The 72,089-nt window shown below is 32.2% G+C and overlaps 1 protein-coding gene across 2 annotated transcripts; it reads right to left on the bottom strand.

Moving 5' to 3' along the window:
• Nucleotides 1–41,436: 41,436 nt before the first annotated feature.
• Nucleotides 41,437–68,097, bottom strand: LOC139522798 (slit homolog 1 protein-like). 2 transcript variants are annotated; one of them, XM_071316359.1, is made up of 14 exons: nt 67,847–68,097; nt 63,112–63,315; nt 61,967–62,038; nt 60,662–60,733; nt 59,114–59,185; nt 57,615–57,686; nt 54,930–55,001; nt 53,847–53,918; nt 50,332–50,403; nt 49,036–49,187; nt 45,976–46,143; nt 44,298–44,465; nt 42,986–43,015; nt 41,437–41,876 (listed from the first exon to the last, which is right to left on the bottom strand). In XM_071316359.1, exons 2-14 carry the CDS (start codon nt 63,291–63,293, stop codon nt 41,818–41,820), a joined length of 1,263 nt encoding a protein of 420 aa, XP_071172460.1. In that variant the 5' UTR covers nt 63,294–63,315; nt 67,847–68,097; the 3' UTR covers nt 41,437–41,817. The 2 variants fall into 2 exon arrangements, with proteins under 2 accessions (XP_071172460.1, XP_071172462.1); XM_071316361.1 differs by lacking the exon at nt 67,847–68,097 and adding an exon at nt 66,089–66,142.
• Between the last annotated feature and the right edge of the window lie 3,992 nt (nt 68,098–72,089).

The raw sequence follows: 72,089 nt of genomic DNA, 5'->3' as shown, positions 1-72,089 counted from the left end.
TCTATATTTAGTGCAAAATGCTGTCTTTTGTATATTGTATGTTGGATAAGGATTCTTTACACGGATTTGATTGGTTACCATACTTTTTATGTCAACTAATGTAGCTGCCATTTGCAGTGAGTACCTTTCCTCAAAATTTGAAGCAGGTTCTATTATAAATTCTGTATTTACATTATTATCATCTTCTTCTCTTCTTTCAATGTAAATATCAATAACAGTCTCTGTGTAACCTGGAATTTCATAGTGGTCAGCTGAAATTACCCTCCTAGCTCTGTCTACTCCTACCTGTATTACAGGTATTTCTACCCCTCTAAGTGTGATAACAGCCCTACTCAGTAAGACGTCGGCTGGTCCACTAGAATCATTTTGTAAAATATCCGTCCCAAGTAAACACTCGTCTTGAATTTCTGCTATGACCAGCTCTTTTTCAAGCTCTAGTGCCCTTAGTTTTGTGTCGTTGTTCACTTATATTTAATGCGTTTCCCTCAGTTTTAGTTTGTAACCCGGATTTGTTTTTTTCTATCGATTTATGAGTTTTAAACAGCGGTATACTACTGTTGCCTTTATTTATCACCACCGGACCGGAATCTCTGCTGGTGGACAATCTGTCCCCGAGGATTCTACCAGTCCGGTAGCCTAACAGCATGAAAACTAGTAGAACAAAAAATATTATACTGGATGACACGCCGCCTAGGATAAAAAGGTGTCAATCGGCTGCTGTCAAGGACACAACAACACCGATTTTATCAGGTGTACCCAGGATCATTTTAAATGATGTAATGAAAATGACACATATGCAGTCTTCTGAATCCTCATTGTACTATAAAAATTCAGACACTTTTGTATATATTCGGCCCTGTACTGTTCAACTTGCAGATATTTTAGATTTCAATGACAACCACCAATATGGCTCTTTTTCCAAATGTAACCGTAAAAATTGTGAAACCTGTGATATATTAATAACTGATACCCACTCTCAAAGTAATTTAACCCCCAAAAGTTACAATACACACAGTCATGAGGATTTGAATTGCACCGCTTCAAATATTGTGTACGGTATTGAATGTACTCTTTGTGGATTGATCTACGACGGGGACACTCAACAAAGACTCAATGTTAGAATGAATGGTCATCGGTCTAATGTAAATTACCCTAATAACAACAAATTTCTCTATAAACACTTCAATCAGCCTGACCATTCTATTGTTTCAATGAAAGTCCGGATTATAGAGAAAATATATCATTCAACAAATGACCCCATATTGAGTACACCATATCGTTAACCAGAGGCGGATTTAGGGGGAGGGCCCAGGGGGCCCGGCCCCCCCCCCTTTTTGGGAAAACATTTGGTTGCTTATATAGCGAATCACTGAAGCGTGACTGGAGCGGGGCCCCCTCTTAGGTCAGTCAGTGGGCCCCCACTTATGAAAATTTCTGGATCCGCCACTGTCGTTAACAAAGAGAAGACTTTTGGATAAGAGAGTTGGGAACAGCCATTCCCTATGGATGCAATGACAAAATTGGTGGTGTAGGTATTTTATCTAGTCCCAGGTGTAGAACTGTCAATACATTACAATTATTTAATACTTCTGCTCGACGAAATTGAAGTCATGGTCACAGAAAATATATACCACCTACTGTACACACCGTGACAATTGATAGTCTGTTAACGCTTGTTCAAAACCCTTTAGGAATGACTATTCAAACCTGTCGGTTCCTTTTTCGTCCATGCGACTGTGTCGTTCCATAGTGGCCAAGCAAGGATGTCTTCGTTACATCTACTTACAAATCTCTCATGTAATAATTGTTGACCCTCTGCTTCTAAAGGTGTCCTTGTCATGAGCCTCTCAGTAGTGTGTTGGTCCATACATGCAGATTCTTCTGTAATTATCAGGAGACCTCCTGCCGCTCTTGAACTGTTGCTTCAGTCCTCTAGTGTTGTCATGACAGTTCCGTTTATAGGTGTTGAAATTTCACGTCTAAAAATAGCGTTTCCCGAAGTTGCTGTGAAGATTCTTAAGTTGCCGGTTTTATCTTTATCGGTAATTTCTTCGTGACCCTTATTCCTTCTTTCCAGGCTATTTGCCGTAGGTTGGTTGATTTATTCATCATCATTATCCTCGTCTTGTGATTCACACATCTCCATTTCTGAATCTTTGTCATTGTCTTCTTGTGACCTTGCTGGCGTTCGTCTTCCCATGTTTTCGTAATTCATGCACGTTTAACAATAGAATTTCTTTATTTCTCTTCTTCAAAAACTAGTTGTATTTTCAAATTAATTTTAGAAAATCACGTACTCGTAAACTAACAATTTTACTTCCAAAAGTTTTTAATCTAAAACGTTAAAAATTTCAAAATTGCTTGAAAATTTATAACAGTTCACTAAATTTAATTCAACAGACTGTGTAGTTCGATCTCACGAAAGAACTCTCAAGTTAAACGAAGTTATATCGCACCGCCGGCCACCACTTTATATGTCCAAGGTTTGGGTCGCATGTACGTGACACATATATCTTTACTTATAAAAATGAGGTTGGTTCATGGGATTGGATACGTTAATCAAAACAAGGAATAATGTAATACATGTATATAATAAATGATTTATTGAAATTCTAATGCTATTTTTTATAACAGGATTTCCAAGAGTTACAATAAAGTTAATTTGTTCTGCAGTTGTCTTTTTCTTTACTTTAACTTCGTAAATCAACCTTTTCAAAATGGGCTTTTCTGCCTTGTACCACAGATTCGAGTCTTGATGAATCAATGTATCGGGATTAATCCCGTATATGAATATACGCAAATGTTTTCTTTTCGGAATTATGTCCGAGTAGAACTTATTTTAAATGTTGAAATTATAAATATTTCGTCCTGAATAGCTTGTTTCTCCTTTTAAATTGCAATAAATCGTGAGAATTACCACAGTAAAGCAATTATAAAGCTTAAATAAGCTATACAAATATATATATATATTTTGCTTTTATATTAAATAAAATAACTTTTCTCTGTACCTTTTCTTTTTGTGAATATCTGTATCTTTTTCCGTATGACCTTTCCTCTTTGACTGCCGAATTCCAGAACCCCAAATAAGTCTCCCGCTCTTGTTTTTAAATGACTGCTATTGTAGCTATAGTGATTTCTAAAATTTAGCTATCCCTATGGTATCCCCATAGTAACAGCTAAGAGTGGGGCGAAATTCGCCATCTCTTAGGTAACGATTAGAATCTCGTATTTTTATCCCAACAACATGTAACTTCTATGTACTATCAAAATTATACTTCCGTTAAATAAACTTCAAATAAACTTTATTTCATTGAAAAAGATAACCAAATATAGAATCAGGATAAATTTACCCATATCGAGCCCCTGAAAGTTTACTTCTATTTTCACCTAAGTACGCACATGCGCAAAGTCAACTTTCGAATACACATCCTCGATGGAATTTTGTACATCAGGAGTTTGTAAACATTGACCGATAAGACAAAAATTTGAAACAAAATGAAATGTTGGCATGCTATAAAGGTAAGACCAGAAGAAGTCCAACCGTCGTATAACCTCTGAAACAACAGTCATGAGCTCAAACGAAAGAAATCCTCTAAAACCAAGAGACGCCCAACTTCGAACACAAAAATTGTATGTTGACTCCTCCACATGTGCTTAAATTGACCAATCTCATATAACAAGTATTTACATGTAAATGAACTATACCAATAACTGTAACCTATGTTTATTTGGAGCAGGATCTGCTTACCCTTCCGGAGCACCTGAGATCACCCCTAGTTTTTGGTGGGGTTCGTGTTGTTTATTCTTTAGTTTTCTATGTTGTGTCGTGTGTACTATTGTTTTTCTGTTTGTCTTTTGTATTTTTAGCCATGGCGTTGTCAGTTTGTTTTAGATTTATGAGTTTGACTGTCCCTTTGGTATCTTTCGTCCCTCTTTTACGTTGGTATAAGTAATGTGAAAATTAACTCACACAACCTCTTGTAATAAAAGGGGGGGGTCAGTTTGTAGATCATTACAATATTTCTACTCGGGGTACCCTGTGGTACAGAACTTGATAGAACATTTATCTGCTAATGGTTAGCATGGTGTTTAGAAGATGTTAGAACTTAGTGATGTTTATAGTTCCAGTGTCTGATAGAATGGAGAATCTTATATTGAACTTTAAATTGAGTATATAAGTGTTGTAACAGGATGCATAATTGACAGTCCCAAATTAGGGGGAGGGAACCGATCCCGGTAACATGTTTAATCCTGCCACATTCTGTATGTATGTGTCTATACCAAGTCAGGAGCCTGTAATTCTGTGGTTGTCGTTTTTTATGTGTTACATATTTGTTTTTCGTACATAAATTAGGCCGTTAGTTTTCTCGTTTGAATTGTTTTACATTGTCTTTTGGGGCCTTTTATAGCTGACCATGTTGAAGGCCGTACGGTGACCTATAATTGTTAATCTATGTGTCCTTTGGTATTTTGTGGAGAGTTGTCTCATTGACAACCATAGAACATCTTCATATAATATATTATATTTTCGATGATGACACGACGAAGAAAAGTTTATATTGAAATGTATATTAAACCATGACAACAAGGCTTGACTACCGCGAGAATAAGATGTCAACGTAGAGACTGTTTTGTTGTTAAGATAGATTTCCTTTCGTTTGACATTTTATTGTTGTATAAGTATAATTGCAGATTTTATACTTTGAAGGAAATTTTAATTAAAATGTATATTCTGTTTTTTAGGTAAAACAGGCGCATAAGTTGGTTAACGCAGACATTGTTTTTTAAAGATGACATTAGCAATCGCAGTAGTTTGTTGATGTATGTTTTTAGTTTTAGATGGCTATCTATTTGCTTGTTTTTGACAGCGTATAGAAAGGCAAACATTGTTTTATTTACATGAAAGAGGAAAAAATCTAAATTAATAATTTCATATTTCGAGGACGATATATATTCTAAGGGAGGAACAGTGTTGTAAATGTGTGCACTAGTTTTTCCCAAGAAAAGAAATATTCTTTCTGTTGTTTTTAGAGATTATGTATAAATTTTCAGAATTTATTTCTAGTGTTTAGTATATTTAATGAGTAATTAACGTAGTACGTTTTACTTTAGGTTATTAGATGTATCGGTAACGTCATATAGTTATCAAAGGTACCAGGATTATAATTTAGTACGCCAGACGCGCGTTTCGTCTACATAAGACTCATCAGTGACGCTCATATCAAAATATTTATAAAGCCAAACAAGTGAAAAGTTGAAGAGCATTGAGGATCCAAAAGTCCAAAAAGTTGTGCCAAATACGGCTAATGTAATATATGCCTGGGATAAGAAAATCCTTAGTTTTTCGGTAAATTCAAAGTTTTGTAAACAGGAAATTTATAAAATGACCACATTAATGATATTCATGTCAACACCGACGTGTTGACTACTGGGCTGGTGATACCCTCGGGGACGAAACGTCCACCAGCAGTGGCATCGACCCAGTGGTGTAAATAGTTATCAAAGGTACCAGGATTATAATTAAGTACGCCAGACGCGCGTTTCGTCTACATAAGACTCATCAGTGACGCTCATATCAAAATATTTATAAAGCCAAACAAGTAAAAAGTTGAAGAGCATTGAGGATCCAAAAGTCCAAAAAGTTGTGCCAAATACGGCTAAGGTAATCTATGCCTGGGATAAGAAAATTCTTAGCTTTTCGGTAAATTCAAAGTTTTGTAAACAGGAAATTTATAAAATGACCACATTAATGATATTCATGTCAACACCGAAGTTCTGACTACTGGGCTGGTGATACCCTCGGGAACGAAACGTCCACCAGCAGTGGCATCGACCCAGTGGTGTAAATAGTTATCAAAGGTACCAGGATTATAATTTAGTACGCCAGACGCGCGTTTCGTCTACATAAGACTCATCAGTGACGTTCAGTTCAAAATGGCAATAAAGCCAAACAAGTAAAAAGTTGAAGAGCATTGAGGATCCAAAAGTCCAAAAAGTTGTGCCAAATACGGCTAATGTAATCTATGCCTGGGATAAGGAAATCCTTAGTTTTTCGGTAAATTCAAAGTTTTGTAAACAGGAAATTTATAAAATGACCACATTAATGATATTCGTGTCAACACCGAAGTGTTGACTACTAGGCTGGTGATACCCTCGGGAACGAAACGTCCAACAGCAGTGGCATCGACCCAGTGGTGTAAATAGTTATCAAAGGTAACAGGATTATAATTTAGTACGCCAGACGCGCGTTTCGTCTACATAAGACTCATCAGTGACGCTCATATCAAAATATTTATAAAGCCAAACAAGTAAAAAGTTGAAGAGCATTGAGGATCCAAAAGTCCAAAAAGTTGTGCCAAATACGGCTAATGTAATATATGCCTGGGATAAGAACATCCTCAGTTTTTCTGTAAATTCAAAGTTTTGTAAACAGGAAATTTATAAAATGACCACATTAATGATATTCATGTCAACACCGAAGTGTTGACTACTGGGCTGGTGATACCCTCGGGGACGAAACGTCCACCAGCAGTGGCATCGACCCAGTGGTGTAAATAGTTATCAAAGGTACCAAGATTATAATTTAGTACGCCAGACGCGCGTTTCGTCTACATAAGACTCATCAGTGACGCTCATATCAAAATATTTATAAAGCCAAACAAGTAAAAAATTTAAGAGCATTGAGGATCCAAAAGTCCAAAAAGTTGTGCCAAATACGGCTAAGGTAATCTATGCCTGGGATAAGAAAATCCTTAGATTTTCGGTAAATTCAAAGTTGTGTAAACAGGAAATTTATAAAATGACCACATTAATGATATTCATGTCAACACCGAAGTGTTGACTACTGGGCTGTTGATACCCTCGGGGACGAAACGTCCAACAGCAGTGGCATCTACCCAGTGGTGTAAATAGTTATCAAAGGTACCAGGATTATAATTTAGTACGCCAGACGCGCGTTTCTTCTACATTAGTCTCATTAGTGACGCTCATATAAAAATATTTATAAAGCCAAACAAGTAAAAAATTAAAGGGCATTGAGGATCCAAAAGTCCAAAAAGTTGTGCCAAATACGGCTAAGGTAATCTATGCCTGGGATAAGAAAATCCTTAGATTTTCGGTAAATTCAAAGTTGTGTAAACAGGAAATTTATAAAATGACCCCATTAATGATATTCATGTCAACACCGAAGTGCTGACTACTGGGCTGGTGATACCCTCGGGAACGAAACGTCCACCAGCAGTGGCATCGACCCAGTGGTGTAAATAGTTATCAAAGGTACCAGGATTATAATTTAGTACGCCAGACGCGCGTTTCGTCTACATAAGACTCATCAGTGACGTTCAGTTCAAAATGGCAATAAAGCCAAACAAGTAAAAAGTTGAAGAGCATTGAGGATCTAAAAGTCCAAAAAGTTGTGCCAAATACGGCTAATGTAATCTATGCCTGGGATAAGAAAATCCTTAGTTTTTCGGTAAATTCAAAGTTTTGTAAACAGGAAATTTATAAAATGACCACATTAATGATATTCATGTCAACACCGAAGTGTTGACTACTAGGCTGGTGATACCCTCGGGAACGAAACGTCCAACAGCAGTGGCATCGACCCAGTGGTGTAAATAGTTATCAAAGGTACCAGGATTATAATTTAGTACGCCAGACGCGCGTTTTGTCTACATTAGTCTCATTAGTGACGCTCATATAAAAATATTTATAAAGCCAAACAAGTAAAAAATTAAAGGGCATTGAGGATCCAAAAGTCCAAAAAGTTGTGCCAAATACGGCTAAGGTAATCTATGTCTGGGATAAGAAAATCCTTAGATTTTCGGTAAATTCAAAGTTGTGTAAACAGGAAATTTATAAAATGACCACATTAATGATATTCATGTCAACACCGAAGTGTTGACTACTGGGCTGGTGATACCCTCGGGAACGAAACGTCCACCAGCAGTGGCATCGACCCAGTGGTGTAAATAGTTATCAAAGGTACCAGGATTATAATTTAGTACGCCAGACGCGCGTTTCGTCTACATAAGACTCATCAGTAACGTTCAGTTCAAAATGGCAATAAAGCCAAACAAGTACAAAGTTGAAGAGCATTCAGGACCCTAAATTCCAAACCGTTGTGCCAAATATGGATAAGGTAATCTATTCCTGGGATAATAAAATCCTTAGTTTTTGAAAAAATAATAGTTTTGTAATTGGAAAATTTAAACAAATGACCATAAAATTGATATTCATGTCAACACCTGAGTGCTGACTGATGGCCTGGTGATACAAATCATAGCAAAAAGAAGGAATTACGATATATGAGCTCATATATGGATTTTGAGACGGGGGATAAACAATTAAACATAAACTATCACCCTTTATGGGACATTATTAAAATGAAGGTCGACGGATCTGCTTTCATTTTTTCATATTTTTAGAAAAGGGGTCAGAATTAAAAAAAAAAGAATAAAAATAACAAGTAATCAGGACATGGAGAGATATCCCCATACCTTTAGGTTTGGCTACATAGAATATCAACAAACGCACTATGACCTAAAGATGATTCTCCCTTAGATGATAATAAGTCACCAAATCAATGTTTATATGTGTTTGATAAATTTTAAGAATATAGCTGGACTAAATTGTTATGATAATAAAACTGAAGCCAAATGGGTTGGGTAAAAAAACGTAGTATGGAAAAACATTTGCCAGAAAAAATATCTTGTTTGGAACCTGAAACTATAAGTTACATGGTTTGAGCTTACTAAAATTGATACGACTTTATGTAATTTGACAGCCTAGATAAACTGTAACAATTCTTTGTTAAAAATTTGGGCTTACATAAAACAAGCATATATTGGAAGAGTTGTAGTTATTAAAACTTTAGGACTTCCCATTTTGTTCAAGTCCTGACTGTCTAATCTAATCACAATAAGGGGTTTTGAAGAAGATAAAGAATGTATTTATCATTTTTTCGATGGAAAGGAAACTTGGTAAAGTAAAATAAGAAAAAGTCATGTCCGAACACTGTGATTGCGGTTTTACGATGCCTTTTATTTACTTTTTCTGTTTTGTGTAAAAATGTCTTGGCTGTATACGTTATTAGACCCCGAAAATTGCTAAGGTAAATATTTTGGGGAAGCTCAATTTTACAGTTTAATAAGGAAAGATTGCTTTGTTTAGCAGAACAAGTCAATCCATTTTGGCATGATATCCTGGTTAATTCCAAGTTGAAAAATAAGTTGAAGGTTGGAAACAATATTGATATTCTGGCTCATAACATGAAAATGGATGGCAAGATGCTTTTGAGGTTTAAATAATTACATTGCATGTATGTTTCATTATATTACTTTATTTTGATTGTCTAACAATAATCTCTCGTACTTCTAAAATTGACACCATGCAATTTAACATTCATGATGACACGAGGTCCCACAAAAAAATTGCACAGGTAAATTAATTAAAAACTTGATAGAAATCGTGTTTTCATGATCTTAGCTAAAAATGTAATTATAAACATTTAATGCTTTTTTGGTAATTTCATAGGGTTGTAAAAGCGTTGACCGTGCGCACATTTTTTTTAAATGAAGCGCTTCTGCATGACTTCATGTCTCAAACAAACCTGAAAATATCTGCAGAAACGTTCCTACAAAAAAAAAAATCCTAATCATAAAATCATAAAATATATATAAAAGGATAATGATATTTATCCATGAAATCAATTTGACAGCACGAATTTTAAGATGTTGATGGATTCTCTCTGCAAAAATGTTCACGTCCACTCTCCTGTGCATGCTCGACAGATAAACTATCGTTCACCGGTAAACAGAAATAATTGTGAAGTAAGGTATCATAGATATAATAGATATTATATATATGGTCCGAGTACACAGTGCATTTCTTTTAGGCAATAAATGGGAATAAAAAATCCCACCTGCGCTTTCGAAATAACACTTTTACAGTGTTATTTACTACTTTTGGGACAAATTATATCAAAATTATAGAAAACTTCATCGGCTCTAACTCACAATATGGACAATTTTATGTTCAGGGGGTCTTGAAATCTTTTGACAGCTTCCGACATACTTTAGAACATGATGCAAAGAATAAAATGCAACCCGTTTAAACACAAACCTTGATGCCGCACATCTTGTCATTGATTATAATCTATTCAACTCATATGCTTATTTAAGTGTAGTAATAAATCAAAATGCTCCTAGAAATTCCATTTCTAATACATACAATGAAAAACACTTGCATGTGTCTTAATATAGTAGCAGATTGTCAAATAACTTTAGTAAGTTGAATCCTTTGTACTTACAAAAAATGTAGTTATACTCTATTTGTAAAATACTGACGAGGGCGTTTTGAGATGATATCATCGAGACCAGATGCATTTCCAATACTTGTTTCTTCGACCCTTGACGGACCTCTATATTAGCGGTGACATACTTTTAACATATGTTAGTGACGTTAATGGTAGATAACTCATGTATATATCTAGAGGCTCAAAGGGTAATTCAACGTTGGATACTTATATATCAATTATTTGCCTTATTAGGCCTATTATGAGCCCGAACCTTGAGCCACAGGAACCGAGATAGGTCGAGGGATATTATTAGGGACTGTATTGAAAATTCCATATATTGACTATTTATCACAAATTAGGCTATTGAAAGAGAAAAAAGAAAAAGAAAACAGAATAAACAATTATATAAGATCAATTTATTTGTTGGCATATCTGTGTTTTGTTATATGGTATAAATTATAACACAATATTTACATTTCTACTCATAATGGCAGTTTATGTTTCTTGAACATTGTTGTCAACATAATGGAATTGTATGTGACTGTCATACAAGTGAGACTTTATGCTAGATATTAAATCACGTTATACATAGGGAAATGCCTGTACCAAGCAAAGAGTATGACATTTGTTTTCCAATCGTTTGGTGTGTTTGAGTTTTTGAATTTGCCATTTGACAACGTACATTTTGTTTTGAATAGATAAATAAAGGCAACAGTAGTATAACGCTGTTTAAAACTCATAAATCGATAGAGAAAAAACAAATCCGATTTACAAAAAACTAAAACTGCGGGAAACGCATCAAATATAAGAGAATTAAGACATAACATAAACACAACATTAAAATGTAACACACACAGAAACGAACTATAATATAATAATGACCCTTTCCCTGACTTGGTACAGGGCATTTTAAAATAAAAATGGTGGGTTGAACCTGGTTTTGTGGCATGGCAAGCCTCCGACTTTAATGGCAATGTTAATCATACAGTACTTGCAACCTTAGGCGTTACTGTTTTAGCGATCAATCAACGGTCATCCATCAGTCACCGATCAGTCAAGTTCGCGTCAAACTCACGTCACCAATCCATCAGACTTATAGTTAAAATCATTGACTGATAGGACGAATATGACCGATTGACCTTTCTGACGGATTGAACTCTCCTTAGTAACATGATTAACTAATACAAACTACGAAAGCATAGTTTCGTTTAATTATATTAAAATGGCGACATGTACATTTCAAGTACGAAACGTCCAAGTACAACTGACCAAAATCTGTTTTATTAAAATATTCAGCAAAGTTTAATGAATCTAAATGGAGAAAAATACAGATTAAACATAAATTTGAATATTATCATAAGTTAACAGAATTGTCATTTTCGTTTTTATTGATGTTATATATTGTCATACCCGGACAGATCTAGAAATAGTGTTTATTGCGATTTTATTGTATTTTTCGTAAATACTCTGCAAATAAATGGGCAGTTCTTAAAAATATTGGTGTATTATTTTTTAATATTTTTAAGTTTTGTATCCTTATAATCTTGAAATTCTTTAAAAATAAACGTATCTCAATCGAAGCCATTAAAATAACAAATAACAAATAAACTTGCTGCATTATTTTTCATAGGATAAGAAATTTTAATAATTTTAAACAAATCGAAGAACAATACAGTACATTTTTTTCTGATATTATTTTGCCGTAATGAAAAAATCGAAGAACAATACAGTACATTTTTTTCTGATATTATTTTGCCGTAATGAAAAGTAACAAATCTTAAACTATAAAAAGTACAATAATCCAATGATAATCAATAATTTCCATTCAAATAAAGAAAAAAAAATGCATTCTTATTTAACAAAATCAAAAGTTTATGCATATTTATCCTTCAAATATTCACATTTGATACAAAATAAATTATCAAAAGGAATTTTTAATGACTGATTGCAATTGGCGTTGCATTATTTCAAATACGAGAACAAATATTTGCTTTTTAGGCAACGTGTACAAAAATTTAGTATCTGTTCCCTAAAATCTAGCATATTTTTTGAAAAATAACCAATCCTTATTCACAAAAAGTACTGAAATCTTATTAAATGGGGGATTGAAAATGATTAATTTAGAGAAATACATAGAAACAATAAAAATAGGTTGGATTAAAAGATTAAATGCAGAGCAATTCTTAACCTGGTCGATAATACCAAAATTTTATTTAAACAAATTTGGAAACAATCTTCTTATATTGCAAATGAATCTGGATAGTATAAATTCAATACCAGATATAAAAAAACTACCAGAGTTTTATCTTGATATAAAGTTTGGATTAAGAACAAAAATAATGATAATAAATACCCAAAAAAGTACAGACTAATCCGCCAACAAGTTATTTGGGGAAATCAGTGGATAAAATTTCAAGAAAAAACATTATTATTCCAAAACTGGATAGATAGATAGCAACATAATATACATAAATGATATCATAAATGAATCTGGAAATATAACAGAAAGATTTATTAGACAAAAGCTTAATAAAAAGACAAACTGGATTACTGAATTTTTAAAATTAAAAAAAACTATAACAAAAGAATGGGTTAAAATATTAGCTGAAAATTTTTCAAGAACAACTAATGTACTAACAGATAATGTTGTGTATATTTATGACAAAGATAACTTTAAACAAAATATAAATAAATTAGAAACAAGTAAAATTTACCAAATACTATTAGAACAAGATAAAGAAATACCAGTTGGCTTTTACAAATGGAAGAGACTACTAAATTTTGAGAACATAGAAAATAAAGCTCAAAACATACTAAAATTTGTTCATAACTATTTGAAAGAAAATAAATTAAAAATGTTTAGATGGAAACTATTACATTTTATTCTTCCAAACAAAGTTTTATTAAAACAACGAAAAATATGCCAAAACTCAGACTGTAATCACTGTAATATTACAGAAGATTATGAATACTTTTTTATTACATGTCACTTTCTTGATAAATTTTGGAAAGACATATTTAATCTGTTAGAAAAAGTTAAACTTGGAAAACACATTTTAACACTAAAAAATTTGATTTGGGGTTACAAAATAAATGATAAAGATTATTATGATACTAATTTTTTTCTTACAGTTATTATATTTCCAATTTACAAAATACACTATTTGTCAGAGTTTAGAACAAAGAAGATAAATATATTTTCTGTTTTTAAAACTGAGCTTAGAAATAGGCTCCTTCTACAAAACAAATTTTTTAACCATGAAAGAAAAGGAATATAAGGAAAATTATTTAAGTGTATTTGAATTGTTTGAACTGATAACATGGTTAGTAATGTTATCATTGTGTATTAATTAATTTATTATCTAATTTTGTATTTATTTATGATGCTTGATACTAGACATTAATTACAATATTTATATTATAATCTGGTACGAGGCATTATACATTACAAAAAAAAACAAAAAACAGCATAGTTGTTCTCTGATTACCGTACGACTATTATTCTTTCAAATTATAGCTGTCTTACCTGAATAATGATGTAGATAAAAGATAATTACAATCTTTTTCGATATTGATTGAAAAAAACCGTTATCCGGAAACTGATAGAAGTCATCCCAAATTCGGATGAACTATGAAATTCCGAAAATAAGGCCAGATGATATAAATACTTTAATATAATTAGAATAGCATTATTTATCTATTGATGTAATATTTATAATATTTTGTAAACGACTAACAATATGCAGTTTATCTACCTGAAGAATCTCTGAACTTCTGGTACTTATGAAACAGGGACCTTCACTGAGATAGCTGTGTCAGTGGAGTAAATGTTAAGAGCGAGCAATACTGTTGTTGAATAAAAAAAAAAGAAATCTTATGGCAGTTTATGATTTATATTAAAGTAAGGCAATAACTGCATTCTTATACCAAAACATTAAAAGTTTGAGTATTTTAATTCTGAAATTATCTTAATTCTAAAGACAGACTTAGCTTGTGGCATTTTAAATAATAAATTACAAATAAAATAGCACAATTCTTTTCCAAAAGAAGAATAATTTTGACAATTTCATAAATGCAAACAACATTATAGTATATTTTCATGTATTTAGTTTAAATGTTTAATGTTATATTTGTAATTCTCATCGGATTTTGTCAAATGTGTTGACGTCTTTTCTATTATATTTATGTGTTATGGTAAAGAAAATTAATCACCGCCTTCATTTATCAGATTTGATTTCGTTCAAAGTAATCAGTACGATATTTTACGTTTGAAGTTAGATTCATAACAAACCTGACATAGTTTTATAATATAGTTAATTGCTACCTCAGTTTTATATTAATAAGAATTAAAATGTGCTTTGTTATTAAATGCAATATCAGTATTTAGTTCAAATATATAATCTTAAATTAATCCTAATTCTATCTTATTCATTCTTATGTGACGTCATTTTTCATTTTTTGATGCTCTGTTTTACTAATTCAAATGACGTCATTTTTTCGTCATTTTTCAGTTTCAAATAGGACGTCACTTGGCGTAGAGGTTTAAACGTATTCGGATGTGTCTATTTTTGTGTTTCAAATGTCTGGTTATGTAAATGTATTTCAGTTGTTTCCTGTAATTAGTTAATACTTCAGCTTTATCATGTACATCTTTTGAATATTCATTTTTATTAAATTTACTGTATGCAAAAGTATAAATTACTCTAAATTATAGGGATTTTCTGGTAACTTAACAGAAAACCCTTGCCGTTTTTGGCACAACCTTTTTGATCTTTTGGTCCTCGATGCTGTTCAACTTTGTACTCGTTTCGGCTTTCAAACTTTTGTATCTGTGCGTCACACATAGGTCTTGTGTGGACAAAATACACTTCTGGCGTATTAAAATTTTGAACTTGTTGCCTTTTGTTGGCTGTTGTTCGTGTGATTCTTTGTCAATTGTGTTCTCCAATTTATTTATATTGTAGTCCTGTGTTGTCATTTTGATGTTATATTTCACATGGCCATAAAAGTGCGAGGTTTGGCATGCCACAAAACCAGGTTCAACCCACCATTTTTTCCTTTAAAAATGCCCTGTACCAAGTCAGGAATATGGTCATTGTTATATTATAGTTCGTTTCTGTGTGTATTACATTATAACGTTGTGTCGTTTGTTTTCTCTTATTTTTGAGTGTAAATTCACATTGCGATAAGACGTGTCACGGTACTTGTCTATCCCAAATTCATGTATTTGGTTTTGATGTTATAAATATATGTTATATTTGTTATTCTCGTGGGATTTTGTCTATATGTGTTACATTTTAGTGTTATATCGTTGTTCTCCTCTTATATTTAATGCGTTTCCCTCGGTTTTAGTTTGTTATCCCGATTTTGTTTTTTGTCCATGGATTTATGAGTTTTGGACAGCGGTATACTACTGTTGCCTTTATTCCTCAGATAATCTTTTATTTTTATGAAAAGCAACTAATCCTAAACTATAAAAAGTAAAAAAATCCAATGATAGTCAATGATTTCCATTAAAATGAAAAAATAATTACATATTTGTTCAACAAAAATAAAAGTTTATGCATATTTATCATTCAAATATTCATATTTGATACATAATAACTTATGAAAAGGCATTTTTTATGACTAATTAAGAAATATTTGCATTTTAGGCAATCTGTATAAAAAAGTAGTACCTTTTCCCTAAAATCTAGCATATATTTTGAAAAACAACCAATCCTGAATCACAAAAAGTACTGAAATCTTATGGCAGTTTATGATGTATATTAAAATAAGGCAATAACTACATTCTTATTCCAAAAAAATAAAAGTTTGAGTATTTTAATTCTGAAATTATCTGAATTCTAAAAAAAGACTTATCTTGAGGCATTTAAAATAATAAATTACAAATAAAAAAGCATAATTTTTTACCAAAAGAAGAATAATTTTGACAATTTTATAAAATGCGAACAACATTTTAGTATATTTTCTCAGATAATTTTTTATATTTATGAAATGCAACCAATCCTAAACTATAAAAGTAGAAAACTCCAATAAGGGTCAGTGATTTCCATTAAAATGAAGAAATAATTGCATTCTTGTTCACAAAAAATTAAAGTTTATGCATATTTATCATTCAAATATTCACATTTAATACAAGATAACTTATGAAAAGGCATTTTTAATGACTGATTGAAATTGATGATGCATTATTTCAAATATGAGATAAAATATTTGCATTTTAGGCAAAACGTATAAAAATTTAGTATCTTTTCCCTAAAATCTAGCATAATTTGTGATAAACAATTAATCCTGATGTACAAAAAGTATTGAATTCTAATGGTTGTTTATAATTTGTATTAAAATATGGCAACCATTACATTTTTATCCCACAAAAACAAAAGTTTGAGTATTTTAATTCTGAAATTATTCAAATTAATAAAAAAAGGCATTTAAATAATGAATTACAAATAAAAATGCATAATTTTTTACCAAAATTGAATATTTTTGACAATTTAACGCGCGTCTGGCGTATTTAATTATCATCCTGATACCTTTGATAACTAATTATACAATGCGACCATTATTATTTTAGTATATCTTCTTAGATAATCTTTTATTTTTTATGAAAAACAACCAATTCTTTATTGCTAAATAGAGTACTTATTTCAAACGACAACATTTTACCTCTTATAAGTGGTACAATAATATTCTGAGGATATCGTTATTCTGCACTTATGTTATTTACTTACCTAAAATTCGAATAAAAGAATATGAAGTAATACATATGATAAGTGAAAAGTTGTTTTTATTTTTTATTTTTTATTGCAACTAAGTTGATTACAAATTAACGAATAAAGAGGGACGAAAGATATCAAAGGGACAGTCAAACTCATAAATCGAAAATAAACTGACAACGCCATGGTTAAAAATGAAAATGACAAACAGACAAACAATAGTACACATGACACAACATAGAAAACTAAAGAATAAACAACACGAACCCCACCAAAAACTAGGGGTGATTTCAGGTGCTCCGAGAGGGTAAGCAGATCCTGCTCCACATGTGGCACCCGTCGTGTTGCTTATGTGCTAACAAATCCGGTAAATAGTCTAATTCAGTAGGTCACATTCATGAAAGGGAAGGGGATTGTAGTTACGACGTAAGGAACATATCCGATATCATTTGCAAAACGGTTATTCCATAACGGTCAACCAACTCGTGATGGCGTCCGTAAAATTTACGAAGGGGTGATTTCATTTTCACCATTTGGAACTCTTAGTTTAATAGCTCCCTTGTGAGCAGCAACTCTATATCAAGAAAATCATGATAAGAAATGCAAGCACGGGAATATCGTATCAATTGGGAGTGCTGCTGGAAAGTTGCTACTTAGAAATAGAAAGTTCACAATTGGAAAGCTGAAATCATCTCTTTTGTCGTAAAGTTTTGTTTTCAACCGACCCTCATTGTCAATTTCTAGATGTAAGTCAAGATATGAGGCCGACTCAACTGTATCTGTAGTATCCTTTATCTCTAGTTCGAGGGGATAGATGCGTTCAACATAGTCACCAAATTGTGAATTATTTAGTGAAAGAACATCATCTATTTAGCGGAAAGTATTGTTTAAGGATATCGCTAACTTCTTATCTTTCTTCCTAAGAAGTTCCTGCAAGAAGTCAGCCTCATAATAACAAAGAAACAAGTCGGCAAGTAAAGGGGCACAGTTTGTTCCCTTTGGAATGCAGACAATCTGTTTAAAAACACGTCCTCCAAATGTTACAAATATGTTGTCAATCAAGAAATCAAGCATCTTGATAATATCAGTTTCAGAGAATTTTTTGTTTGAATCAGAGTGATCCTTTACAAAGTAGGATTTATCCTTTCCTAAGACAAGAAACTTGTATCTACGTTGGCTATTCTTTTTAATGAAGCAAATCAATACCAACTCTTTCTATTTGTCTTTTAGTTTGGAATGTGGAATACTTGTGTAAAGAGTGGAAAAGTCAAATGTTTTAATACTATTACAAGATGAAAGAGAGTTAGATTGTATGTACTCTAAAAGATCTTTGGAATTTTTAAGTATCCACATCTGATGCACACAACCTCTAGAATAGGCAGTTTCACAAAAACTTTGAAGCCGTCTTTGATTGCTGATAAAATAGATGTTAATAATTTAGAAAGAGGTTTCAAGGAGCACTTGGAAGACCCAGCAATATACCGTTGTTTGTAAGGACACTTGTATAGTTTAGGTATCCAATACAGTGATGGAAGATCCAGTTCTTCATCTTTGGTTGAAATTCCAAAGGAACATAGAACAGACCTATGATTATCTAGGATTTCCTCTTTTGTAAGTGTCGTGAGGGTATATGTTGAGTTTCCAAGTGAATTGTCAATACCTAATTCGTTTATCAAGCAGTAAATGTAATGAGTTTTACACACAACTACGATGTTGTTTTGGGCTTTATCTGCGGGGACAACAACATATTTGTCATGGAGGTAGGATAAGTGTTTTGCAACATTTGGGTCTTTAAAGATTGACGTAGCATGGGCATTGATAGACCCATTCAGTTTCTTAATTCTGATTTGTATCAACGACCTCACTGCCTTAATCCATTCGGAAAGAGTGTCTACGTCTTCCTTCTCGCGCTTAGCCCATTGCCTGGCGTAATCCTCGACTGAATCCATCAAAATTTTAAAGTTGTATTTCCAATTGATGGATTTAGGCTCACGATATTTCGGACCTTTCGATAACACATTTCGTAGAGAAGTGTTATTCACAATGTTGAGGTTTAGACTTGAAGTCGTCAATATCGAGATCCTGCAAAACGTGTTTGTAATTGAAATTTTAGTTGCAATAGGTTTGGTATAGGTATAAGAAATGATTGATACAGACTGGTCTTTGAAATAAGGAGGTATTTCCGATTGAACTAATTTATGATGAAGGATATTGCATAAGTTGACGCCATCAAGACCTTTGATGGCAAAGGAAATATTAAGGAAAGATCTTTTCTCTTTTTCATATTTTCCAATGCGGACTGGCTTGAAAAGTAGATTTGCAATAGACGAAATTATAGCTTCAAGTTTGTTTTGGTGTGAATGAGAGTTTGTCACAGTGGATTCCAAACATAAATTGAACAGAGAATGACGTTTTGAAAGGGGTAATGAATTAAGTTTCGTGCGAATGTGATGAATACATAACGGCTTTTGTATAAATGGCAGCAAGTCTTTAATAGAGACATCATGCAGAGAAGGTGATGTATAATGACGATGACCATGACCACGTCGAGGAGTCGAGTTGAAAATATTCATCACATTCACCGAATTACACGAATGACTAGATATAATACCTATACCATCAATTTTGTCATTGCAACCATAGTGTCGCTGTTCCCAATTGTCTTATCCAGTAGTCTTCTTTTTGTCTACGGAGAGTCGTTGAAAGATTACGATTGTTAGAGCTATGGTATATCTTTTCGATAATGCAAACTGTCATAGAAACGAGTTCGGTTTGCATAAGAATATTAAATATATACGTATCCGTCCTATCCGTGCATTAAATTAATGTACTGATCGATTGCTGACCGTTGTCACAGTTACTCTCACATAGCTTGTTTGACTTATCTGACGGATTATATGGGTCACCGATCACCGATCACTCATCGATCAGTCAAACATCCGTCACCGATCATTCACCGATCAGTCAAGTGCACGTCAAACAGTAAGGCCTAAGGTTGCAAGTACTGTAACATTTAAATGACAAAATTACATGACAGGACTAGAATACAAATAAATGGGAAAAAATATAGGACAGAGAAACAAACGATTAATAGCCAAAAAAAGTTACTTGGTTAAAAATTTAATACGCCAGTCGGCCGCCACGTTCACACAAGACTAACCAACGACGCCCAGGTGAAAAATATTTGAAAGCCAAACAAGTACAAAGCTGAAAAGCAGCTGATAACAAATGTCATATTCCTGACTTGGGACCAGCATTAATCTACGTAGTGGATTACACCTGGGTTAATAGCTAGCTCAACCTCTCACGTATATGACAGTTGCAAATAATTCATTTATGTTGACAACGATAGTTTTGTGGGGTCATAAATAGAATTTGGTCCAGAATGTAATATATCAACTGATCAGAAAAATCAAACAAAAAATACGAAGTGAAAAACATAAAAACATATTCAGATACAGAGCTGTGTTACATGAACCATTGATTACGATGCAGAAGAGTAGCTGGAGATAATAAAGAGAAATTCTAATTCAATAGCCGGAGACACCGCGACAATGTTATGACACAAAACGAAAAACCAGGAAAAAAACAACAACAGATCTATTAAAACAGAACATGTGCTCATGAAAAATAACTGAATATTTGTAGTTTTTGCCCAAAATGTATGTATGTTCATAAATATACTGATTATTGAGAAGTTCTGCAATGATACATTGCAAACAGATAACCATGCTCCTACAAAAAGCAACTTGAAATATAAAACTTCATGAAGAAGATTCTAGAAACAAATCGATGATATTACTAGTTCAGTAGTCGCTATTTCTGTTCTGAAAAGAACTGTACATCATAGGTTCATTGTCTGTACATTTTCTTATTTGCAAAGATATATTTTGACTTATTTGAAACAACTGTTTTGAGGTTATTATTTTCAATGATATTCAAATTCGTATCTAATCTGGCTCTTTTACTGTTATGATTCGAGCGCCAATGCTGAGTCTTATTTAAACAAAACGCGCGTCTGGTCAGTAAGTTTTATTTTTTTTAGCCTGGTATCTTTGATGGTGAATATTTTTTTTTATTCGGGGTTGAGACAAAATGCAAAACAAATTTGATGTCCCCCCCCCATCCCCCGATAAAAGATAAAGTAGTTTATTCGTTGATGTGTTTGAGCTTTTGATTTTGGACTATTCGTTTTTGTATTTTTCTAGGCTTTCTGTATTTGTATGATTTTACTGTTAATAATTCTACGTTAAAAAGATGGTGCATAGTGTCAGCATATAATATATACATATCATAGAAAATGAAGTTGATACACATGTGTACTGTAGTCTTCTGTGGTTTGCATATAACAAATATTATATAATACAAAAACATATGAAAGTATAAATTAATTGTAAAGTGCAACATTACATTATGTTTGTAAGGATTCTGTAAAATTGACACAAATGTCTGTCAATCAGGTCGGTAGAAGTACTAAAACGGGCGATGTTCCTCATCACTTTGTACTCCCGTTTCAAAAGGCAACGATATAACACGTGAGCTACCGTTTTCGATACATATCTCCTCATCATATAATGCGGATAAGACATCATCGAACTAAAACTACAATCGAATTTGCATTACCTTTAGTCGCATGGCAGTTGCAACTAATCAACTAGGATCTGTTTGCACTTTCGCAGTACCTAAACCACACCTTTAAGTTAGTGTTCATACGTTTGGCAGACTGTTTGTGACGTGTGAACACTGTTGGATGCATACTGATTAATACAGTGTCTTTCTTGTTCGTTTGTTTTACTCTTATTGCTGATGTGTTTCCCTCAGTTTTAATATGTCACCGGATTTGTTTTCTTTTAATCCATTTAAGTCTTTGGACAGCGGTATACTACTGTTTACTTTATTTAGTCTAGGAGCTTATGAGTTGTTATTTGCTATCAACTAACACTCTGTAACTGCGAGTACTCTTAATTCGATGCTTTCTGTCTATTCATGTTAGTTATTTTTCTGTTCCGGACCATATGAGTATTTGGACCATACGCGTTTGGACATGACCAAATGCGTATACTCATATGGTCCGACCATACGCGGATGGTCCGAACGTACGCGTATGGTCGGACCATATGAGTATAATACTTGTTTGGTTATTAACTGGCCGGACCATATGAGTAATTCGACCATATAGGTATATATTTTTTTTCAAATTGCATTATAAACATTTCAATTATACAAAAACTTTATCTAAAAAAATAAGGATGGTAACATGACAATGTATTAATTTTATATTTCAAACACTACGTAAAAATTAAATATTCTCGTTTTTATATAGATAAGACCGTTGGTTTTCTCGTTTGAATGGTTTTACACTAGTAATTTTGGGGCCCTTTATAGCTTTTTGTTTGGTGTGAGCCAAGGCTCCGTGTTGAAGGCCGTACATTGACCTATAATGGTTTACTTTTATAAATTGTTATTTGGATGGAGAGTTGTTTCATTGGCAGTCACACCACATCTTCCTATATCTATTTACTATTATACAATACTATTTTACAATAAAATTCATTTCATGCATGAATATACCAACCCATCTCAGCTTACAGTGACAAAGTATCGATCTTTTGAGATAAACCGATTGCTAATCATATTTACAGTTTTTTTTTATTAGGTTGTGATGTTAAACCCATGACCCGGATTAAGGGAGGGCTACGCACTCATCAAATTTTATAACCCCGTCAAATTCTGTAAATACTTTTTTGGAGCCTGTAGTTCAGTGGTTGTCGTTGGTGCATGTCTGTAATGTTTGTTTCGTAAATTGTTTTCTCATGAATTAACCCGCTAGATTTCACTTTTAAATCATAATTTTCAAAATCGGAGTCTTCTATAGCCGACAAAACTGCAATGACTTCTTTGCCTGATTCAATTGTCACCTACGTTTTAGTGAAAATAGTCTTTAAAACATATGACATTGAAATCTGTACCTATGCCGTGCGTTTCTTGGCGATATTATTTAGGTAAATACGTATGGAATAGTAGCCTTTTATTGTTTGAATAGCCCGTGAACACAGAGAGTGTAATTTTGTCCCAAATATATAACAGGTGCTTTCGACTTCGATTTTAATCAAACAAAATTGCGAGCTTTACTGCGAAAATAAGTGCAGACTGGCCGTCACGATACAGCAAGGAGTGTTGAAAGTAGCATTTAACACCCAACATCCATCATATACGCGAAAACAAAGAGAATACATATTTTTCGTTATTGCATGAGTGAAAGGCTGTTTATAAAATAGTGCTGTTATTTCAAAAAGTTTTATATCTTTTGTTGAAAACAATCCTTTGTAATCAACAAATTTTAAAAGTATCTTTTCGTAGCTCCCTCTGATATCAAATGGATGGACATCTACCATAGCATTGTGATGTTCCTCATATCTTGAAGGTATAATATACTCATGCTGTGGTCTTTCTTCGCTTAAATGTTCGTACACCATGGATGGAGTATCATAGGCAGGCGCCTCTTCTCTCTCAGCTGATATGGGTTGGTATCTGCATGCATGAAATGATTTGTTTTGTAAAATAGTATAATAGTAAATATATGTATAAAAGAATATGTATTTGAATTTTGTCACGTTTAAAAAATTATTTTCTCATTTTTATTAATTATTAGGATTAAACATATCTTTTGCGATCTAACTACTTATATTTGAATAATTATATAATATAGGAGAAACACCAAACAGTAGACTCGAGTAATATATTTTTTTAACATTATTTGTGTTCTTATTATTAAATAAACACATACATAGACTAATATTTCCATTTTTTGTTATGTGAAACATCTAATCTAAACAATGGTAGCTACTATTAGATTGTAAAGAGATTAATATTATTGTTATGGATGAGATATTTCAATAACAATTAAAACGGGTAATCATCTTCAATACGAAACAGTACGAGCTGAATACATAAGTTTTTGGTTGTGTTAGTTAATATACAAATATGCATACGCGTCTTATGATCTTGTAGGAAATCAGAAAATGAATTTATACATTTGCTTATATACATTTTAGTTTTACAGACATCAAATTCCATATTTGTTTTTCAAGTGAAAAGTGATAATCTTTCGAGGTACACTCTTATTTCTCATATATTTCACTAACTGTAGTGTTGAGTTTGTCTATACTAACGTGTTATTTTGCTGACTGTCTTCTAAGTAATAAACAGGGTTTATGGTATTTTCCGTTGAGATAGAATTAGCTGTAATTAGAAAAAAATAAAGGGTCATTAGCTACGAAATATAGAAAAATATAAAACATGATTTTTATATAAAAAGAGAAGATGCGGTATGATTGTCAGTGAGACAACTTTCCACAATAGACATAAACACACAGAAACTAACAACTATAAGTCAACATACGGCCTTCAGAATGAGCAAGGTCCATACTGGAAATAATTTTCTTTTAACAACCAGTTTGGTTTGTACGTGAATAACTTGACCTCTCTAAATCCGAACTCATGTGAATTTGAATTAAACCCCTTGGCCAGAGATCGGTTATGCATTGACTTGGCGTGTTCAACTTTTCAATAGAAACACATGTCAACATTAGAAGTGTAACACAGGCACATCGTTTGGTTGACGGATTCGATCTACAAACAAATCATTCTTATAAAGGTAAAAAAGTTTAATAACATAAGTTTTTAACCTATAAAATGAAATCAAAAAGAACTAAAAAAAGTCCAATTGGATGATTTCGATATCTAATTAAATCTTTGTTTATGTTTTTTTTGGTTTACACATGTATGCACATCGATAGTCTACGGAAGTCAACCGATGGTTAATTTGATGGCGTCTACACTTACAAATACACGAAATGCTTATAAATTGTATCGAGTCCGACTGTGTCGTCAATTGTTTATATTAGACTGTTTATAATTTGGATATTGGTGTTAGTATTTTATAAATCAAATATGAGAATTTTAGTCAAATTTGAAAAGATAAATTGTCAGCTAATGCCTCTTTAACAAATCGTGTTTCAGAGACTAGTGTATCTTTCACAATTAGTAATTCCAAAGCAATGATTTCAAATGATATTCGAAATACAATGCACATGAATATTCTGACAAAAGTCTCATCAATTACATAATAAAACATATGTTTGATATTGATCATCAAACTGTTACTTTGAGAGGTGATTGATTTAAGTTTTCACATGGGTTTTTGTTCTTTATCAAACTATGTTTAATACTTATAATCAATCGATACCCGAACGCTGTCTATAAAACAGTAGAGCCAAACCAAGACAACAAACTATAACTATAGCTACAACAACCGCTATTATCCTGACAATGGGATAAGTTTGTTGCATTCCTGTTTCTAAAATGTACATTATGTAAAACAGAGTCTTTGCACGTGAGGATGAAATATTTTATCAGAATTAACAGAATTTCCGTTTGTAGCGTATGCCTTTAATTTTTTTCAATTAGGAGTTGTTTTGCTATTGAGAGATCTGTGTTCACATGAAATGATATTAATGTTCTATTTCTTTTACTGACTATTTATCGTACCTCTTTCTATGGTTGAGTTCTTATATTTTTCTGTCTTTACCTTTTATTGGGTCCGGGAGGAATACAGTCCCTAATACAGACGATGTTAAACTAACGCACATTTTGTTTAAATTGTATTTATTTATATTGCATGCATTAAATAGTAATATGGAAATACAATTACATGTATAACTGTTTAGACTAATGTTATGTTCCAAACAAAGTGGATATAAGCAAATATAGGTCACCGTATAGCCTTCAACAATAAAACTCATATTATATAGTCCGTGTCTAAAATTTGTAGCGGGGTAAAAATGTTTGTCACTTCACAGGTTGCCCCCTTATTTTGGATATAAGCTTAACAGCACAACGTACAGTCTAAATGAAATTATTCCGTCAAAAGTATATTCCTTAAAGAAATTTGACTCACTTTTTGATTCAAAATATCTATGACAAGAAATGCCATAATAAATTTTCACGCATATCTTTATATTGTACAAATAATGTTCATGTACGTTTCGTAGTAATAAAGAACTCTTGAATCCTATCGGATACATTTTTATCAAGAACTAGAACATAAAAAGTCGTCTGCTGCGTTGTTTGTTCCTGTTCTGTCGAATTAACCAATCGTATCCCTTGTCGGTACCATGTTATTATGTTTGATTCTTCACTTGAATAAAACATCAAAGAGAAGACGACATCGTTTCCAATTGATACAACCTCATTTTGTCATAGCTCTGGTCGACCTGCAAACAAAATCCATTCATTGTTGATCATCTAAATATGTGTTTTGAAGGAAGTTTGTTTTCAGCTGATTTGCTGCTTGTACATTTTATCAAAGGTATCAGGCTTATAATCTAATACGCCAGACGCGCGTTCCTTCTACATAAGATTCATCAGTGACGCTCAGATCAATACAAGTACAAAGTTGAAGAGCAATGGGGACTCAAAATTCCAAATAGTGCCAAATACAACTTAGGTATATCTATGTATCAATTAAGGTGACAGTACTTGATCTATACTAGAATATCAAAAATCGACAAAAAAAAGGAAAATCAAAGATACCGATAAACAAAACTAGAGAGAATAGGATATGTTCCATTAGATGCGAAACTGGGTGCATCGACAGGTTAACTGTATAAGTTTTTGACAGCTTTGATTTTTGATTTTAACGCCACTGTCATTACTCTTGCGCTATTCGATGGTGGAAATTTGTGGATACAAATTTGTGGAGAAAGCCAGAGTGCCTGGAGAGAACCCCGACCTTTGGAAGGAAAATGACAAATATATATTAAGATTAGAGTTAAGACATCTTAAAGAAAGTATTTTTTAACGTTACCTATAAAAGTACATCCAGAAAGCGAATTGAAATCACTAAAGTGATAGTATGATTACCATTTTCGAAAGCCAAAATACAGCATTTATGAATCTGTACATAAAATGACTGCATTTACAGTTAGTTTGATATCAAATAACTTGTTGTTTTGTTGTTTATAAATAAAGGCAACAGTGGTATAACTGTTTGTTGTTGTGAAGCACTAAGTTAATATGCTAGTAACAGGTAGTAGTCTTTTGTTAATTTATGTATCATTGTCATTTTGTTCAATGTGTGTTGTTACCTATTCTGACATAGGACTTGAACTTCTTTTAAATTGGGTTTTATACTGTGCGTACTGCAGGGATGGGGTCGATCACTTTAAGCTAATTTTTGTGATTTTTTTAAAAGCCTTAATTTATTCATGTTATTTAAAAGATTTTATAGACAAGTACAGTGTAACATGTGTAATTTGAGAAAATAGCTATAGACAAGTGTCCTTTCTCTATTTCAATGTATTTAAAAGATGTAACTTTTTTTTTCTACAAATTTTAACCAACTGCCTAATCAACAAAAAACCTGAATAAAAAAGGAAATATTAATTAAGTATAGTTATATTAGATATAGGAAGATGTGGTGTGAGTGCCAATGAGACAACTCTCCATCCAAATAACAATTTATAAAAGTAAACCATTATAGGTCAATGTACGGCCTTCAACACAGAGCCTTGGCTCACACCGAACAAAAAGCTATAAAGGGCCCCACAATTACTAGTGTAAAACCATTCAAACGGGAAAACCAACGGTCTAATCAATATAAAAACGAGAAACACGTATAAATTACATACACAAACGACAACTACTGTACATCAGATTCCTGACCTAGGACAGGTGCACACATTTGCAGCAGGATTATTGTCTGTTAAGACATAATTGACACATCCATTAATGTTTTTACAGGTGTTAATCACTACTACCACTTTTTTTTAACAAACAATAGGTGAGCTTGGGTATTAAAATTTTATTGTCTTAATAACAATATCAATAAAGTTGAAAGTTGAATGATTGCCATTACTTGTTTGAACATTTTTAATACTTGATCTAATTAATAATTAATAGAATTATTGTCAGGTGAAAACACAAAACAGCTTTTTAACTTAGGAAAGTATACACATTTCTCTTTAAATCAAGAAACAGTTTATTGTAATAAAAGATATTTTGTATTGAGGAAACTTCTGACGTCAACTATTGCTTACTTATATATATGGATGTTGGTTGTAATAGTATGTCATATGTATACACTGTACATGTACTTGTTTATACTGATGAGCTATATAGCACAAAGTTAATAAAGAATAAAAATTAGAATGCACATAATATACACGAATTTATGGCAAACAAAATTTTCAAATTTGTCAATAAAGAAATCTGGTTTTAACTTCCATTTTGAATTAAGTGGGCTCATATATTCATTTCGACCATCATAGTCAAATTGGGAGTAAATGATTTCTGCATTTGAATTTCAATGTAGTAATAATTATTAGATAAACTTATATGAAATTTGTGTTAATATCAGAAGTTTTCAATCAAGGAAAAAAAATGCTTTCAAGGCATATTCTTGTATCATAAGAGCTCAATTAAACAACGAAATATTAGAGAGGCAATTTCCTTTAGTAAACTGTTAACAAAATAAAACACTTGGTTATACAAATTTGTTATATAGATGATACAATTTATCACATTAAACAAGGTCCCATCATTGTGAATACTAGTTTCATGTTTTTCATTCAAGCTTTACATTTCGTATTTTCATCTTGTCTATCAAAAACTATTTTCATATATATAAAAAATTTGTAATCAGCAAGTAATCATATGAATGTAATCTTAAAGTAATCTAAAAGTAATCATGATTATACCTGTTTTTTTGCAATGGAATCGATTACATTACGATAACTTGTATTCATAATTGGCATGATTACTAATTACATAGGACTACACTGCAAAATGTAATCGATTACAGCTGATAACGATTACTGATTACGATTACCCCATGCCTGACGTACTGATGTGTGCTTGTTTTTCTACATTGGATAGATGTATAGGGGAAGGGTTGAGATCTCACAAAACATGTTTAACCCCTTGCAGTTATGCGCTTGTATTAAATCAGGAACCCCTGGCCCTTGTTAGTCTTGTAGGATTTCAAATTTTAGTTCATTTATACATTTCGTAGTTTAGTATGACGTCCATTTTCACTGAACAAGTACACATTTTTGTTTAAGAAACAGCCGAAGCACGGTGCGGGATTTCTTGCTGTGTTTAAGACCCTTTGGTTACATTCGGCTGTTTTTCTGGTCTTTGGTTAGGTAGTTGTATCTTTATCACGTTCCCCTTTTTTATTCTCATATTTATGTAAAATGAAGCGATAAATCGCAATTCACAATTTGATCACTACCCAAAATTTGAATTAATCTCGTTTATTTGTACCTTGAAATCGATATTATAATGTATAATGCAAAGGGTTATAAAGGTTAAATTTGATAAAAATATTATACTATAACGCACAATGGAATAATAGATTGTTTTGATTCCAGAAACTTTAAAAAAAAAGTTTTTTTTTAAATAAAGAGACATACAAATACACAAAATTCATAATGTGAACAACAAGTTTTTTTATTTTGTAAAACAAATATTTCTGTACTCCTAACATCAAAACTATTTAAAACCTAGTACCTTTTGTTAGCTTTTATTCGTTTGTTTCTCTGTCCTATATGTTATATTTATACATTTATATATGTATTGTAGTCCTGTCATGTAATGTTGTCATTTTAATGTTATATTTAACATTGCAATGTAAGCGGGCGGTTTTGCATGCCACGAAACCAGGTTCAATCAACCACATGTTTCTTAAAATGTCCTGTATCAAGTCAGGAAAATGGCCATTGTTATATTATAGTTCGTTTCTGTGTGTGTTACATTTTGATGTGATGTTTCTGTAGTGTCGTAGCTCTCCTCTTATATTTGTTGCGTTTCCCTCAGTTTTGACTGTTTTGCTGAGTGTGAATTCGTATTGCTATAAGACGTGTCACGGTACTTTCCTACTTAAATTCATGTAGATAGTTTTGATGTTATATTTGTTATTCCCATCGGATTTTGTAAAATGTCTTAACGTTTGTAGTTGTAAATCTTCTTTTTTTGGTTGTATTCGTGTGTTATGGAAAAGATAATTAACCATCCAATTATCTTATTAGATTTTAGTTTGAATCAACGAAAGAGTACAGCTGTTCAAAAGTAAAAAATCGATTGAAAAAAAATCAAATCCGGGTTACAAACTAAAACCGAGGGAAAAACATGTTTGTTCACCCATGGTTTTGGTGCTAGGAAAAGTTGAGAATGAAAATGACGAATATGTAAGACATCAACCCGACCAAAAAAGCAGATAAAAGCTGGAGACCAACAATGGGTTTTCAACACAGCAAGAAAATCCCCCATCCGGTAGCCCGCATCAGCTAGCCAATAAATGAAAATGTATACTAGTTCAGGAATCCATCATCCAAATTTTTAATAGGATTTAACAAAAATGAAACATCACTCTCCTGGTGATTACAGATGGGCAGTTGTGTATTACACGTTCATGCTCTACGTCTTGTCGTGTAAAAGAAGAGGGACGAGAGATACCAAAGGGACAGTCAAACTCATAAATCTAAAACACACTGACAAGGCCATGGCTAAAAATGAAAAAGACAAACAGAAAAACAATAGTACACATGACACAACATAGAAAACTAAAGAATAAACAACACGAACCCCAACAAAAACGAGGGGTGATCTCAGGTGCTCCGGAAGGGTAAGCAGATCCTGCTCCACATGCGGCACCCGTCGTGTTGCTTATGTGATTACAAATCCGGTAAATAGTCTAATTCGGTAGGTCAAATTCATGAAAGGGAAGGGGATTGTAGTTACGACGTAAGAAACATATCCGATATCATTTGTGAAACGGTTTTTCCATAACGGTCAACCAACTCGTGATGGCGTCCGTAAAATTTACGAAGGGATGATTTCAACTTCACCATTTGGAACTCTTGGTTTAATAGCTTCCTTGTGATCAGTAACCCTCTATCAAGAAAATCATGATAGGAAATGCAAGCACGGGAATATCGTATCAATTGGAAGATATATACCCCGTATGCAGGTGCTGCTGGAATGTTGCTACTAAGAACGGAAAGTTCACAATTGGAAAGCTGAAATCATCTGTTTTGTCGTAAAGTTTTGTCTTCAACCGTAAAACGTATAAACGTGTAAACGTCGGCAAAGTGGTGAAATCAATTGATCTATACTGTACAACTGTTAAATGAATTTCGATTGCTGTGGGTCATCAATTCAACTGACAGATTCTCAGTTGTGGTGCACATATTGGAATTCAGATTGATTAAAAATCACGAAAATTCTGAACTCATAGGAAAATTCAAAAAAGAAATTCCAAATCAAACGTAAAAAATCAAAAGCTCAAATACATTAAACCAATAGATAACTACTGTCATATTTGTAACTTTGTACAGACATTTTCTCATGTAGATTTTTTTTAATTTTTTAAATTTTTTATTGATCTTTTTGGTGTTCAAACTACAGTGCATATGTTCCAGACCATATGAGTTTTTGGACCGTACGCGTACGGTCCGGACCGTATACGTATACTCGTACGGTCCGACCATACGCGTACGGTCGGACCGTATGAGTATACGCGTACGGTCCAACTTGATGTTTTGGGATCATATTGGTTAAATTTAAACAAATATTTATCAAAATCATTATTTTTAGTTATACAAATTGATTTTATTACATGTATATGGATGAAATGATTAAGCGAACAATTGAAATTAAATATGTGTTTATTTTTATATCCAGGATTCCTATTTTGGTACTCAAGGTGACACTGACTTCCACAAAGAACGTCATATTTTTTTTACAGTAACATAATCTTTTTTTTGTAAAGTTCCTTAATATTCTAAAACTTCAATTTTAATTAGCATACTTGGCTTCAATATATGAATTACTGACATGCTAAATACAGGAGATTAACAGATTAAATAAACGTGATTTTTTAAAATAGTTATAACATTATTTTGTTTTATTTCAATTACTATTGAACTTTTTACATTAATTTGAGATGTAAGCTATGTTGATCTGTTATATACATTTGTATCTGATAAACGTGACCAACTTCTTAATATTAGTCAGACCGTACGCGTACGGTCCGACCGTATGCGTATTTTGAAAATATACGCATACGGTCCAGACCGTACGCGTACGGTCCAAATACTCATACGGTCTGGAACACATACATACATGTTTACCATTCATAAGTGAATGACATGATATATATGGCATTGTTATACTATTGATATTTTACGAATAAGACATAATAAAGATTTACAAGTATATGATGTGAATACCCAGTATATGATACGTGTAAAGGATACTTTGGAATACATTTAATATATATGATCATATTAAAAATAAATTCAATTAGATAAATCCCCTCCCCCTCTCCCCCCATCTGTCGAAAAATGACTCGAGTTTGTCTTTAGAAAGATATAAATATTCTAATATCTCCAGACGTCTTTTCAAAAATTTAAGAAAAGCTTGCACAGATATTAACAGTCTGTCTAATTGTGTATTCTTTGCATAATTAATGTAATACTTTGCCTGAAGAATACAGTAATTTAAAACTAAGTTATCAGAATTCAATAGACCAAAAATGATACTGTCTTTATTCAAAAAGATTTTTACTCCAAAAACTAAATACCACCAATTAGAAAATTCTCTCCAAAATTGTTTTATTTCTGTACATTCAATAACATTATGCTCTATAGTTTCTAGTTTTTTGCAACTGGCACATTCATTAGTAAAGGAAAGTTTATATTTTTCAGGGAGATAGTTATGTGAGACTATTCTGTGTAAAATTTTATATTGGAAAGCTTGTAGTTTGCTTTCTAGAGTATATTTAAAAGCTAGTGAATTAATATTGTCCCACTTTTCGTTACTAATTTCTATATTAAAACTTTCTTCCCACCTTTGTTGTGAAATGGGAGAAATACTTCCCCGATCGATATAAAGTGAATAAACATCTTTAGCGAATAATTTACTGATAGGCATATTTTTATTTTCATGCTCAAAAACGAATCCAAATGAGTTGCTGTTAGGTGACATGTGTTATTGTAATAACAAATCATTCCAGTCACGTGGTATAGCAAGTTTAATAGATAGAATGTCTACAAAAGTAACATTCAGGATATATATTTTTTGTTAATAGCATCATGACACAAAAATTCGCCTTTATCATCTACAATATCATTGATGAACCTTATGCCTTTCATGTACCAAGATCTGTAAAAAAATACTCGTTCTGTCAACTTTGATAAACGGATTGAACCAAATAAATTCTTTTCTAACATGAAATGCATTTAAAGGGATAAAAATACCCTTGAAACGTTTCCAGGCAGAAAACACTTCTATATAAAAAAAAAGGTGCTTTTAAATTTGAAAACTCAAATGCACATCTGCTCATAAAAATTCCTCTAAATCAAAAAGGGAGAAGAATGCTTTGGAAACATGTTTCCGTTTTGAGTCATGTTCTGACAAAAAACTTTTTACCCACATAATACGAAAGGATAACAGCTGTACTTCCAAATTTGGGGCTTTCAGTCCCTCCTCGCTAGGAGACTTTTGCATACCTTCCGATTTAACTTTCGGAGTACTACCATACCATAAAAAACTATTAATGTCACGTTGTATTTTAATTCCATGAGAATTTGGTTCATGTGTAGATGAAATGACATAAATTAGCTTCGATATTGCAAGTGATTTAAGAACTACGATTTTACCGATCAAGGAAAGGTTTCTAAGCCTCCACATTTTAACTATTGATTCCATTTTTTTTATGCATTTATCTAAATTAGAACAAACCATTTCGTCTAAAGCGTTGAATTTTAAACCTAAGGTTTTAAAACCATCTGTCCATTTAATAGGAAGGGAACTTTCTTTGTTAAATTTATTTCTTCCAATCCATGTTTCTTCGGTTTTAGAAAAAAATGACTTTTAACCCTGAACACTTCTCAATATCATTGAAGGAATTTAATACAATTTGCGCGAAAAATACATCTTTCAGAAAACAAGTGGTATCATCAGCCAAATTTTTATTTCAATATCCCCAATATTTATTCCAGATATCTGATTAGAACTAAATCCATTATTAACGACAAGACTAGATATATTTGAGTATAAAGTTAAGACCCATTTCCGGAACTTGCTACCAAAAATAAACAAATCAATGCTTTTTGAATAAAGTTCCATTCTAGCGTATCAAACGCCTCGAAATCGACTAGTAATATAAGCCCGGGATAATTCTAAGTAGAAAACAATATAATATCAGCAATTAGTCGTAGATTTTCACCAATATATCTACTAGCCTTATATCCCGTTTGGTCCGAATCTATAAGAATCATTCTTTCCGCAATAAATTTGGCTAATAATTAGTAATCAAAATTTAAGAGAGAACCAGGACGCCAGTTCGACAAGAGTGTTCTATCTTTATCTTTCTATGGAATAAGAGTAAGAATACCCCGTCTTTGGTCTATTGGGAGGGTTCATGTCTCGAAGGAATATTCATAGCTTTCTAAAACATATTTTTTAATATCAATCCAGAAAAATTTGTCAAACTCAGCAGTAAACCCGTCTGTACCAGGGCTCTTATTACTTTTAAATGTTTTTAAAACTTAAACGCACTCAGATTCTGAAATATCTGCACCGCATATATCCTTTTCCAGATCCGTAAGCTTAGGAACAAAATTTAAATAAAAAAAGTAAGAATCACCTGAGTATTTATCAGGGTCTCCTTTTGACGAGTACAGATTTACGTAGAATTTCTATCTTCGTTTAGAATTTGTTTTTGTGACAAAATTTAAATGTCATTACTGCTGGTGGACGTTTCGTCCCCGAAGGTATCACCAGCCCAGTAGTCAACACTTCGGTGTTGACATGAATATCAATAATGTGGTCATTTTTATAAATTTCCTGTTTACAAAACTTTGAATTTTTCGAAAAACTAAGGATTTTCTTATCCCAGGCATAGATTACCTTAGCCGTATTTGGCACAACTTTTTGGAATTTTGGATCCTCAATGCTCTTCAACTTTGTACTTGTTTGGTTTTATAACTATTTTGATATGAGCGTCACTGATGAGTCTTATGTAGACGAAACGCGCGTCTGGTGTACTAAATTATAATCCTGGTACCTTTGATAACTATTACAACTAATTTGTAAATACATTTATTTTTATAATTGCGTTTTTTTAATGATAAGAAATATTTTGAATTTCTGTCATTGCCTTCGCAGTGCTCCGCGTGTGATCGTATAATAGCCCTCTTGTGTGATTGGTAACTATTTGCTCTAAATCTTTTTTAACAATATCTGATTCAATCAAGTGTATTTATATATTTATCTAAATATGTATGAGAGAGAGTTTTCTGAATTTCGTGTTGTCGTTTTTGTAGAAAATTGTTGATGAAAACTGGTTCAATAGCTAGCTAAACCTCTCACTAGTATGACAGTCGCATCAAATTCCATTATATTTACATTATGTGTTAACAAAACAAACAAACATTAAAGTCAGGTCATTAAAGATTGCATATTTTGGCTTTAACATTGATTCACTGATGGGTCTTTGCATCGGAACTAAACACATTTATTTCTAAAAAAACAGTTGTTGGCATGACACGGGTTATGTTCTTCTCATATATTTTATGATAGTATGATACTAAACCCCTAACGGGAGGGATTGTACCTGATATTCATATGATGAAGACATAATCTTTCAATCAGTTTAATTGAGGTCTGGAGCTGGCATGTCAGTTAACTGCTAGTAGTCTGTTGTTATTTATGTATTATTGTCATTTTATTTATTTTCTTTTGTTACATCTTTTGACATCAGACTCGGACTTCTGTTGAACTGAATTTTAATGTGCGTATTGTTATTCTTTTACTTTTCTACATTGGCTAGAGGTATAGGGGGAGGGTTGAGATCTCATAAACATGTTTAACCCCGCCGCAATTTTGCGCCTGTCCCAAGTCAGGAGCCTCTGGCCTTTGTTAGTCTTGTATGATTTTAAATTTTAGTTTCTTGTGTATAATTCGGAGTTTAGTATGATGTCCATTATCACTGTACTATTATGCATATTTTAGGGGCCAGCTGAAGGACACCTACGGGTGCGGGAATTCTCGCTACATTGAAGACCCATTGGTTGCCTTCGGCTGTTGTTTGCTCTATGGTCGGGTGGTTGTCGCTTTGACATATTCACCATTTCCTTTCTCAATTTTATGTCAAAAATTGGAGAAAAGCAGTCAAAACTATGTCATAATCTTAAACACTATAAAACCAATAAATTTGTAACAAAGAACAATAAATGGCAAATAGACAAAAACAGTAGAAAAAATGAAAGACAAGAATTGAAAAATTTACCACAATAATACAATGACGGGATGCATAAGTTCCGAGCCATGTCATATGAATTTCACCAAAAAAGGCAGACGGGAACTTTGACTTATCTGAACACAAGAAGATGTCGAGAAAAGGAGAGGTGATCAGTGCGTTCCCTTAGGAATGCCAACAGTTCGTTAAAGAACTCGAAATATAACAAATATGTTTCTATAAGAAACTCAAGCATGCAGCAGTATATTTACTTGTTCCTCTATGTAAAATTGAGAATTGAAATGGGGAATGTGTCAAAGCGACAACAACCCGACCATATATATAGAGCAGACGGCCACCAATTAGTCTTCAATGTAGCGATAAACTCCCGCAACCGGAGGAGTTCTTCAGTGTGCCCGAAAACAAATATGTATAAATGTAGCATGCTCTACCTTTTTTTTCACAAAATAGCCGGATGATGTCCCAAAGCAATACATTTATAGCTACCATTTTTATGTTAAAAAGCATTGGAAATTATTTCTTTGATACGATTTTTCAACTGCACATGGGGAATGGTGGTAAACAGGGTTGAAAAAAAAAGATAAAAAATATTGATATAATTTCATAAAAAGACCGAGAGTAGAAATTATTCAGATGTTTTGCAGAGTATTTCAGAAACCACATGTGATTAATACCACTACGCGAGTAAACAGTTTTACAGTATTTCTGAAGCCACTCTTTCAACTCGGACAGAATCTGTGTCAATCTTATAGACACATTTTGTCGGCGAACATGCAGATGAACAGACAATGTACCACTGATTGTACGGATTTTTTTAAGCTTAGATATCCAATACAAACAAGGTTAGTCTTCCGATTTGCTGTTAAATGTAATGGTCACTGAAGCAACGAAGGGCTTATAATTCCTCAAATCTTATCAAATGATTTGTTTTTGTATGCGTAATTTTCTGATAGCTTATTTTTTCCTAATTCTTTTACAAGACACTCTAATAGTTCGATTAAAATTTGTTGTTGTTTTGTGTCGTGCATGTTGTGTCGACTATTTTATTATTTGTTGATACGTTTCTCTGTGATGTATGTTTTCCCTAGTTTGAGCTGTATTTCTGTCACAAACATGTAGTGTTGTCATTATGGCGATATTGTTTTATATTGTCATAAAGCGAGAGGTTTGAATAGTCGTTAAATCAGGTTCAATCTAACATTTATTTTTTCTTAACAAAGTCAGAAATATGACAGTTTTATCAAATAGTTCGTTTCTATGTGTGATGGTGCTTGTTTTAATTGCACTTCAGTGTGTTTACTGTTCTTTTGTTTTCCTCTTATATTTGATGTATTTTCCTCGGTTTTAGTTTGAAATCGGATTTGTTTTCTCTTAATCGATTTATGACTTTTGAATACCGGTATACTACTGCTGCCTTTATTAACATATACCAATATTATTTGAATTTTTCAGCTGGAGCAACAACATATTTAGCGAAGAGATAAACATCTCACAGCCTCTCTGTCTCTGTAAACGTATGTTGGTATTGCACAAGTTCATTTTTTTCTGACTGTTAATGACGTCTTTTAACATCCTTTGGATGTTGGAAGTGTACTGATTGATAATTTAGTGGTATATGCATTATTTTCTTAATAAGTTGCTATGCTATTGACTTTGAATTAGATGTCAGTTCTCTCAGATCTTTTCTAAGTGTCTTTTTGTTGGTGGGATGTACAAGAACCAAACCACGTCCACTTTGTGTTTTTGTTAGTCAGTCATCTGAACATAAATGATTTTTTTTCTTTTTCTAAGGTTCCGATCCTACTGGATAATAAAGACAAAAAAGAGCTTCATCAAAAATTATAAGGTCCAGTCTGTATTTTGGAGAAAATGTAATTATTATTTGTCAAGACATTGTTAGAAACTTTAAAGGCAGTGGAAAAAAGTTATATGTAACAATACCCTAGCGAATGATGAATATTTAAAATAAGATCATAAAAGCTCCAAGAAGGCAATCTAGATTGAGAAGATTTTTTTCATTAGGCCGATGATATTTGTTTTGCCCATGACTACGTGACATTTGTGTCTTTAAGTAGTATTAAATAAGCCTATTACATTATCATCACTGCAAGCTACAGTTGAAAAATTTCCTACTCCTTTTATGTTATTATTGCAAGCATATGGCATTGTCGTACCTAGTTCTTATAATGATTTCTATATCTTCAATATTCTGAAATTCTGAACATAAAAATGAGAGCAATAATTTCCCGACCTTCATCCCGCATGACCTGTATAATCTTTTTTGATTTATGTTTATTTTGTTGATTATTTCTCAATTTACACGAAGGATTTGCCACTCGACTTTAAACAACCAGCAATCAGGGGCGATCCAGTATTTCAGTATTGGAGTCGAGGGTGCAAATCAAATGTTCGTTATGTTCGTTATTTTGAGTTAAACTATTAAAATATGTATTAAGCTGAGGAAATCTCTTGCTTTGCAATTTAAAAAAAAAAAAATTTTGGGGGGGGGGGGAGTGGGGGGGCGCACGGTGCATTATATAACATGATGTATAAAATAGAATTTGATTATTGTTGGAGACCGTACGGTGGTCTGTAGTTGTTAACTACTATGTCATTTTGGCTCTTATGGAGTTTGTTGCATTGGCTATAATAACACATCTTATGTTAATTCTAACAGAATAGGAGTATACTAAAAACCATGAAACTATTGCATGATTAAGGGATGTAAAATATAAACGAAACAATTATTTGTGTTTTCCATCCAGGAATACTTTCTTATTATTAATATAAAGTAAATTCAAGATATATTGGAGTAGTGAAAGGAAACGGACATTGTATCAAAGAGACAACAACCCAACCAAAGAACATAAACAGCCAAAGAACATTTATTGATCCTCAAAGCAGCAAGAAAATCCCGCACCCAGCTGTTTTCCATACTAATTTTGTATACTTTTAGTAGTTCAGCAATGTGGACGTTAAACTAAACTCCGAAACAAACAATTAAACCTAAATAAAAAAGAATAAAATAAAACAGCTTGCTGTTCGGTGTCAGCGAAGTCTTTGTGTTGAAGACCGTACCTTGACCTATAATGGTTTACTTTTATAAATTGTTTCTTGGCTGAAGAGTTGTCTCATTGGCATTCATACCAAATCTCCTTATATATATGTAAAACTCAGATCTGTGTACGACCTCAAATCTGTGTCCGTTTCTCAAATCTATGCCCCATCGTGACGTCAATCGCTAATATATGTCCGTAAAAAGATTCGGCCTCAAATCTGTGTCCGATTTACAATCGTGACGTCATTCGCAAATCTGTGTCCGTTAAAAAGATAAGGTCTCAAATCTGTGTAATGTTTTTTCCAATTTGTTTCGCCATGCGCAAATTTATGCCTGTCCAATAAGTTCGGCCTTATAGGTTTTTTATTTTATTAAGTAATTTCCCATAATTCAATATTAAGTTGGAGTGTGTTCTCCATGTAAGTGCAAGAGCTGAAGTATAGTATGCGTATATTGTTTTAAGTACGGTCTTATATGCTTTTTGTTTTAATAAGTCATTTTTCCATGTGTGTGGTTAAAATCTTTACATGCGTGGGTTATTATTGTATGCCGTCTTTAAGAATGAAACTACACATATTTATTTTACTAAAAAAGACAACAAAGAATGAATATTTGTTTGCAACTTCAACGTACTTCGTTTTGTCTTATGAATTTGTTCATATCGCTGTTTCATTGACATTTATACCACTTTATCTATGTTTTTCCTTGAATACTAGTATCAAAAAAATCATTCTAAATTGATAAAAATAAAGCGTTCTTCATACTTTTAATTGAAATATTTGTGAATCACAATAGAACATAGAATGAAATTCAAAACAGTGTGGCTGTGGCCATTGATTGACACATTAAATTCATCCATTGACTGGGACAATTTACGTGAACGTTTGTCTGTAACGACCACTGTTCACGACGTACCTACGATAGACATTTTTAAAAACTGTGGGGTCACCAAGGTTTCTTAACGCCTTTAATTATAAAATAATTCGAAAAATTAATCAGAAATAACCTTTATGTTTTGATTTATATAATTGATATAAATCAAAACATCGTGTTATATCTGATTAATTTTTTCGAATTACTTTATTAAGGTGTTGAGAACTTTTGGTGACCCCATAGTTTAAGTGTCACTAAAAAGTACACAGTGAGCAATGGTCGTTACATACAAACGTTCACCTAAATTGTCCCAGTCAATGGATGAATTTAATGTGTCAATCAATGGCCACAGCCACACTGTTTTGAATTTCATTCTATATTAATTGTTTGGTCTTAGCTTATATCTATTTAGTTCAAATGTAAAACTTGTAATAATGTCTTTAATAACGAAAATATTTCCCCGAGAAGAATCATTCTTTATGTTTTGGCACATTCCTTCTCTCCAGAAACCAGATGTAAACACTGCAGTCCCTTTGTTCGTGGCTGGATTTGTTTTGAATTATAAATATTCCCCAATAGTAGGAGTAAGTAAAGATATCCCGATAATTGTCAGAGGATAAATCTCTAGTTGACGTTTTTGAAAATATTCCATCAGTCCACTATTTATAACAGATTTTCCTCCAGTTTAAAAAACAAAACATAAAGCAATTTTAAACCATGTGTATTAATAGATAAAATGTTAACCTTGCTCTTGTCATATAAACCACTTGTTCGATGTTTGTTCAGTGTGAGTTAATGCTCCGTGTTAAAGGCCGTACTTACACCTGTAAGTGTTAACTTTTCATTGTTTACTTGATGAGGTTTTGTTATGTTTTACGTCAATGAAAGGACATAGATTTGAGCCAAAAATGGCCATAGATTTGAGTAAATAAAGGACATAGATGTGAGACAATACAGGACATAGATTTGGAACGTCTATGACGCAATATTAAAAAGGACATAGATTTGCGGAAAGGACATAGATTTGAGGCCGGACATAGATTTGAGGCTTACATATATCTAGCCAATGAGGAATGAATAGTTTTTGCGAGTATAGTATAGGATACCTGGTTATACTGATATTGCTAATTATTGTGCAGTAAAATATAAAAACCGGAAGATAATGATTTGACCCACTTTTAATAAACAGTAATTAAACGTAACATATATTATAACAGCAACAAAAATGCTAACATACATGTATCTATAATCCCACAATGCAACATAATATAGTCTAAACTTAATTATCCCATAAGACATTGTTTTATAACATGATTTTTCGTTTGTGTTGATAATGAATATGAATGTTATACAAATTATACCAACAGAACTAAATAACAATGAGAAAAAGTCAAAATAACGCGAAAGAAATAATTTAAACAATCATAGATAAGAGGCGCAACTCAATATAATTCCCGGTTCAACTTCTTTTGGAAAAAAAGCCACCCAATCTAATGTTTTCTGGCAGTGTCCCACAGATCCATGTTCAAAATTTATCTTTTATTTAATGCCATTGTCTTCTGCTATTTCTTCTCCACTTTCCTTCATTTGCTTTCTTCCATTCTGTTGAAAAAAAGTAATTAATATATAATTTCAAGGTAGCATGAATTTGTTTGAACATTCAAGATAAAATTGAGAATGGAAATGGGGAATGTGTCAAAGAGACAACAACCCGCCCAAATAAAAAACAACAGCAGAGGGTCACCAACAGGTCTTCAATGTAGCGAGAAATACCCGCACCCGGAGGCGTCCTTCGGCTGGCCCCTAAACAAATATATACTAGTCCAGTGATAATGAACACCATACTAATTTCCAAATTGTACACAAGTAACTAAAATTAAAATAATACAAGACTAACAAAGGCCAGAGGCTCCTGACTTGGGACAGGCGCAAAAATGCGGCGGGGTTAAACATGTTTGTGAGATCTCAACCCTCCCCCTATACCTCTAACCAATGTAGTAAAGTAAACGCATAACAATACGCACATTAAAATTCAGTTCAAGAGAAATCCGAGTCTGATGTCAGAAGATGTAACCAAAGAAAATAAACAAAATGACAATAATACATAAATAACAACAGACTACTAGCAGTTAACTGACATGCCAGCTCCAGACTTCAACTAAACTGACTGAAAGATTATGATTTCATCATATGAACATCAGGCACAATCCTTCCCGTTAGGGGTGTAGTATCATACCATCATAACATATATGAGAAGAACATAACCCGTGTCATGCCAACAACTGTTTTTAGAATAAATGTGTTTAGTTCCGATGCAAAGACCTTATCAGTGACTCAATATTAACACCAAAATATGCAATCTTTAATGACTTGACAACAGTATCGTAATTATATCCCTTCTTAATAAGTCTATTCAAAGGTTTTGTAAGTTTCTGAGGTGAATACTGACACCTTTGTGCTTTATAAAGAATATTACCATAAAAAATTGGATGTGAAATACCTGCACATTATAGAGTGTTAAAATTAAAAAGTCCCATAAATTAAGAAAAAAAACCAGTTAAAGATCAACCCCAATATATCAGTCAGGATACATGTACAAAGAGAGCTTATATAAATCATAACAATTTAAATTAAATGAAAATTTTGAATAAAGTAAGCATGGAAAAATGACACCAAATTGGATCATGAATTTTTCATTTAATAGTAATTACCTGATTTTTTGTCTGATTCTTTGCATGATTCTGTAAATAAAATAAAGTTTTAATACATCTGATATGACAAAAGAGCCTTATGTCATAGACAAAGAATGAATTGTCAAAATGAAATATAAAAAGACCAATGTTAAGATATCATTCACATTCAGAGATTGCTTACATAGTTTTGTAATTTTACGTAATGCTGTTAATGGTAACCATACCGGATAATGTTAAAACAATCAGTTATCGACAATTCTCATTTGCATGGGCAATGCTATTGAGAGGAACTATTTCTTTCATTTGATAGCGATGGCTTTGAGACTATTACCGCAATATAGAGGACCCTGTTTTTTTTAACTTAGATTAATGCTTATTCGACATATATATTGTCAATATAAAAAAGAAGATGTGGTATGATTGTCAATGAGACAACTCTCCACAACAGACCAAAATGACACAAAAATTAACAACTGTAGTCAGCGTACAGCCTTCAACAATGAGCAAAGCCCATACCACATAGTCAGCTATAAAAGGCCCCGAAATCACAATGTGAAACATTTCAATCGAGGAAACAAACGGCCTAATTTATGTACAAAAAATAAACGAAAAACAAATATGAAACACATAAACAAATGACTGAATTACAGTATCCTGACTTGGAATAGGCACATACATACAGAATAAGTTTATTTTCGATTAATGAGTGTGACTGTCCCTTTGGTATCTTTTGCCCTTTCTTATATATCTTTATTATATTTACAAATATTACTACAGACTAAACTTTACACGTTTATCTCGTTTAAACACAAATACCTTGATATTGCACATATATGCTAAATATATCTGGAAATTTGCATGATAAAAAAACATCGTATGAACTTTTAGGCAATATACATACACATGAACATTTATCATTGGATTATCCCTTGCAATTTATGAAATTTGTTTAGAAAATATTTTAATGCAGCAGGAAGGAACCACATGTTTTATACTGATTCGGAGTCTACATCCGAAAGTAAAATTAACAAATAATTGCAACCAGAGACCTTATCAAACCAGAAACATATTGTAGCTAGATACCGACATATTTCAATTGATTGCTAATTTTTTTTGTCTGTAAAATATTCTAGTTATGCATTGGGGCCCTTAAAGGCTTGCTATTCGTTGTGAGCCAAGGCTCCTTGTTTTTATAATGTTCATTGACCTATAATGGTTTATTTTTACAAAGAGTGTCTTGGATGGAGTTTTTTTCTTCAAATATCACATCTTCTTATATCCATATCTGAAATAGTGATTTCAATCCTCTACGCTTTTTAGTTGAAAGTACCTTGACATTCTCCTAAGTTACAGATCATTGATTCCATACTAGGTCCAACACAATTTTTTCCATCGACAGAAGGTTTTGGGCGCTCACAGTTTCTTTTTCTGCTACCAATACCATCTCCGCATGATACAGAGCACGAGGCAGTCGACCAGGAGCCCCATTGCCCATCAACTTTCATAAAAAAAGTTTTAATCATTTACGTAAACTATTAATTTGCAAATTATTCTTAATATTTGACAAGAATATCTCCTCTTATTGTAGTTGGGAATTGATTGCCGAGTTATCTAAGTAATTCATCTTTTAAATCACTAATCACTATGTTGCATGCGCGTTCGACTCATTTATGATATGACAATGGATTTCAACTTTTCTTGCCGAAATTCCTTGGTTCTCTTTAACTGCCTGCGACACGATAAAAGGAGGCGCTAGAGACTATCCATTTTGAGTCTACCTCGGATTTCAATTTTATTTAGACCCCAAATTTTCTTTATACTTTCAAAATTCATAAACGGACAATTTTATAAATGTTTGTTACAAATCATATCAGAGCCAAAGTATGACAGCTGGGCTGACGATGCTCTCGGGGACTAATAGTGCGCTAAAAACAGTATCAATACTGTGATGTTAAACCATGAGAAAAAAACACGTTTAAAATTTGATAGCGATGGCTTTGAGACTATTTCCGCAATATAGAGGACCCTGTGTTTTTACTTAGATTAATGCTTATTCGACATATATATTGTCAATATAAAAAAGAAGATGTGGTACGATTGTCAATGAGACAAGTCTCAACAACAGACCAAAATGACACAAAAATTAACAACTGTAGTCAGGGTACGGCCTTCAACAATGAGCAAAGCCCATACCACATAGTCAGCTATGAAAGGTCCCGAAATCACAATGTGAAACATTCCAAACGAGAAAACAAACGGTCTAATTTATGTCCAAAAAATAAACGAAAAACAAATATGTAACACATAAACAAACAACTGAATTACAGGATCCTGACTTGGAATAGGCACATACATACATAATGAGTTTATTTTCGATTAATGAGTTTGACTGTCCCTTTGGTGTCTTTTGCCCTTTCTTATATATCTTTGTTATATTTACAAATATTACTACAGACTAATTTTTACACGTTTATCTCGCTTAAACACAAATACCTTGATATTGCACATATATTCTAAATGTATCTGGAAATTTGCGGGTTAAAAAACACCGTATCAACTTTTAGGCAATATACATACACATGAACATTTATCATTGGTTTATCACTTGCAATTTATGAAATTTGTTTAGAAAATATTTTAATGCAGCAGGAAGGAACCACATGTTTTATACTTATTCGGAGCCTACATCCGAAAGTAAAATTAATAAATAATTGCAATCAGAGACCTTATCAAACCAGTGAAACTTTTTTAGCTAGATACCGATATATTTCAAATGATTGCACATTTTTTTTGTCTGTAAAATATTCTAGTGATGCATTGGGGCCCTTATAGGCTTGCTATTCGTTGTGGGCCAATGCTCCTTGTTTTTATAATGTTCATTGACCTATAATGATTTATTTTTACAAAGAGTGTCTTGGATTGAGTTTTTTTTCTTCAAATATCACATCTTCTTATATCCATATCTGAAATAGTGATTTCCATCCTCTACGCTTTTTAGTTGAAAGTACCTTGACATTCTCCTAAGTTACAGATCATTGATTCCATACTAGGTCCAACACAATTTTTTCCATCGACAGAAGGTTTTGGGCTCTCACAGTTTCTTTTTCTGCTACCAATACCATCTCCACATGATACAGAGCACGAGGCAGTCGACCAGGAGCCCCATTGCCCATCAACTTTCATAAAAAAAAAAGTTTCAATCATTTACGTAAACTATTTTGCAAATTATTTTTAATATTTGACAAGAATATCTCCTCTTATTGTAGTTGGGAGTTGATTGCCGAGTTATCTAAGTAATTCATCTTTTAAATCACCATTACGTCACTTAAATGTTGTGAGCTGGAACCCCACATGTTGCATGCGCGTTCGACTCATTTATGATATGACAATGGGTTTCAACTTGTCTTGCCGAAATTTCTTGGTTCTCTCCAACTACCTGCGACACGATAAAACGAGGCGATAGAGACTATCCATTTTGAGTTTACTCGGAGTTCACTTTTATTTAGACCCCAAAGTTTCTTTATACTTTCAAAATTCATAAACGGACAATTTTATAAATGTTTGTTACAAATCATGTCAGAGCCAAAGTATGACAGCTAGGCTGACGATGCCCTCGGGGACTGATAGTGCGCTAAAAAAAGTATCGATACTGTGCTGTTTAAACACGTTTAAAATTTAAAGCGTCCGAAGCGCCTTTCTGGATTAACCGTAATCTGAAACGCTTTATGCCGCATATTTGAAAGCCAAATATGTAATATTGTAGAAATTCGCATCTGGTGTATTTTCATTTTTGTTTTGTACAAGGATCGTTGTAAATATAATGCAATTTTGTGCGACTGTCATACAAGTGAGATGTGTAGCGCTATAACACCGGGTTCAATCTACCATTTTCTACATTCGAAAATGCCTGTACCAAGTCAGGAATATGACAGTTGTTGTCCATTTGTTGTATGTTTTTTATCATTCGATTTTGTCATTTGATTAGGGACTTTCCGTTTTGAATATTCATTGGAGTGCAGTGATTTTACTTTTTTCATACAGTTTATTAACTATTAAACATAGTGGTGCTTCATTACTCTTACTGCGTTGTTTTTGTCGCCCTTTTCTAGGATTTAAACGTCTTTGTCGTATCGATTTTTTTAATGAAATTATTCATAGATCTGTTTAGAAGGACTGCGGTAAGAATCTTTGAGAAAGTTATAAGTTTACCATCATAACATGAAAAAATGTACATTTTTTGTTATTTCACCTAAAATTCAGTTCAGATTTTAAAGACTGTTGCGTTTCAAATGTTTGAAAAGGATAAGGACACTCATTCCTGAATTAAGCATGGCCGTTTCAATTTGTTTTGATAGCAATGTAACTTATTATCTGTTTTTCAAAGCTTTGTCGACAAACGGACATTTGTTTCTCATATCTATACTAGTTGGTAATAATTGGTTTAAACCAGAATAAATCATATTGAAAATCACCAATGCCGTACACAATGAGTGTAATTTACGTATTTTAGCATAATGTAGCGTTGAAATATTGTATCGACCATAATCGAGTGAATGAAATATATATGTTTGTCCTCAGCAAATGATAGAATTTAACAACTAACCAATCCGACTTTGTTTATAAAGTCAGTTTTCGTTCGTTTTATTAATCATGGTTTCCCCATATTTATCTATTATTTGAAGGTTCACCTTCTCAATTAGAATTTTCACGCATTTTATTCACAGAAAGGTATTTGTTGTCTTCTAAATTTTCATATCTCTAAATAATTTACTACCTGGACAATTACCTAAGCTACAATTTAAGGGATCAACACTTTTTTATCATTTTAAGTTCGAGACTTGTATACATCATTCCGTTCCGCTAATAAGCATTAAAATGTTTTGTTTGAATAACAACAGCTTGGGTTTCCCTCCCATCGCGTGAAACTACAAAATTCTTCCACAGCACGGAGTAATGTATGATATATTTACCATTTGTGACTTTAATATTGTTTTCATGTTCTTTTAAAGTTCTGAATGTTATATCTTAACTTTACAATTGACTACTTGGAATCAGTATGAACGTTTCCGGACGAACTTATTTATGGAAACCGAAAGTAAAAAAAAAAATATTTAACCGCACTGTAGAAGCTCAATGAAGGCGTTGATTGATAAGGGTTATCAGCTAATTGTAATAGTTTGACTCTGACGTAAGTAAAACGTAAAAAAAAAAAAAAAAAACTGAGCTCCGAGGAAAATTCATAACCGGAAGTCCCTAATCAAATGGCAAAATCAAAACCTTGAACACATCAAATGAATGGATATTAACTGTCATTTTCCTGACTTAGTAAGGGCATTTTCTGATGTAAATAAATGGTGAATTGAACCTGGTTTACCTTCCTAAATATTATTTGACAGAATATTTCTTCTAGTCAGAGTTTTCGCATATGATATGTGTTCTCGTCCGACTTCTGCCTTAAACTGCCTTTGTTGCACAGACATAATGTTTGAAAAAAGAGATAAGCCTTTTTATGAAATGTAAATAATATAGAAATCAATGAACGGGTTTGACATACGTCAATTTCCAAGAAAAGGTATAAACTGTCAATACCTGCAAACCATTTGGAGTTCGTATCGGTCAGTTAATTCTACAGCGTGTTTCTAGTAATTCAAAGCCAGGCGCGACATAAAGAGTCAAATAAAATCGAATTCAACATCTTAGTTGAAAGTGTTGATAAAACATGTTATTGTTCCAACTATGAATAACATGTATAAGCTACCTAGCTAGTCTACACACAAAACAATCATATTACGTTAAAGTCGGCTTGTAGTAAATCTCTGAAACTAATATTTCTGTCGTCTGAACTAATTCAACAACTACAATTAAGTATTTATTATTAGATAAGGGAATGAATCATATATATCAAAATAAGAAAAATAATTATTTTGGCTTGTCAAAACTGTTTAAACTTTTCAGATAAATGTCTTCACTATTCCAGAAAAAAACCACATCGACAGTCTGATTAAAACAATATTTTTAACTTGCAACTTAATTGCCTTGTAACTATAAAAAGAAATTAGTTAATTTACCTTGACAACTTGATGAATTAAAGCTGTTGATGTCAGTTGTTATGTTGAAATCATGGCATGTTCCATTAAACTCGCTTAATCTGGTTTGATTTGGTGCCCATTCGATCAAATCTATCATGGTACAACACATTAGCAGATTTCCTTGTAATCTCCTAAAACGAATGATTTATTCCTCTTTGATCTCCTTCTTTCTGTTTAATGATGTTTTTTTTATTTTGTGCTCGTTGCAACTAGTAACGACAGCACTTTTTGTAAGAACTCGTCAAAATAAGAAGATATAATATGATTGCTAATGAAAACAGCATCCAACAGTGGTCAATTTTCATGGATTTAATTTTGAAGGCAATATGTTCGTTTCAACTACATATGATTCATTTGAGGCATCCGAATGAAAACAGTTAAGGCTATATGTAATGAGAAGATGAAGAGGCGTAAAAATATAATTACGAAAAAAAATATATACAAGAAGTTATATGTGGTATAAGTGTCAATGAGACAACTCTCCAGCCAAGTTACAATTTATAAAAGTAAACCATTAAAGGTCAAATTATGGTCTTCACTTTGACCCTTGGCTTACACCGAACAGCAATCTATAAAGGGTCCCAAATACAATTACTTTTGTAAAACCATTTAAACAGTAGTCTTATCTAAATAAAAAACGAGAAACAAATGGACCATATCAACAAACGTCTACTACTGAACATCAAATTCCTGACTTAGGACAGGTGCAGCCAATTGCAGCGGGGTAAAATATGCCTGGTGGCAGAAAAAAAAACCACCGTAATGTTTGAACAGCTTAGTTGAAGAAAGTTAACATAAAAAAATTCATGTCATCACAAAAGTGGAAACAATTTTGCCGTTAATTCTCTATTGAAGGAATGGTCCACTAGCAGTGGCATCTTTCAATTGGTTGAGGCTCATTAAAACACACGAATAAAGATAAGTTACGACAGAAGCTGGATTTGTCTTCATTAGATTCGACAGCTGTGCTAGAACCAAAGCAAATACAACATTTAATTAAATTTCGGACTATTTGATAACAACTGCCATACTCCTGGCTTGATACAGCTAAGACAAATGCTTGATTTAAACAATTATCTAGGAACAGAAGGAAATTAATCTGGTTCGTTTTGAGAGACTAGTTATTAGCGCAAGCACTGATTGTCAAACGGGCTAATTAGGACCCTTTATAAAGCAATTTCAACCAATGTCCTTATATTAATCGTAAACTAATTTCCTGTTTTGTCTAAGCATGTATCGCTTGGGGAAATACATGTTTGTGTAAATCATACGCACAATTGTTTTAAATTTGTCGATGAATCAAACAGATTGGCTGATACTGTTGTCAAATTATTATCGTTCAGGCTTCTGAAATAAACAAAATTGAAACAGTTGAAACAATAAAGGTTAATGCAATGATTAACATTTGTTTGAAAGACATGCTTTAGATTTCATTATTCAGCAAGTTGGAACCATCATCAACATATTTGTAAAATTTTTAACATTTCAAACTATAATGGAAAACATACAGCCAGAGAGATTCAGGAAAGTTAATTATATAGGTATTTCGAAATATTGTACGAAAAAGATTTCATCATGAATATTCTATAGAATAATAACCTCTTAACTGAACTTTGGTGATATAGCTTGTCAATTACAAAATGAGATTGAGGTGTTATTGATCAAAACATGTGAACAACAAAGTTTAACATGACATTTTGCAAAACAGCAGAAGACGCTCTCAGCAGGAACAACTTATGCTACCAGAGATCGTTTATTCACTAACTGTTTTAAGTCTTCACTTGTTCAACATGTTTCTCTCTTTTATGAAGTTAAATACACCATTGGTATTTTCGTTTACTTTTTTTATAAATTCTTGTAGCCAAGGATCAAAACGGATTTGATTCCCTTTAAGCAGGAACCAGCCATTTAACAAACGCATAAATGGTCATCAAATTGACTATACTTCAAACTCGTCCTTTCCGTAATTCGTCATTTAAGATCACCTGGGGACGCCTAAGCTGATCTAAAAAATATTACCATCACAATCCTAGACTACAACGAGTGTTGGTCAAGTACCAACAGACATACTCGGAAACAGTTTTGGACAATAGAGGTGAGGACATTTTCCCTAGAGGGCATATTGAAAAAAACATGGAATGAGTCACTCATTTTCCCTATTATCATTCATCTACCTACAATCGCTGGTTTTCTGTAACTCAGGTTTCCGTTCAGAATTCTTTCAGTTCTAAGGAATGTATTCCTCATTCCAAGGATCAATATTGAAAAAATAACAGTGTATTAATTCGTGATAATTTTTATAACGATTATTGTTTCAGTTGAAATACTATAATGTCAAGATAAGATTCATTTGAGACTGTACTCATGAAGGATATGAATAATGCAAATTAGTTAACATTTTTTCATGATTTTATTTTTATTGGTGATGTTGCACCTTTTAAGACTTGTTATATAATACGTCTCAAATTAAGTACAACACTATAAGATCATTAAATTTGCGTAAACGAGATTCCTTGCTTTTGTGACATTGTCGCAACAACGTCTGCACCGTGTTTAGTACCCCAGACCAATCCACCTTGGCTTCATAAAAATAGCTATCTTAGGTATATATGAAACGTCTAGATATTAGTCAACGACCTTCCGAACGATGGTGCTAAATCGTTATTAGAAACGATTGTTTTGCTGAGCCAAAAAAGTTAAGCAACACTTTTTTTTTTCATTTTCTGTTGTTGTTGTTTCTGGAGAAAAAAAAATTAAATATCATTGATATAATCCTAAGCTCTACCTGTAATTTTAAACAGTCGTACTTTTTTCTGGGTGATTGATTTCGCGACGTTTGAGCTTTGCTCGTGTAATTGTTATTTTACCTTCTGTTTCTGTACTGTTAGAACAAAATTTTATAAATTCATATTTCACTAACGTTCAGAGATACACCATTGGTAAGAAAAAACACATAAATGTTTGAAAAAATTGCATGGCTTGTCAACCAGTTCTCCTCGAAAATGGCCGTCAGAAAACTTTTGAAATGGTTGATGCCGGAATAAGTGTTGCCGACGTCGCGGCACGATTTAATGTGCATAAGTCAGCAGTTTAGAGACTAACAAACAGATATCGACAAATTGCAACTGCACAGGATAGGTTGAGGTCTCGTACACCAAAACAACTTACGTCAAAGAAGGAACGCTACTTTCGCTTTACCTCAACACGTGACAAGTTTATTCCAGCCACACGAGTAGTGCATTGACTAAGGGCATCTACTAGAGTGCTTACAAATCCTTCATTGATACACGTGGAGCACTGACCAGAAATTGATGTCAAATAACGCTATACTCATTTCCGCTTTTTGACCCTACTGCGCTTCATACAGAGAAATTACTTGTGAATGTGAGTGATAAACATTCATGTTGCTTCTGACATGTCATAATTATATTTTGTTATTATTAAAATTATATGTTGTTATGGTTTTGTAATAAAATGAAATTTAGTTTTTTGTTGCAAAACTTTTTTGGCTCATTAAATATCCAAGAAGTAAATTATGAATACGCCTGATGACTGCTTTTACTTGGATTCCCCAATGTTTCCATAGATTCTATAGTACGACTTGACGTGCAAAAATATCAAAATGGTGACACATTTATTGAATGCTTTTAAAATTCATTTTTATTAAGACGTAAAAGTGTTGACTGCATCAAATCTAGTATACTTAAAATATTAAACACACTGTGAATTACAAAAGACAGCATTACATCATCATAGTTAGATTTGTATATTATAACTATCAAGTTATGAGTTGAATCAAGCCTTTTGTTTGTTTGTTTTGAGAGCATTGATTGATGAATATTTTCATGAAGAGGACGCTTATTCATATACATTGCATTGTATATAGAAAAAAGATGGATGAAAGATACCAGAAGGACAGTCAAAATAGAGCTTTTGGATTCTTCTTTCAATCAAAATTACAGAGGCAAACAATTGTTCTTCTGGGAACTATTATCGTTTTCTACATTTTCTACATTTGAAAATGCCCCTACCAAGTCAGAAATATGACAGTGTTGGGCCATTTGTGTGTTTTATCATTTGATTTTGGCATTTGATGATGGGACTTTTCGTTTTGAATTTTCTTTAGAGTTCAGTATTTTTGTGATTTTTCTTTTCTATATAAACTGCTAAATCTGCAATACTTGCAAATTAATAATTATTAGTTGACCTATTGTTGATTGACCCACAAACAACTTGATATGCATAATGCACTATATTCAAAATATATCGTGTATTTAGAAATCGTAAATCGTCCCTTTCTATTTCCGTAAATTAATGTCTGAGAATTTTGCCTTTTTTGATTATTATTTTGCAACATAGATAAGAAAAAATAATTCAGATTAGTTCAGATTTGGCGAGCAGTCGACTACATAACTAAGCTTATACCAATACAAGTACCAGGCAACGAATAAAATGGCAATCACGCACACGCTTATACCGATATAAACACCACCAGGCAACGAATATGATGGTATTCTCGTATTTACCGATACAAATAAAAGTCAACGATATAATGGTAATCGCACACTCGCATATAAAAGTACAAACACCAGGCAACGATTACGATGTTAGTCTTGTATGTCAATCTCCGCCTTAAGCTAAGCCAAGAAATTAAAAAAAATATCCAATTAAGTTGAACATTTGTGTACATTTCCATCCAACTTGGAGCATGTGTTGATATTTTACTAGTTAAAAACGTCATCAAGAAAATATCATTACATTTAGTTTGCACGTTGTAATAGAATACTCACAATTTTGTCAATGAACCAAGACCTTTGAACGCCCCAGGTTCTATACTGGAAATGTGGTTTTCGTGTAAACGTCTGCAAAGTATATGCAATTAGTCGATATATGTTGTAGAGGTGTTAAATGGATTTCAGTTGCTGGGAATCATTAATCTAACTGACAGAATTTCAGTTGCTGGGAATCATTAATCTAACTGACAGATTTTCAGTTGCTGGGAATCATTAATCTAACTGACAGATTTTCAGCTGTTATGCACACCTTGGATTTCAGATTTTTTATAGCTGGAATAAATTTTGATGAAAGCAACCCAGAAAACAAAAAGAAATACTTTTAACTACGATCTTAGTTTCAAATGAAATAAAAAAAAGATCTGTATTATATCTGAAAAGAATCAATTTCCATTGAGGCATCAAGATGTTTATGTTAAATGGATTCGTTTGATCAATTATGAATGTTTTGTTTAATCATTAATTTGTTATTGTTTCTACACGAGAGAGTGAGGCCCCACCAGATGACATCTTTTGAAAAACTCCTTCCACCAAAATAAAATTTTTAGTTAAATAATTTCCTTTCAACTAAATCTGACTGCAGAGTGGTAAATTTAACATAAAATTTTAAACTGCTTTCCGTTTTAAACTGTTTGACTCTCTCTCGTATTTAAATATGTTATAACACTCGACGCAATGGTAAACTTTGGTACTTTTGTTATGTTACTTTTTATTATTTATACAATGTTTATAACTTAACTCACGTAAACAAAAATAAGAAAGCTAACATTTGTTTATGTATGTTTACCAGAAATACTCTTTAAGTACACAATTAAAATTTCTTAATTGTTTCTGAAACCCGAAACTTGGAATAGAAATATTTAATGTGCTTTCAATTACTATGCAATATAATGATTGTCTTGTTATTAAATGAATTAAGAATTTTATCCAAAAAGAAGACAAGAAACACCTAAATGTTTCTTTAAACGATATAAAATTATGTCGCCTGAACTACGAAATGACGAAAATATTATCGACAAATTGACTCTTTATAATTTATATCTTGAATTTGGTTAAACAACAAGCACAATCTGCACTTACAGAAACTTAAATGATGTTATACCAGAGAATGTATTCACGTCTATTGAAGTAATCTTGTTTTGCTGCAGGTATCTGTAAAACAAAGAACTATTATTGAATCTAGTAGAGGCAACAAATACAAAAGGGATAACCAAACTGAAGTCATAAACTGAACTGACAAACTAGAGGCTCTCAAGAGCCTGTGTCGCTCACCTTGGTCTATGTGCATATTAAACAATGGACACAGATAAATTCATAACAAAATTGTGTTTTGATGATGGTGATGTGTTTATATATCTTACTTTACCGAACATTCTTGTTGCTACAATTATCTCTATCTATAATGAACTTGGACCAGTAATTACAGTGGAAAATATTTTCTACAAATCTACAAAAATTTATGAAAAATGTAAAAAATTTACTAAAAAGGGCAATAACTCCTAAAGGGGTCAACTGACAATATCGGTCGTGTTGACTTATTTGTAAATCTTACTTTGCTGAACATTATTGCTGTTCACTGTTTATCTCTATCTATAATATTATTCAAGATTATAACCAAAAACAGCAAAATTTCCTTAAAATTACCAATTCAGAGGCAGCAACCGAATAACTGGTTATTCGATTCATCTCAAATTTTCAAGGCAGATAGATCTTGACCTGATAAACAATTGAACCCCATTTCAGATTTTCTCTAAATGCTTAATTTTTTAGTTATAAGCCAAAAACTGCAATTTACCCCTATTATCTATTTTTAGCCATGTCGGCCATCTTGGTTGGTTGACCGGGTCACCGGACACAATTTTTAAACTAGATACCCCAATGATGATTGTGGCCAAGTTTGGTTTAATTTGGCCTAATAGTTTCAGAGGAGAAGATTTTTGTAAAAGATTACTAAGATTTACGAAAAATGGTTAAAAATTGACTTATTTGTAAATCTTACTTTGCTGAACATAATGGCTGTTCACTGTTTATCTCTGTCTATAATATTATTCAAGATAATAACCAAAAACAGCAAAATTTCCTTAAAATTACCAATTCAGGGGCAGCAACCCTACAACGGATTGTTCGATTCATCTGAAATTTTCAAGGCAGATAGATCTTGACCTGATAAACAATTAAACTCTGTCAGATTTGCTCTTAATGCTTTGGTATTTGAGTTATAAGCCAAAAACTGCATTTTACCCCTATTATTTATTTTTAGCCATGGCGCCCATCTTGGTTGGTTGACCGGGTCACTGGACACAATTTTTAAACTAGATACCTCAATGATGATTGTGGCCAAGTTTGGTTTAATTTGACCCAGTAGTTTCAGAGGAGAAGATTTTTGTAAAAGTTAACGACGGACGACGACGACGACGACGACGGACGACGGATGACGGACGCCGGACGCCAAGTGAAGAGAAAAGCTCACTTGGCCATTTGGGCCAGGTGAGCTAAAACCGAAAACGACTAAATAACCACAGCACATATTACAAAACATAGAAAACATAGACAAAGCAACAAGAACAACATCTAAACCCAGTTCAGTACTGTTAAATATCAGTTCCAGTGTAGTACATCGTCCGATTTCATATATATTAAATATTTGCCTGAAGTAATTCATCTTTTCATTAAAAATAATAAAATTATTTAAAACAGAAATTTCATATAATAAATTTGTACACGATAACTTGTAAATTCAGTTATTATTTTAAACAACCATGTCATCATGCCTATACCACGTTTTTTTACGATTAGAATAACATTGATGTCGATATTGTATTTGTTATATTGATTTATTAAAGAAAATACGAACATAACACACATGGTATTAAGATAAACCATTATAAGCTTATTCATTTAGAAAAAGTTTAATAGTAAAAATACTGGTCTCCAATGAAAATACAAAACGATATGTCCTTATCAAATGTCATAATCGAAAGCTCAAACACAGCAAACGAATGGAAACAATTTATATTTCTGACTTTTACAGGCATTTCATTTTGAATACAATGGTAGTTCTATAGTTAGCTGAACCTCTCACTTGTATGACAGTTACATAAAATTTCATTTTATGGCCAACAATATGAGAGGAAAACAAACAGACATAAAAGTTTAAGATGTCAGAACTTAGAGCACAGCTGTAAACATTGGATTAGAATTTTAATCACTAAGAAATCAACTATCTATGTAAAACATAATGGTATGTATACACTATACAGACAAACCACATACGCGAAAGTGAAAGACAAGAATACAAAAAAGACCATAGTACAATAACACGTTATTAGGATGATTAAAAAGCCAGTACCAATAATATATACTGCAAGACCATCATGTATTATTTGTGAAGTTGAATATAGACATTTTTGATATTTTTAAATTAAAAAAAAAATACAAATCAAGATTTCACAGAAAACGAGAAGTTGATATTGGAGATATGTAATTCAAGATCACGCATACAAATATTAAAGTGATGATTTATTCTTTATCATTGTCTGCGGTTTTTTACCTTTTAAATTTGAAAAAAAAAATCAAACATTTACTTGAACTAAATTCATGGAGATTGGAGAAAAACACCACGCAATTTTGAGCCTGTATTAATATTTGGGAGTTTTAAACAAAATCAAGACGAATAATACTACATCTAGTATGCAATGAAAACCGGAAACCTGAATTTTCTGAATCGTATGATAATTTTTACAATAGACAGTGTGTAATACTTACAAATATTTCAATGAAATAAGATTTGCGAACGCTCCGGATACTATAGTCGACATTTGATTTTTCTGTAAAGATCTGAAAAGTATTGAAAATCAAATTCAAAATCAAAAATCAAAAGTGTTAAAAATGAATTTCAATTTTAAAATAAAATGTTTACCTAGTGTATCGATTTAAAACAAAATCAAATGTTACTCGGTTTGCTTTTAAGTTATGATAGTCAGTTACATAAAAATTGCAATTAACACCGATTGGCATAACAAACAATCAAAAACGCTTAAAACAACGTTTACACAGTTCCAAAGGTTGTATTATAACAGACGTTGGGGACCTTTATAGCTTGCTGATCGGTGTGAGCCAAGGCACCGTGTTTAAGCCCGTTATTTGACCAATGATGGTTTACTTTACAAATTGTGACGTGGATGGAGAGTTGTCTCATTGGCACTCATACCACATCTTCTTATATATAGTTATGATTATAGCTGAGAAATATACAGCTACAGTACTATCTGTGACATTCTCAGTTTAATGGTAGTCATAAAAACTATGTTCACCATGATGGCCCTATATGTTCATCATAAAACCCCCTGTTGCTGAGTTACAAAAGGTATTAATAAATAATTAAACAAGGGCAAACATGGTAAACGGAAATCATGATTACATTTCAGTGATAAATTAAAATAAATGTACAGGTAAAGTGTCTCCAGTTAAATATATGTGTTTTTTTTCAAATTTAATTACAAAGATGATAAGAAGAAAACTTAATGAAATAATAAAACTAGTTGAACATCTTTCCTACTAATATCAAATTTTATAACGGCGCTGGATTCTTTTTTAGAAATATTCCATGCTTGAAGAGTTAACATTTATTTTACTGTTTGTTCTTTGATAAGAGATATATCTATGAGAAAGTAAACGATTTTCAAATAGATTATTTCTAACTTTTTGGGTTAATTAGAAAATCATGAGGAATTGTTTTTCATATTTTTATAATATCAACTTTCTTTAGGCAACGCTATAATATTCTCACACTCACATATACTGATACAAATACCAAACAACGACATATTATTATTAATAATAATAACAAATCAAAATAATAATAATAATAATAATAATAGTAATAATGATAATAATAATAATATTAATAATAATGATAATAGTAATAAATCAATAATAATAAAAATAATAATATCTTTATTTAGTTAGAGTAACTAATTTGGATAACACCAATTTACAATAAGGCTCTCTTAATACAATAATAATTACATCAATAATAACAATACAATACAATGGTATTCTCGCAGTCGCATATACCGGTACAAAAACCAGGCAACGATTTTTCTGTTTTACTGCATTTACTGTTATTTGGCGAGGTTTAACGTCATCAAAACAAATATAATTACATATAGTATTGAGAAGCCTGTCAAAACCGACCAACTAAATTTTCTTATTCGTATAAATCTATCCATGAAAAGTGATTGCGCGTTACAATGGATACTTACAAAAATCTCAATGAAACAAGACCTTTGAATGTCATGTGTTCTAATCTTGAAATGTGGTTCTCTTGTAATTCTCTGCAAAGTATTTAATAGCAAATGATTTATATTGTAGAAAAGTTCAATGAATTTTAATAGTTGGGGGTTATCAATAAAAGTTTTTCAATACAAATTCATCTTGACTTACTGTTATTTCCAGTGCACAATTTAAAACAATAATGTCGACATCACGAAGTTTACAATTAGATACGGTTTATCTTGTGACAACGCGATGTATACAATGAAATACCGGTATCGTGTTTACATCGTGATTTCAACAATGTTTAAACAATTTTGTGTTAACGTCGGTTACACAGTAAGAACTCCTGTTTACTGTTTAAACCGATGACATTGTTAAAACCGTGATGTTTACAGTGTATTAACAATATCGTATTTACATCGCAATATGAACACGACATCGGGTCAATATCGTTAACATTAGAGCAACTCTTATATACTGTTTTTCATTGTTTTCGTCGTTAATTCCTGATATCTACAATGTATTAACGATATCGTGTTTACGTCGTTTATATTTATGATTAATTATAGGAGTTATTAACTTTCCTCGTTAATTAATTAATTATTGCTTATCCAACAATTAAATAAAATTGTAAAAGCGAAACAAAATTCAATTTGTTTCGGCAGTATTATGACAGGTATTTGCCTAAACAACATTATATCAATAACAAATAACTGAGAGGGTGATAGAGCTTATAGTTTCCCAGAAGAAAACATGGGAAACTGAGGCGAAGCTGAGATTGACAATGTTTTTAGAGGGGCAATCAACCTCTCAACCTCTCAGCCATGTATAATTTAATGTATTATACTGAATGGTTTGTCATCATTGTCCATAAAAGAGGGTCGAAAGATACCAGAAGGACAGTCTACTGTTGTATTTTACCATGACGTCATAAACATAACAACGTTGCAGATATTTAAGAAATTCCATGAAGAGAAACAGACCACAGAACTTGAGCATTGCAATTAATTATGTGATGCAAATTCAATCGTTGATTTTTTTAATTATCGATTTGTAATGTCTGTACCAGATGGTGACATTAAAAAAAATTGTTTCGCACTCAGCCATTTGATATAGTTAATTGTCTCCCTCATATTAGCCAATCTTAATTTGTCATTTTAACGTGCAGTATATTAGAAGTATTTCATGAATATAAGCGATTGATGTAAATATTTTTTTTAGTTTCTAATGTACAACACGTTAACAGATTAATCTAAAATGAACAAAATCAAATTTATAAATATAATATCATAAACGAAATATCATCAATTCAAATCTTTAAACCTATAGCTAAGATTATACTAATGACTGAAATATGAAGTTCTTCATTGTGTCTTTTTTTGATGAAAAACTATAGATGTAACAAGACACGTAAATAATCTACAGGCAATTCTTTTTTTCCCAAAAAATGAGGTGACGATACTATCGCATATGAATTCATTCTGTTATTAACATATCTTGAATTATACTTAACAACAAGTAATGTATGTACTTACAGTTGGTCGAGTGATGTTAATCCAGAGAATGAATTTGCTCCTAATGATGTAATCTTATTTTGACTAAGGTCTCTTCAAACAAAAAACAATTTTCAATCTAATAAAGACAACACATACCAAAGGGATAACCAAACTAATCAGTTGAAACAAAATCATTATGCCATTGTAAAAAAAAACAAAACAAAACCAATGAACTTCTGTAAATATTGACAATGCAATTTCCCATTAGCTCCTTTAACGGCTAAAACTATACCGCTTTTACTAAGAAGTTTTGAAAAAAAATCTTATCCTAGAATTGCACTACCTTTTTTTTCAAAGGTCAAAATATAAACTAACACTAATTTTCTTAACTACCCCTACCTCAAATAAAAGCTTAACACAGATTTCAATATAAACAATAAGCACATGTAAACTTACTGGTAACATTCCCAAGTTATGTCTCTATGAGATGCAACACAGAGATCATAACTGGGAATCATTATGTAAACAAAATTAATGTTCTAAATCTCCCCAAAAGAGGCGTGGTTTGAGAAACTGCTATATTTACAAAGTGCAACCTACAGGTCTCAAGCTATTATTGGCACAGAATGTACATCTGAAATTTGATCAATACGGAAATAAACGTTAGTGACATCAACCAAAATGTGAGTGTACCATCTTGTTTTTATGTATATACAACTACGAACGGTTAGAAATAAACTGGAAGACAGCATTTGTAATACGAATGATAGTAAGTGAATCAATTGATCAATAAATTGTTTACTGTTATAAGATGTTTCTTTATTTAATATTCAGTTTGCACCTTTACTGTTAACAGTTTCTAAAATTTACATCTTCAATTCCTTATCCTTATATATTTGTAAATGGATATCTAGATTAACTATTTAATAAGGACTTTTTATAAGGTAGATATAACGTTTATCGGAAAACGGTACGTTCTTTCATCTGTTTTGTATATGACGATACATCATGGTGTGTGATTTACTTAGTAACCTAAATATTATATGTACTGACCGTGTATGGGCTCTTTAGCAAGTCAAGGTTGTTAAAATACATCAATAAGTAAGTTATTACATGTTTGGATAGTGAGCAGGAATACACATATTAAATACGATACTTAAAAATGTAATGTAGAATTTTAACATTAAAACATCATATATCATTATATTAATTCTGTTCATAATATATTTTACAAATGTTTTATTTTGACTTTAATCCATCAAGATGATCAAATTATGAAAACAAAGTGTCTCTGTTTAATCAAATCTCGATTTTGTCTTTATCAAAAGTTCTATTTGTACTTACAGTCTTTCAAGTGATGTAAATCGAGATAATGTAGTTGCGTTTAGTGAAGTCATACCGTTTCCATGAAATTCTCTATAAAACAAGCACATAATGAATCTTAGTTTATCAATAGATAAAATATGCGATATAATTAGGTTCAATGGCAAATATTTCATAATTGATGCATGCTATAATATTTGACTCATAATAATGGCTTGATAAAATTTGGCTCAGGCTATATAAAACTTTATACTATGCTTAACATATGTGATGATCCATAATTCTTTAAAAAGAAACTATATTAATTGCACTCCAATTTAGGGAAACAATAGATTCATCGAGTTATCTGCTTTTGTCATACATATGGCATAACAGCTAAGTATTGGCAATCAGGTAAGCAAAACTGATAAATTATTAAATTTTTATAAATCGACCAAAAAATATCGACGTTTGCAAGATATATGTTTATAGTCATTTTTAAGACTGTAGCCTTTTTTTTTGGTTATTGTTTCTAAAACATAGAAATTGCATTTCTTTGAGAGCTCCCAAGCATTTTTCCTATGTTTAGGAAGGTTCTTGAATCTTTTACGTTAGTGAATTGCTTTCTTTGCCCAAATAAGGAATTTTTGTGTACAGGTTCAAATGTCTTTTTTATTACAAGAGGGCCTAGAAAAAAAGGCCCGTTCAAATTGTGACAAAAACTAATAATAACAAGTGTGTCCTATTGAAGAAAATACGTATATAGGTATTAACTCATTTGTTAATACACAAAAATATTATGCATATTCCATGAATGAAACAAGGTAAATTTAATAGGAAATTAACGAAAAATTTATAAACTCGCATTTGAATTTCAAAGGTAGACAAATGTACTCAGGTAAAGCAATACGCAAACTAAAACCAAATGCAAATGTCAAAACAATTGCATCCTCGTATCAATTATTTGTTTTCGTGAATTTAAATTTGATAACTCATATACCATATCTGCATTTGTCTGGTGTTTTGATAAGGGCAAGTATTAATACTATTAGGGAAATCTTTGTAACATGATTGCCTCAATTTCATTTAAGATTAAATTTTCTAGTAATTGATGTCTATCAAATTGTCTAAGCGAAGGGTTTTACTTACAGTTTATGCGTTATACATGTGTTGATAGGATTACTCACAGAAATGTGGTATCTGTTGGAATATTAGGTATATGTGTTAAAGTCGGCTGGTCATGACACGAAATCGCTGTCTCCCTGCACGAACAAATGGCTTCTTGTTGAGTAAAGCACCAGGAGGCATAACTTTCATGTAAAGTGCTGACAGTCAGAATAATTATCACTGGATACAACATGTTGAACATTTTCGCCGTATTTCTTCACGTCCTGTAAAACGTTATTTTTTCAAATAATCTAACGTCTAAAATATACTTGGCACAGTTTGTTTGATATCGGAGTAAAGGTTATTGTCGTTAAGCTATCTCTTCTATGTAAACGAATATGTCCTGTTACAAGAACGATTAAAATAAAATCATTGCAACATGATATATTTTTTAAAGAATTTAAAATTTTATTTCATTATTTTTAGAATTAAAATTGCCTAAAAGAAGTTTTTTTCAAGTTCAACACAACATAGTTAATTTTTATGGTCAATTCAAAATGACAAATATCTTTCCTATTGAAATGTTAAAAAAAAACTGCGTGTTATTGAACCGAACGTGTATGAATGTGTTTTGAAATATTATTCTTATGTATCTTAACATGTGCTCCCTGTTTGAACTGTTCTTACTTTAGATTGATGAATTTAATGACACCCATAATCCAGTGTAGCTTATAGTGAAGGGTAGATCCCATAATCCTTGTATCTATGATGAGTTTGTCGTACAAGTCACAAGTAGTGTTCAATATTTGTTTTTTCTCAAAGAAAATACGAACACCAAAAAACAAATCACTTTTATAAGTAATTTAGCGTTGTACTAGCAATTTCCAATAAAATGACTTTATTCGACATAACCAACATATTTGACCGTATCTCGGTCTATTCCGGTGAAGGACGATGGAGGGGGGCATAGACTGCATTAAGTTTTGACTTGTTGAATACACATTCTTTGTTGGAATAGATGTTAAATGTATCGGAGAATAATTACATCAGATGTATCTTTCATCAACATACGTTATTCCAATTGACTACACTGCAATCTCGCGTTATTCCTTTGTCAATTGCGTTACACAATAAAATGTATCACTCATGATGACACGAGGTCCCACATTAAAGTTAACATGATCTAGCTGAAAATGTAATTATAAGTCTTGAATGCTTCTTTTTGTAACTTCATAGGGTTGTAAAAGCGTTGACCGAGCGCACATATTTAGAATGAAGCGCTTTTGCGCTTCATACAAAATTTACTTCGGTCAACGCTTTTACACCCCAATGAAGTTACAAAAAGAAGCATTCAAGATTTATAATTACATTTATAAGCTAGGATCATGTTCAATAAATATCTTAGATATGCCAAACTACTATTTTTGAAAACAAATATGTTACATATTTTGTCATTACATTTGTGATGTTTTATTGGCAACAACCTTAATGGGAATAATTAATTCGGTTGCTGGTAATCAAATACACCGATGATTACTTCGTCATTTTCACTGAATCATATATTGATATCTCAAACAATGAATTCTGAATTCTCATAAATGAAAACTGAATTTGAATTATTAATAAAAAGAAATCTTATTTTTCTCATATATATATTGTCATTTTTTTAGTTTACACGCCTGAATGATAATCTGATCAAATGGATTAGCGATGGATGTCCTTTTCAAAAAAAAAAAATTGTATTGCCTGAATTATGATATGTGGTCATTTTTTTCTTTATGTGTTTTACAATTACATATCTTTCTACGTTAAAATCGGATGATATTTTCTCAGATCATTTCGGGATTTTTGTTATTCTATTTTATTAAGTTGAAGGTAATATTCATTTACAAAGTTTTCTTGTAAATGTTATATACCATATATCTAGAATAATATCCAACAATGGAATTGTAAGTCGGCAACAACAAAAACAAGTATAGTACATGCAACAAGAATTAAACTACAGCTGTACATAAAAAAAACCAGTCAAAGCTCTATTAAAATAAAAATATGAAAGGTAGACACACATTTGTGTAAAAGTTAAAATAGTACTATCTATATTTGAAATAAGTATTATTGTTACCAAAAAAAAGCAAGTTAATCTCTTAATGTAAATCAAATTCACTCAACCTTTTTTGCATTCTTCTTTTAATTTGCACTTGATGACAGGACAATTATTTTTGTCCTTCCCCTTTTTTCTTAAATCCTTTATTTTTTCGTTTTTTCTGTATCATAGGAACATAAATATACTACAAATACCTCTATTGCTATTTACTACTAGTTCCAAGTTTACTTTCCACAGCGGTCACTAATATATTATATAGAGATAATTTAATGTTGATGTTTAACATAATATTTGAGTGCTAATACTGATCGAGGGTTGATAATAAATCTGATATGAAAAATGACATGTTTTGATCTTTTTATAATATACGTTAATGGAGATAACAGTTTAATATATGTGGTCAAGTGGTCTTCAAGTTGAGGTACGAAAGAGAAAAGTTTTACGGACGACGGACGACAATCGCATACATCAGATATGAAATCTTTTTATCAAATGCCTCAACAGTTGAGGAAAACAAAAGTATATTATATTTTTATATTTGACGATAAAAACAAATTTCAACGAACAATGCCATGGTTTAAGACAAACAGACAAACACTAGTTTATATGACGCAACATAGAAAACTTAAGAATAAGCAACACGAACCCCACCCAAAACTAAGGGTGATCTCATGTGCTCTGGAAGGGTATGCAGATCCTGCTCCACATGTGACACCCGTCGTGTTGCTCATGTTATGACAAATTTGGTAAAAAGTCTTATTCGGTAGGTAACATGAAAGGGAAGGGTATTGTAGTTCAATAACGGTCAACCAACTCGTGATGGCGTCCGTAAAATTTACGAAGAGATGATTTCACCTTCACCATTTGGAACTCTTGGTTCCTTGTGAGCAGCAACCCTTTATCAAGAAATCAGGTAAAGCACTGGAATATCGTATCAATAGGTAGATTTATACCCCGTATACAGGTGCTGATGGACTGTTGCTGCTAACAAATGTTCAAACCATTCCCTAAATAGACAATTTTGACAATCTGTATGATAATATGTAGGATTCGCAATATTTTATTTAACCTCTTCAATATCAGAAAAATACCTTATCCTTGTCCATCCGAGTATAACTCTTACAAACATGATTAAATTCTATAGATATATATAATTTTGCAATGAACAGATACCAATACTATTGGAATAACCCGAAAGATCATAATTTAAAAAATGAAAACAACAATTAGAAATTTTATACGGTTGAAGTGCTTTTCTGTGTTAACCTTTACAGGAACTTTAAAAACCGGAAATTTGAAATCCAAGGATTAATAAGAACCGAAACAGTTGAAGAGCCATTTTGCAAAAAAGGACAAAAACAAAGAAAAATTCACATTTATTTAAGGTCAACTTTGTTTGTGCGAGATTTTCAGAAAAAAAATACATAGTTGATATTTGAAAAGTATTCTGATAATATATTAGGCTTGTTGCTTTTAATTTAAAAAAAAATACAAACAATATCATTAAAAAAGTGCTTAATGTACAGATGACTAAACATGGTAGTTGTGTAATACTGTTTCAATGCTGATAAAAAAGAGCATTCAATATTTCCGCTATATCGTTTTTCAAACAAACTGTCACGATATTTCCAAAGAAAAACATTATTTGAATGTCTTTTGTATTTTTAAACATGATATGATATTAGTACACTTCATGAAAAATACTGTTTCACTGTAGAACATGTTTGCTTAATCAAATCAAAATTGTTCTTTTAGATTCGAAGGACAACAAAAGAAAAACCATAATAATGCAAATAATGTTTACCATAGTATTCTTATTTCGCAATATATTTAGTGTCACAGTGACCAAATAACACCAATTTAACTAATATAGCAGCTGAAATCTTCCACAAGTTTTCTTCGAGAGTCAACAATTTGTATTTTTACGATGTGATATTATATGCAGGTCTTTTATCAAGAAATATATATAAAAAAACATTTGCATTATTCACGTATTTGCTAGCGTATCCGTATCGACGTATCGTATAACACTTATATGAGAAAAGGATACATTGAGTCTAGTTGGTGTCGACGAATAATTTAAATATTTATTTTATGCAAATATGCTCGACACGTTTACGTCGACTTGTGCTCGTTTCCAGATACGTGATTAATAAAAACGTTAACAGTATATTTCAACAGATGACGTATTCACTGTAAAAATGTATTTCTTCTTAAAACTCGTAAATGTAACTTTTAAAAATGCGCAATCAAATTATGTTACAAGAATTCATTTCTTAAAAAAATAAAAAATAAATATTTCGAGAAATTAAACGTTCAGCTATTCGATTTGTACAGATGGGAATTTAAGCATGGATGCACTTTGGGTACTTATCATTACAGAACCATGGATGTTTTGCTGGTCGGTTCAACACCATTTTTCTTTGATTCAATGTGGATTCATTCTAAACTGGTGGAACACTGTAGTAAATAAGGATACATGCAAAAAATAAACAATGTCTCAATCCTCAATAGACGTAGATGAACAAATATGCCCATATTCGGTACCCCCACGTTACTATGTTCGGTAATCATGCGATTTAGAAACAATTGTAAACCTTCAACATGGAGAAAGCAGATTAAAAATTAAAAAAAAAACAATTAAAGGCATACTGGTGTATAAATTATGGTTTAGGTGAAAGGAATCAGTTAACAATAATGTCTGTACTTACATTTAAACGCTTCCTGTGTCAGATGAGGCAAGGCTTAACAATCCTCCTATCTTTATACGTAGACTGTTTACTGCGCACATATATACTACGTAGTTATTCTTTTGTTATTTTAACATGGTTACAGCAAAATCATAATTACCTGGTAATACGGAAGAAGGAAACGGTAGTTGTAGAAATGTCATTGGGTTTTCAGGAATCTATATTTTTCATATTTTGACGTACCTGTACCAGGAACAGCATACAGTGCTATTGATAAAAAGCAATACGAAAATAGAAATATTAATGCAACACATGGCAAATCAGCAGGTTGTTTACTAATATTTTACTTACCGTCAGGAGTATAAAGTACATTTGATCAAAACAACACGAAAAAAGAAATGTCTATGCAACACATTGCAAATCATCAGACTGTAACAAAAATACTTTTAAACTTTTAATCATAGAAAAAATACATCTTCACAACACATTATACGTAACTGAATGAGAATCTCTTAGATTTAACATTTTGTTTCCGACATGGTGAAGTCGGTATACCTTTCCTGAATACTTAAGATAAAGATGTCTACAACGTTACTGCGTTCGTTATCGCTTTCAAACTAGAAATCATCGTTAATTTCTATATAGCAGAAATATCGCCATACATTTTGAAAGCTAACGCTAATTACAATACAAAAAGTGACGTGTTGATGTAGGGCCTTCCTGATGAGATAGCGTGAATTTGTGAAAATGTTGAACGGATTGATGATTGTCAATGTTGTCAAGTAAGTAGATTTTCCCTTTTTTTTTTTTTATTAAAAAACACGTCATAATTCAGTCATTATTAAGGGCTTTGGTTGACGAAAGGTCTTAAAAGTTGAAGTACTGTTCACACTAGCCTGTCATAGTTGAAATTGTTAGGTTAAATCATGCTGGTGCGCATGAATCTAATCTTCATTGATCAAGGTTGTAAGTTTTCTAAACAAAGGTTGGTTGTTCTATCCCGGTACTTCGGCTTCTTCCACCAATAAAAAAGACGTATTATACTAGTGCTAAAATTTGCGTTAAAAGCCAATCGATCGATCAATTCAGTTTAATTTTTTACTTACAAGTGATTCATGTTGTTTGTCTGTCATATGTTTTTTTCGTTTGTGGAATTTTAAACAAGGACGATGACTGTAAGATTATAATTGTTTCTGATTTGTATATGTCGGTGCCGTTTATAGATGGCTGTTCGTTTATGGATTATGTCATTGTTGAAGGTTATTAAAGGTTTATCATATCAACGTCATTTACACTAATGTGGCTAGTTGATGCACTGGAAATCTTACCACATCTCTTTTGTTTTATATATACTTAACATTTGTTTACAATTTTTATGTTTTGATCTTTTGTATCATATTTATATATTCATTCCTATTTTTATCTTCAGATTAAACTGTCGGATAAGACATGTATATGCAGGCAAAATATATATGAAGATAAATTCATGGACACCTGACGGTAAAAATGCCGACAAGAACATGTTGATAAAGTTTTCGTGTTTGTACAGGGAAATGCTTTTCTGTTATAAATAATAGTGCAGAAAGTGTATTTTATTTTATATAACTCGTGAATATTAATATTTATCAAAACAGCATTTAATGACATCATAATATACATGCAGCTTTAACTTGTTCAAAGTGGTTTCAATAAATAAAAATTTCACATATTTAAGATAAATTCAAACATGTTAAAACCCTTACTACAACACTGTATTTAGATGTCACCTATCATGGCAAAAGCATCTACAATGAGTTAACACTGACGACTGTATCAAAATTTACATATTTTTGCCACCCCTACAATAGTGTAGTTTGTAGCAATATCTACAAAGACAACAATATATTTTACAACGGCATAGATCTACAGCGGTTCAATTTCTACCAAAAATTATCCAAACATAACACCGTCCATAATGACTGAGTGTGCAGTACGGTGTTTTCAATCTGTTAGAACAGCAAATTACTTTTAAAAAAAGGTGTATGTTTTAATCGGATAATAATTGGTCTTATGTTCCTGAAACCATTGTCAAAAAATTAAGAAGGGAAATGGGATCGTGTCACAGAGACAAAAACCTGACAAAAGAGCAGTAGGCCATCAATGGGAAAAAATCCAGCACTCAGCTGACTTCAGCAAAGCCCTTGCCACACAGTCAGCTATAAAAGGCCTCGAAATGACAAATGTAAAAGCAAAAAAAATCTCAACCCTCCCTATACTTAAAAAGTAATCTCAAGTACTACATCAGAATGATACAAATAGAAATACATCTAACAAAAACGGTCGGGTATTTGTACATACCAAAAACAAAAAGCCGCAACAAATTTTCTGAAACTGATATTATCGAGATGCTTGATTTTTTGATTGACAACATATTTGTTACGTTCGGAGGACGTGTTTTTTCAACAGACTGTCGGCATTCCTATGGGAACAAACTGTGCCCCTCTACTTTCCGACTTGTTTCTTTATTATTATGAGGCTGACTTCATGCAGAAACTTCTTAGGAAGAAAAATAAGAAGCTAGCAATATCCTTCAACTCTACTTTCCGCTATATAGATGATGTTCTTTCTCTAAACAATTCAAAATTTGGTGACTATCCCATCGAACAAGAGACAAAGGATACTACAGATACAGTTAAGTAGGCTTCATATCTTGACTTACATCTAGAAATTGGCAATGAGGGTCGGTTGAAAACAAAACTTTACGACAAAAGAAATGATTTCAGCTTTCCAATTGTGAACTTTCCATTTCTAAGTAGCAACATTCCAGCAGCACCTGCATACGGGGTATTTATCTCCCAATTGATACGATATTCCTGTGCTTGCATTTCCTATAATGATTTTCTTGATAGAGGGTTGCTGTTCACAAGGATGCTATTAAACCAAGAGTTTCAAATGGTGAAGTTGAAATCATCCCTTCGTAAATTTTACGGGCGCCATCACGAGTTGGTTGACCGTTATGGAATGACCGTTTCACGAATGATATAGGATATGTTCCTTACGTCGTAAATACAATCCCCTTCCCTTTCATGAATGTGACCTACCGAAATAGACTATTTACCGGATTTGACATCACATAAGCAACACGACGGGTGCCACATTTGGAGCAGGATCAGTGTTGTGAACTTACGTATTTATAGAACAAACGGGTCCGAGCGGGTTAAATCATACATGGGCTTCACAACAAGTATATTTGTCTCATTAAACAATTACCACAACTTTATACGGCAGTTACGTTTTTATGCAAACAACATGTAAAAATACAATACTTTATTATAATACACAATAAATATACAACACAGTTTATTCACACAGGAATACGTGAATGAATAATAACAAATGAACAACCAACGTTAATGTGTTTGAATTGCCGATCGCGCTATATTTAACAGGGGAAACTACGATCTATAAATAGGGCAAAGTATATATTTAGAACATGATGCGAAGATCAGTAAAATAATACAGTGTGTAAAATGTATGCTGTTTACCTTTTATAAAATATATATCAAGTCAAATATCAATCTTCTTATTCTTCGAGGTTTTATATCAATTTCACTCTTCAAAACCATATAAACAATTGCTGGGCGGAAGGTGACGTCAACAATGGGAAAGTGAAAGTACGGGAACAAATATAACGTTACGTCGTGTAAATTGTACTTTCACAACACTGCCCCCCCCCTTTTCAAAAAATCATTTCGCCCTCGAAATTAAAACATTACCTATATGTACCTTATTTACAGTAAAAAAAACCATCAACAACAACGACATGAAAAATAAACAATATGCAAAATTTCTAAATTTCAAAAATCACCTCTTCTGTAAATGCATATTCATAACAATTAAAACATAGCAATATCAACTCATTTAAATCATAAAGCAATAAATCATCAACATATAAATACATATTGTTCGAATTTTGTCAAATTTATTTATACAGTTTATCAACAGGTGACTTATACGGAAAGAACACCACACTTTTAATCTTCCTATTTTCTTTTTCCAGTTTTCTCTTCTTCTGTGACAATGGTTAGGTTATTTCCACTTTTGGTTGTCGTCTCATGGCAAGTACCTGTACAACGTATTTAGCATGTTTAGGTGGAATAACTCCATCTTCATTTCCAGCACAAAGTATTACATTATTGGCTGACCGGAAAAACTTGAACCCATCTGTTAAAAGACATTCAGAATTACTTAGAAATATGCCTGATTATACACATACCAAAAGTAA

The sequence above is a fragment of the Mytilus edulis genome, chromosome 5, assembly GCF_963676685.1.
Source record: "Mytilus edulis chromosome 5, xbMytEdul2.2, whole genome shotgun sequence".
NCBI classification, from domain to species: domain Eukaryota; kingdom Metazoa; phylum Mollusca; class Bivalvia; order Mytilida; family Mytilidae; genus Mytilus; species Mytilus edulis.
Note: the sequence above shows the minus strand (reverse complement) of the source record. Positions and strands in the feature narration are given on the sequence as shown.

Coding starts and splice junctions, on each gene's coding strand:
- LOC139522798 (XM_071316359.1), bottom strand. CDS start 63,293: ATGTTCAACATGTTGTATCCAGTGATAATTATTCTGACTGTCAGCACT. Junction 49,188..50,331: donor TCGACAAATTTAAAACAATT/GTGCGTATGATT, acceptor CATTCGTTTTAG/GAGATTACAAGGAAATCTGC. Junction 41,877..42,985: donor AGAATCAGACAAAAAATCAG/GTAATTACTATT, acceptor TTTTTTCAACAG/AATGGAAGAAAGCAAATGAA.